A 62,058-nucleotide genomic window follows, 5' to 3' on the forward strand; every position below is an offset into this window, starting at 1 on the left:
AATTAGGCATAATAATGTGTTAATTCCACGACTGTATATATCGGTTGATATTGGTATCGGTTGATATCGGTATCGGTAATTAAAGAGTTGGACAATATCGGAATATCAGATATAGGCAAAAAGCCATTATCGGACATCCCTAGTCAGGACCTAATTCAACAAGTCCTGAATGTCTTGTGCCTCCTGGAACGTCACTTAAATGGTCCGCCACGTCATTTTATGTGCGCCGCTACATCATTTAAATGGCCTGTCAATTTTGCCAGGAAAATGTACTGCATGCATTTGCATATGTTCTGCACTTAAATATTGTCTGATTATGCAGCAAGTTTTGCACCTTTATTTTGTAATCAAAAATAAATACTTCAATATCTGGTCGTTAACTTACTTTGAAACGGTAAATCAGGGTATCGATCAATCTGTGAGTAAAACATATGACAATAAAAAGGCGTTGCCTATGCATATTGTGTATCGAGGCTTATATATTCACTGCCTCAATGCAAACAAGTCTGACGCCCCTGCTCTACATTATGGTGCCTTGGTAATGAAATGGTTGCTGACACGTGAGGCGTGTTTTGCTGCATGTTTTTTGGGAGACCAAATGACTTTTCTGCTGGCCTCCAGATTAACGTTTTGTTTTCACAAAATCCGTGCAAAAATCTTTGTTTACGTAAAGCAAAGATATGATGTAATTGGACTTCATCCTGCATGGTGCTAATTGAAGGCACAATGAGAGCTCCTCCTCTCTTGTACTTGGCCGAAGTGTCTGGATTGTGTCGAGTCTCGGGATTTATCCAGAGGAATGTTGACGCGGAGAAAATGATGAATTCCAGACTTTATCTGGCCTGTGATGTCAGCACAGTGTTTGTCACTTATAGTGCAATATTGTAATCAAAGTGAGACATTCGTTATACATAATTAGTATGGTTCCCACAGTGAGGTGGGGGTTTATGACAATTAATTACCAAACAAGTGTAAGGTAGATTTTCATTATTTAGCACCTCTATCTGACTTAGATAAGAAATCCGGGTCCTAGCAGCTTGTAGCAGATAAAGTGACCCCAGTATTTACATCTGGGACTTCTCACTTGCAGAAACATTATAAAAAACCGAGTGAGTGAGACAAATTAGAGGCAAGGGAAAAGGATCAGTAGCCAGACAAAAGAGGAAAAAGAGCATATTCCAGCCAAGATACTGAGCTTTGCAAACATTCCACTAAGCCCGGGTCACATGACTCTTTTTCTCTGCACTCTGTTCCACCTTTCGGCCCGACTGCGTGCTCCGGAGAATGTGTTTTATGATAGACTCCCCCTGATAAAAGCCTGGAGATGCTGCTGCCTGTGGACAAGAGGACAGGAGTGGAGGGTGAGCCTTTGCAGACGTTTAGCATGATAGGGAAATAACAATGAAGCTTTAAAACTTAATGCTCCTTACAAATGATCATTTTGCTGCTCCTAGAACACTTTCTTAAAAGGATTTTAAAGCAAGGATCCAAAAGACCAATTCTGCACATAATGCAAGGCTTATACTGTACATCACGAAAAAACATCATATAATAGATAATAATACACTTTGTTTATATATTGCCCTTTTATCAGCAGGCTACAGTAAATATTCTCACTGGTAAAAAGGGGAAAAAACACCAAGCAGTTTAATTAGTCTAAAATTAGTTTAAAAAATTTAATTTTCATACCACGCATATGCCTCACAATACGAAGGTCGTGAGTTCAATCCCGGGCTCGGGATCTTTCTGTGTGGAGTTTGCATGTACTCCCCGTGACTGTGTGGGTTCCCTCCGGGTACTCCGGCTTCCTCCCACCTCCAAAGACATGCACCTGGGGATAGGATGACTGGCAACACTAAATCGGCCCTATGTATTGATATTTGTAGTTCATTAGCTGTAGCTATTTTTTATACTTGAAATTGCTTACCGTATTTTTCGGACTATTAACACATTACCGTAAAATATCAAATAATATTATTTATCTCATTCACGTAAGAGACTAGACGTATAAGATTTCATGGGATTTAGCGATTAGGAGTGACAGATTGTTTGGTAAACGTATAGCATGTTCTATATGTTATAGTTATTTGAATGACTCTTACCATAATATGTTACGTTAACATACCAGGCACGTTCTCAGTTGGTTATTTATGCGTCATATAATGTACACTTATTCAGCCTGTTGTTCACTATTCTTTCTCAATAACAAAAGTTAACCTCAATACTTTATATACCCTTTGTTGGCAATGATCATCATCATGCTGAAAGACCCACCCACATTTCATCTTCAATGCCCTTTCTGATGGGAGTTTGTCTCTCAAAATCTCACGATACATGGCCCCATTCATGCTTTCCTTTACACGGATCAGTCGTCCAGGTACCTTTGCAGAAAAACAGCCCCAACACATGTTTCCACCCCCATGCTTCACAGTAAGTATGGTGTTTTGTGGATGCAACTCAGCATTCTTTCTCCTCCAAACACAACAGGTTGAGTTTTTAATTTTCATACCACGCATATGCCTCACAATACGAAGGTCGTGAGTTCAATCCCGGGCTCGGGATCTTTCTGTGTGGAGTTTGCATGTTCTCCCCGTGACTGTGTGGGTTCCCTCCGGGTACTCCGGCTTCCTCCCACCTCCAAAGACATGCACCTGGGGATAGGATGACTGGCAACACTAAATCGGCCCTATGTATTGATATTTGTAGTTCATTAGCTGTAGCTATTTTTTATACTTGAAATTGCTTACCGTATTTTTCGGACTATAAGTTTCATAGTTTGGCCGGAGGTGCGACTTATACTCAGGAGCGACTTATGTGTGAAATTATTAACACATTACCGTAAAATATCAAATAATATTATTTAGCTCATTCACGTAAGAGACTAGACGTATAAGATTTCATGGGATTTAGCGATTAGGAGTGACAGATTGTTTGGTAAACGTATAGCATGTTCTATATGTTATAGTTATTTGAATGACTCTTACCATAATATGTTACGTTAACATACCAGGCACGTTCTCAGTTGGTTATTTATGCGTCATATAATGTACACTTATTCAGCCTGTTGTTCACTATTCTTTATTTATTTTAAATTGCCTTTCAAATGTCTATTCTTGGTGTTGGGTTTTATCAAATACATTTCCCCAAAAAATGCGACTTATACTCCAGTGCGACTTATATATGTTTTTTTCCTTCTTTATTATGCATTTTTGGCCGGTGTGACTTATACTTTGAAAAATACGGAACTTTAGAAGAAGTCTTTGAAGCCTGAGGTGGCAAGGAACGACTGTTCTGTGTAAACATAATGTTGTGGGGTATAATTTGTTGTCGTTTTTCATTTAGCAGTGGAGCTAGGTAATACTGACCTTTAAATGGTTACACCCAAAATATAAGCATTTAAAATGTATATTTGGATCAAGTTGAATTAGAAAAAATGGAAATAAAACCCCTACAAATGTAATTTATACCTGAAATGTACAGTAAGTAATATTTTCCAGAGGTCTTCAACAGGGACCCCCAGGGGGTCCACATAAGTAATGCAGCGGGGTAGTAACATTTTTGGTTGATTAGACTTTAAAAAAATGGGTTGGGTTGCTATCAGCATACCCTCTTAAAGCCCAAGCTGTTTGTTTACATGTTTTTTTTATTTCTCTTTGCTATTTGGGCTTATTGGACCCTAATTAGAATAAAAACTAAAAATCATCCTTTGATATGATGTACTTAGTCCATAAGTACACAAACGTGTACTTCATGTGTAGTGACATGCTAATTTTTATTTTTACACTTTTTTTTTCCAAATTCCATTGTATGTTATACTCTTCTGACACCACCAGATAGCGGTATAAGTGTCCATATGTCGGCATAAGACCCCAATTCAGTAGTGTACACAATTTTGGAAATAAGAGCTAAAAGGTGCTGTCCACGCATGTGGCCACTAAGGCCTTAGAGGACACTTCAAGGCCTACTGAAATGCGATTTTCTTATTTAAACGGGGACAGCAGGTCCATTCTATGTGTCATACTTGATCATTTCGTGATATTGCCATATTTTTGTATAGAGAACATCAACGATAAAGTTCTCAACTTTTGGTCGCTGATAAAAAAGCCTTGCCTGTACCGGAAGTAGCAGACGAGTAGCGTGACGTCACAGGTTGTGGAGCTCCTCACATCTGCACATTGTTTACAATCATGGCCACCAGCAGCGAGAGCTATTCGGACCGAGAAAGCAACGATTTCCCCATTAATTTGAGCGAGGATGAAAGATTTGTGGATGAGGAAAGTGAGAGTGAAGGACTAGAGGGCAGTGGGAGCGATTCAGATAGGGAAGATGCTGTGAGAGGCGGGTGGGACCTGATATTCAGCTGGGAATGACTAAAACAGTAAATAAACACAAGACATATATATACTCTATTAGCCACAACACAACCAGGCTTATATTTAATATGCCACAAATGAATCCCGCATAACAAACACCTCCCCCCTTCCCGTCCATATAACCCGCCAATACAACTCAAACACCTGCACAACACACTCAATCCCACAGCCCCAAGTACTGTTCACCTCCCCAAAGTTCATACAGCACATACATTTCCCCAAAGTCCCCAAAGTTACGTACGTGACATGCACATAGCGGCACGCACGTACGGGCAAGCGATCAAATGTTTGGAAGCGTACTCACGGTACCGTGTCTGCGTATCCAACTCAAAGTCCTCCTGGTAAGAGTCTGTTACCCCAGTTCTCCACAGGCCAAAGGTAAAGATTGACTGTCATATTTTGGGAATGTAAACAATGAAACACCTGCCGTGTTTGTGTTGCTGAAGTCGGCCGCAATACACCGCTTCCCCCCTACAGCTTTCTTCTTTGCTGTCTCCATTGTTCATTGAACAAATTGCAAAAGATTCACCAACACAGATGTCCAGAATACTGTGGAATTTTGCGATGAAACAGGCGACTTAATAGCTGGCCACCATGCTGTCCCAAAATGTCCCCTACAATTTGCGACGTCACGCGCTGACGTCATCATACCGGGACGTTTTCAGCAGGATATGTCGCGCGAAATTTAAAATTGCACTTTAGTAAACTAACCCGGCCGTATTGGCATGTGTTGCAATGTTAAGATTTCATCATTGATATATAAACTATCAGACTACGTGTGTTTGTGTTTGACTAGTGGGTTTCAGTAGGCCTTTCAGTCATCAACAATTATATCATCTGAGAAATGGACATTGTAACAGTGTAGGTCTCACTTCGTAAGATATGTACAGCGAGCGGTGAACATAGTGAGCTCAGAAAGCATGAGAACAAGTATATACATTTGATTATTTACAATCCGGGGAGGTGGGATGTGGTGGGGGAAGGGGTTGTTACTGCCTGGAGGTGTTCTTTTAGTGCGGTTTTGAAGGAGGATAGAGATGCATATATATATATACACAGTATATATAATTGACCCATCCCATACAATTATAAGCAAATACTCAATTTTATGTTAAATTTTTGTCGTTTTTTTTCAACCGCAAAAACAGTGGCAGTATACAGACATAATATATCAACTATAGAAACAATTGGCTATGTTTCAGGCTGAAGTCATTCTTGAAGATTGCCTATGATGGATTAAATTATCTTTTTATAGGAAGCTGACATTCTTTGGCATTTGTGAGAACAATGAAAAGGACTTTTAAAGGATTAATGCGTTGGACCAGAGCATGAGAACAGACCTTAGTAAGAGGCGAACCCAAATATTCACCAAGCGTCAGTGAATCATGCTGACTACAGCTGGATATTGCCTAGCAACCAAGTGACTCATCCTCCACAAGCTCCCAGTGTTGATATTACAGTAATACACTACGCTGACCTCGGCACTGCAGGGTCATCGTAGTTCACATGAGCGTCGACACCTCTCACGTCTCCCCCCCAGCATGTGACCTCATCATTGCAGCCAATCTCTCAAGCGAAAGTCACAGCTCATCTCACACGGCCATGTTGTCCTTTTACTGAAAACAGATGTTGGCAGATGCCTGAAGACGAAACCCTGGATTGTCATTTAATAGTTTGGGCAACAAAAACATACAACAAAATCAAATTGATCTCCACCGTTTCTTTTATTGGATGTATATAAAAGCAGTTCAGGGTGTGTGAGAATTTGTGTAGAAAGAGAAACAGGATTCTGAAGGTGACATTTAGGTGGAAGGCGACAGAGTTTGCAGTCTGGTCTTGACGGTGGCGAGGTTGGCTTTCCAAGAGCTGAGGCAGTCGTGCAGCTGCTGCCACTGCTGCTTCCCGAAGGTGCGGTATGTGCTGTGACTGGGGGGGAAGACAAACATTTTCTTTTGACTCCAAAATTAAATATGCTTGCTATTCAATTACACTTTCTTAACCGTCTATAATTGTGTTTTCTCTCGCATCATTACGGCAATGTGATATCCAATTCAAATTGTTATTTTTTTTTCTCTCAATAAAAAGTCAAGTCTTCATTGTTTTGGGGATGAAAAATAAAAAAATGTGACTAATAGGGCTAATAATCTCAACAATTGCCATGACGATAGGGCTCAAAAGGCCACATGATTTTGCAATGCATTGTGGGGGCTGGGTAGACAAATTTGTTAGATAAAGGCTTTGTGTACAATGTATACAATTTCACCTATCATTCACAATCCTTGTGAGACAAGAACACATTTTTCTTTTATGCATTCTAAGTCGTAAATCGCAAAAGTCGTAAAGCCTTCAATATAATGTACCCAGGAGTCATTTTTTTTTAATGTTATCTCTTTAAAAATGCATATCCTCTTAAAATATGCCTTATAATTGCCACACACTGGAGGATACATTTTTTAATCGGAATTCAATTTAAAAATTTGTTTCATTGATAATAAATGAACGTCATATTAAGAATGCAAATGATGCATGTGTTCAGAAATGGATGACTGATTTAAATATTTTAGAAAAAGGCATCATACAATTATATTTGCATCCTTTAGATCAGTGGTCCCCAACCTGTTTGTAGCTGCGGACCTGTTTTTTTTTTGTGTTTTTTTTCCCCATAAAGAAATACAATCATGTGTGCTTACGGACTGTATCCCCGCAGACTGTATTGATCTATATTGATATATAATGTATACATTGTGTTTTTTATGTTGATTTAATAAAATAAAATAAAAAAATTATAATTTTTTTTTTTTATTTCTTGTGCGGCCCGGTACCAATCAGTCCGCGGACCGGTAGCGGGCCGCGGCCCGGTGGTTGGGGACCACTGCTTTAGATGAATTAAAAATAGGCTAAGTCATTAAACACCCTAACTAGAGATGTCCGATAAATGCTTTAAAATGTAATATAGGAAATTATCGGTTTCAAAATTATCAGTATCGGTTTCAAAAAGTAAAATGTATGACTTTTTAAAACGCCGCTGTGTACACGGACGTAGGGAGAAGTACAGAGCGCCAATAAACCTTAAAGGCTCTGCCTTTGCGTGCCGGTCCAGTCACATAATATCTACGGCTTTTCACACACACAAGTGAATGCAAAGCATACCTGATCAACAGCCATACAGGTCACACTGAGGGTGGCCGTATAAACAACTTTAACACTGTTACAAATATGCGCCACACTGTCAACCCACACCAAACAAGAATGACAAACATCCGCACCGTAACACAACATAAACACAACAGAACAAATACCCAGATCCCCTTGCAGCACTAACTCTTCCGGGACGCTACAATATACACCCCCAACTCCCTCCCACCTCAACCCCGGCCCCCCCAACCCTGCCCACCTTAACCTCCTCATGCCCTCTCAGGGAGAGCATGTCCCAAATTCCAAGCTGCTGTTTTGAGGCATGTTATAAAAAAGTAATGCACTTTGTGACTTCAATAATAAATATGGCAGTGCCATGTTGGCATTTTTTTCTATAACTTGAGTTGATTTACATTGGAAAACCTTGTTACATTGTTTAATGCATCCAGCGGGGCATCACAACAAAATTAGGCATAATAATGTGTTAATTCCACGACTGTATATATCGGTATCGGTTGATATCGGAATCGGTAATTAAGAGTTGGACAATATTGGAATATCGGATATCGGCAAAAAAGCCATTATCGGACATCTCTAACCCTAACAGTTGTATAAAATGGGTACAGTAGATAGCAAGTTAAGTATAAAGTGTCAGGCAGATGAAGGAACTCTAATTTACTGTGGGAATGTCAGAACATAGGTGCTGTGGTCTGTTGTGAGAATTGTCTTGGTAGTTTTTCATTCACCGTTCGATTGATTAACTAATTATTATTGGCACAGTCTTACAATTGTATAAACAATTCTAATGCATCTGGACATCTATTTTTTAAATGTCATTTAAGGCCTTAATTTTTGCAAAATCCATTTAATCACTTTTAATGCTTTTTAATGCCCCGCGGAAACCCTGGATATATTCCAGGCATTCGTCGCCTGTTACTTTGCTCAGTTCCTAAGCTTTGCTTTTGCACTGAAAATGAGGCAAATCCCACCAACTTCTTTTTTGTCCTGAAGTGACCATTACAACCATTCTGACAGTTATTGATGCCGCACATTTGTGACATATTTAGAATTTGTTAAAAAAAAACAACAACTTTAGGACACAGGCTTGCATGCTTTCATTTATCCCAATGTAAAGATGTTATTCCAATGCAGTAAGACCTATGAAGCATTGCGTCACACTTTCAAGCCCTATATCCCATAACCTAATTCAGTACAGTCAAACCTGTTTATAGTGGCCCAAAAAAACAATAGTGTTATAAACGTTGTCTATAACTGCTACTTACTTTGCATCCTGGAATATATATATATATATATATTTTTCTTTGTATAGCAGGCAGGGCTTCCCCTTAATGTTATTGAATGTGGCCCACCGCCACAGCACTTATTACTGCCACACCTTGAAAATAACAGTTTTTTTACTTGACATTTTAAAAAATGTAATATAATATATCGTAGCCCCCAGAAGAAATCACACAAAGTCCAACGCTATTTTAACTTTTATTACCAATCTTATGATAACAAACGGCACAATTCCAACAGGTGTTACTGCCCATGCAAACACTTTCATATACGCGCTTCCCCAGACGCACAACATGTCCTCATTCTCCGCCAATTACCTTTCAAGGCCCGGATAGCGTGTTTGCAAACATGGGGAAAAACGAACATCAAATCTAAATCACTCAAACTTAAAACATGAACACCAGCGGATTGTTACAATATATATATATATATATATATATATATATATATATATATATATATATATATATATATATATATATATATATATCCTATTATTTACACACTATTGACAAAAACTCGACCACCATAAAAGACTTTGATTATTGGAAACCGGATGTAAACAAAATGCACGTCATTGTCTGGAGAGTTGTCAGCATGTCTGCAATGTTGACGTAATTTTAATATATCTCAGATATACCCGCTGACAGCCATCAACAAAATGCGCTAATATTAAGAGGACAGTGGCGACGTTTAAGAAGAGAATGTCTAATTGAAGCAACAGTGACAAGCAAGTGTGACGTCATGCTCGCTGGAGCTCGCCTCTTTTGCCAGGGACATAAACAAGACTACATTTTGTAACTTGTGGCCTTCACACAATAACACCAGAAAAAAGGCTTTATTTGTTGCTAGATGTTATTAATTAAGAAAAACTCATTAAAAGTCTCTAGACACTTGAAAAAATCTCAACTAAGTATATTGTAAGATAAGCAGGAACAATTGAAAATATGGCAAAACATTAAAAAAATATATGTTAATACTAATTAATCATAACAGATTTGTTTTTAAACCTGTAAAAAAATAATTTTTTTTAGCCTTTTTAAAGAAACAAATATAGCAAGTTTTGCAAATTACTTAATGACATCATGATGACCACGACCCCACCGCCACAGGTATCTTGGCAGCCTGGGGGAAACCTTTAGCGGTCACGTATATCAAAATTTAATGCAATGATGCATGATGTTGATAGATGTCTCATTTGTTATTTGTTTATTCTTTTTTAGAATAAACTTGCTACAATATGAACTGTTTTCTTGTTATCAATTGCTTTCTTCCATAGTATTTAAGCTTAATAATTCAATGAATAAGAACAATTGCCATTTACGTACACCTACTACAGACCTTCGCATATGGGGCATGCATGCGGTGTCGTACGTACTTAGGGATGATGTTTGATAAGAAATTATCGAGTTCGAGCCTATTATCGAATCCTCTTATCGAACCGATTCCTTATCGAGTCCAGATAGGTTGTTGCATATGGAAAAAACACACACTATTTGGTTTAACAAAAGCTCACTTTTATTATATAAAGACAAAAATAAAATCTAATAAATAAATAAATATTGACTGTTACCCCCCCCTAAAAAATAATAATAAAATAAATAAATATTGACTGTTACCCAAAGTATATTAAGTGGGATTTTTCAGAAAAACAAATATATACAGTAACACAAAAACAACCTGTCTCTGTGATCTCTATAGGTCAGTGGTTCTTAACATTGTTGGCGGTACCGAACCCCACCAGTTTCATATGCGCATTCACCGAACCCTTCTTTAGTGAAAAATATGTTTGTTTTTTTCAAATTCAAGACAAAGTTATACGTTTTTTTTACTGGTGCACAAAATGAACCGTTCATGAACATCACCTTGTTCAAAGAACACAACCAACACAGTGCATGAACTCACAACAAATTACACACCTGCAAATCTGTGTGACTTTTGCTGTTGCCGTATCCATAATTCGCCGATAGGGAAAAGTTTTTATTTACACGATGAGTCAGGTGTGTCTTGACCTCCGCGACGGAGGCTCCGCCGAACCCCTGAGGGCGACTCACCGAACCCCTAGGGTTCGATCGAACCCAGGTTAAGAACCACTGCTATAGGTGTAGAAATAATAATATAGTGTTAAATAAAATCAGTCCCTTGGGCACAAAACTTAAAATAATACAGCTCTCCAAAAAGTGCACTTCTGCTGCTAGTTGACATAACTGCTTGTTATGATGCTTTGACATTTTTGCACTTTATTTCTTTATTGAAAGAAAATTCTACGAAGAGAAAAGTTGTTTGCAAATGTGGTTACAATGCTAAAAAATGAAAAGTTAAAGCTATAAAAAGGAATACACTTTATTGAGTTAACAATATTTCTTTATAGGGAGAAAGATGTGATGTTATGAGCTAGGCTAGGGAATATAACAACTACACTACCCAGCATGCAAATGCGGGGTAGCCCCGAAAAGTGTTGTTGCATGTCGCTACCCGGCAGCTAAGAATGAGGTTATGAGCACGCTGTGAAAATAAACGTCAAGAACTCAGCCAACACGCCTCGTCTGCATTATTTATAATTAGACAGACAACACATATACCGTATTTTCCGCACTATAAGGCGCACCGGATTATTAGCCGCACCTTCTATGAATTACATATTTCATAATTTTGTCCACCAATAAGCCGCCCCGGACTAAAAGCCGCGCCTACGCTGCGCTAAAGTGAATGTCAAAAAAACGCTGCGCTAAAGTGAATGTCAAAAAAACAGTCAGATAGTTCAGTCAAACTTTAATAATATATTGAAAACCAGCGTTCTAACAACTCTGTCCCAAAATGTACGCAAATGTGCAATCACAAACATAGTAAAATTCAAAATGGTGTAGAGCAATAGTAACATAATGTTGCTCGAACGTTAATGTCACAACACACAAAATAAACATAGCGCTCACCTTCTGAAGTTATTCTTCATTCGTAAATCCTTCGAATTCTTCGTCTTCGGTGTCCGAATTGAAAAGTTGCGCAAGCGTGGTACCCAAAATGGCCGGTTCCGTCTCGTAGAAGTCATCGGGAGTCAGTGTCGCTGTTGTTCTGTGAATCCTGCCTTCCGGAAAGCTCGGACCACAGTTGTGACCGAAATATCTGCCCAAGCATTTACGATCCACTGGCAAATGTTGGCGTATGTCGTCCGAGGCTGTCTGCCCGTCTTAGTGAAGGTGTGTTCGCCTTCGGAGCTGTGTGAAAAAAGCCACCCGGCCTCTTCGCGTAAACTTCCCTTAACCACTCGCTCATCTTTTCTTCATCCATCCATCCCTTCGAGTTAGCTTTTATGATGACGCCGGCTGGAAAGGTCTCTTTTGGCAAGGTCTTCCTTTTGAATATCACCATGAGTGGAAGTTAGCATGGCAAGCTAGAACCACAGTGAAGGATGACTTCATTCCCTGTGGTGCGAATATTCACCGTACGTGCTCCCGTTCCACAGTGCGGTTCACAGGAATATCAGTTGCTGTGAAATACGGTAGTAATCCGTGTGCGGATGGAGAGATTGCGTCTTTTTATGAACCGGATCGCTTATTAGGAGCCATTTTGTGGTCTTTACAGATGTAAACAGGAAATGAAACGTACGGTGATATCCGCGCGTTTTTTCTTCTTCTTCTTCCGGGGGCGGGTGAAGCGCTTCCTTTTCTATGGGGGCGGGTGAAGCGCTTCCTGTTCTATGGGGGCGGGTGCTTTCCTTGGCGGTTGCTTGCGTAGAAGAAGAAGCGCTTCCTGTTCTACCGGGAAAAAAGATGGCGGCTGTTTACCGAAGTTGCGAGACCGAAACTTTATGAAAATGAATCGTAATAAAGCGCACCGGGTTATTAGGCGCACTGTCAGCTTTTGAGAAAAATTGTGGTTTTTAGGTGCGCCTTATAGTGCGGAAAATACGGTACAGTGTGATTTTGTTTTGTTTACAAAGAAAGAAAAACAAAAGTTAAAAAAGGGAAATCATGTCATATATGTTGTATATATACAGGTAAAAGCCAGTAAATTAGAATATTTTGAAAAACTTTATTTATTTCAGTAATTGCATTCAAAAGGTGTAACTTGTACATTATATTTATTCATTGCACACAGACTGATGCATTCAAATGTTTATTTCATTTAATTTTGATGATTTGAAGTGGCAACAAATGAAAATCCAAAATTCTGTGTGTCACAAAATTAGAATATTGTGTAAGGCTAATACAAAAAAGGGATTTTTAGAAATGTTGGCCAACTGAAAAGTATGAAAATGAAAAATATGAGCATGTATAATACTCAATACTTGGTTGGAGCTCCTTTTGCCTCAATTACTGCGTTAATGCGGCGTGGCATGGAGTCGATGAGTTTCTGGCACTGCTCAGGTGTTATGAGAGCCCAGGTTGCTCTGATAGTGGCTTTCAACTCTTCTGCGTTTTTGGGTCTGGCATTCTGCATCTTCCTTTTCACAATACCCCACAGATTTTCTATGGGGCTAAGGTCAGGGGAGTTGGCGGGCCAATTTAGAACAGAAATACCATGGTCCGTAAACCAGGCACGGGTAGATTTTGCGCTGTGTGCAGGCGCCAAGTCCTGTTGGAACTTGAAATATCCATCTCCATAGAGCAGGTCAGCAGCAGGAAGCATGAAGTGCTCTAAAACTTGCTGGTAGACGGCTGCGTTGACCCTGGATCTCAGGAAACAGAGTGGACCGACACCAGCAGATGACATGGCACCCCAAACCATCACCCAACCATGCAAATGTTGCATTTCCTTTGGAAATCGAGGTCCCAGAGTCTGGAGGAAGACAGGAGAGGCACAGGATCCACGTTGCCTGAAGTCTAGTGTAAAGTTTCCACCATCAGTGATGGTTTGGGGTGCCATGTCATCTGCTGGTGTCGGTCCACTCTGTTTCCTGAGATCCAGGGTCAACGCAGCCGTCTACCAGCAAGTTTTAGAGCACTTCATGCTTCCTGCTGCTGACCTGCTCTATGGAGATGGAGATTTCAAGTTCCAACAGGACTTGGCGCCTGCACACAGCGCAAAATCTACCCGTGCCTGGTTTACGGACCATGGTATTTCTGTTCTAAATTGGCCCGCCAACTCCCCTGACCTTAGCCCCATAGAAAATCTGTGGGGTATTGTGAAAAGGAAGATGCAGAATGCCAGACCCAAAAACGCAGAAGAGTTGAAGGCCACTATCAGAGCAACCTGGGCTCTCATAACACCTGAGCAGTGCCAGAAACTCATCGACTCCATGCCACGCCGCATTAACGCAGTAATTGAGGCAAAAGGAGCTCCAACCAAGTATTGAGTATTGTACATGCTCATATTTTTCATTTTCATACTTTTCAGTTGGCCAACATTTCTAAAAATCCCTTTTTTGTATTAGCCTTAAGTAATATTCTAATTTTGTGACACACGGAATTTTGGATTTTCATTTGTTGCCACTTCAAATCATCAAAATTAAATGAAATAAACATTTGAATGCATCAGTCTGTGTGCAATGAATAAATATAATGTACAAGTTACACCTTTTGAATGCAATTACTGAAATAAATCAAGTTTTTCAAAATATTCTAATTTACTGGCTTTTACCTGTATATGTATGTGCTGCGGTTGCTTTAAGAACGTTGCTACAGCTGCCGTAAAGGAGGTGCGTTGCTAGCCTGGTTGCTATGTTTCCGGTTGGTCGTAAAAGTGTTTGTCATGTGTTTGTACCCTGCTCAAATCTCTCAGTAAAGTTATTCATTGGATTATACCTTTTGTTTTGAACTTTATTACACCTTGGAGCGCTTTTTCCGGTCCATTTTTTCCTGATTTCCCCATCTGCACCTAATGACTGAGCTCAGTGACGTCATTTCTTGTGATGTCTCAAAGGGCATTTCTGGTCTGGACGGGTATCGTTCCCAGGGATTCGAATAAAGAACCAACTCTTTTTCTTTACTATAGTGGTCTCGATAACGGGTACCGGTTCTCAAGAAGGGATTCGAGTCCGAGAACTCCGTTCTTTTCTTATCGAACAACTGGGAAAACCGGTTTCGAGTATCATCCCTATACGTACTACACTTACGTCTGCATATTATCATCCCGTGTCAATGAGCACTCGCCCACATTTGTTCTCAAACTTTCAACAAATGTTTACTAATCCAATGCATCACAAACTTTAACATGTGAGTGTGTCATGGCTCCAAACAACACAAAGCCTGACTCAAATTGGCTTCCAACTTGCATATAGATTTTGCGGTTTCCAATCCAATATCGTTATCGCAGGATGCTGCAATGTACAAACCCCGTTTCCATATGAGTTGGGAAATTGTGTTAGATGTAAATATAAACGGAATACAATGATTTGCAAATCCTTTTCAACCCATATTCAGTTGAATATGCTACAAACACAATATATTTGATGTTCAAACTGATAAACATTTCTTTTTGCAAATAATCATTAACTTTAGAATTTGATGCCAGAAACACGTGACAAAGAAGTTGGGAAAGGTGGCAATAAATACTGATTAAGTTGAGGAATGCTCATCAAACACTTTTTTGGAACATCCCACAGGTGAACAGGCAAATTGGGAACAGGTGGGTGCCATGATTGGGTATAAAAGTAGATTCCATGAAATGCTCAGTCATTCACAAACAAGGATGGGGCGAGGGTCACCACTTTGTCAACAAATGCGTGAGCAAATTGTTGAACAGTTTAAGAAAAACCTTTCTCAACCAGCTGTTGCAAGGAATTTAGGGATTTCACCATCTACGGTCCGTAATATCATCAAAGGGTTCAGAGAATCTGGAGAAATCACTGCACGTAAGCCCGTGACCTTCGATCCCTCAGGCTGTACTGTATCAACAAGTGACATCAGTGTGTAAAGGATATCACCACATGGGCTCAGGAACACTTCAGAAACCCACTGTCAGTAACTACAGTTGGTCGCTACATCTGTAAGTGCAAGTTAAAACTCTTCTATGCAAGGCGGAAACCGTTTATCAACAACACCCAGAAATGCCGTCGGCTTCGCTGGGCCTGAGCTCATCTAAGATGGACTGATACAAAGTGGAAAAGTGTTCTGTGGTCTGACGAGTCCACATTTCAAATTGTTTTTGGAAACTGTGGACGTCGTGTCCTCCGGACCAAAGAGGAAAAAAACCATCCAGATTGTTATAGGCGCAAACTTGAAAAGCCAGCATCTGTGATGGTATGGGGGTGTATTAGTGCCCAAGACATGGGTAACTTACACATCTGTGAAGGCGCCATTAATGCTGAAAAGTACATACAGGTTTTGGAGCAACATATGTTGCCATCCAAGCAACGTTACCACGGACGCCACTGCTTATTTCAGCAAGACAATGCCAAGCCACGTGTTACATCAACGTGGCTTCATAGTAAAAGAGTGTGGGTACTAGACTGGCCTGCCTGTAGTCCAGACCTATCTCCCATTGAAAATGTGTGGCGCATTATGAAGCCTAAAATACCACAACGGAGACCCCCGGACTGTTGAACAACTTAAGCTGTACATCAAGCAAGAATGGAAAGAATTCCACCTGAGAAGCTTAAAAATGTGTCTCCTCAGTTCCCAAACATTTACTGAGTGTTGTTAAAAGGAAAGGCCATGTAACACAGTGGTGAACATGCCCTTTCCCAAGGACTTTGGCACGTGTTGCAGCCATGAAATTCTAAGTTAATTATTATTTGCAAAAAGAAAAATAAAGTTTAGGAGTTTGAACATCAAATATCTTGTCTTTGTAGTGCATTCAATTGAATATGGGTTGAAAAGGATTTGCAAATCATTGTATTCCGTTTATATTTACATCTAACACAAGTTCCCAACTCATATGGAAATGGGGTTTGTATATTGCAATATAGGTTTTAGAATATTGTCCATCCCTAATTTTTTGGTAAGACATAATTCTAAAGTTTAACAACTTTCAAATTCAAACCTCTACCTTAACCTTTGCATTGTCTGTCATTTATATGAACTTCTGTACAAGGGCTGAAAATGTTCAATTGTACTTCTTGCACCCAACATCAAATATATGATTTGTTTAGCTTGTCAAACAATGTATGATTACAGACATTGATAACTAACGTGACTCTCGCCAGACCCTCGTAGTTTGCTGAGCTCAACACAAGGCTGGGCTCGAGGGCATTGCAAACTCCTTCCAGATAGCAAAAAAATAATGAACCAATCAGGATTACCGGGCAGATTTCATACATGTGACGTAGCGCCTAAGCGACTGTTTGATTCAAACAACAATGGCGGCACGGAGCAAGGAGTCGTGTGCTGACATTGATTCTGCTATTGCAACGGTTTTGCGACATCGATTATTATTTAAATTATTTAAAAGATGAACAGAGAACGGTTTTTAAGGCATTTATTGGAGGCATGGATGTTTTGGCTCTTCTTCCGACCGGGTTTGGATTTCCCAGCGCAGCTCTCATCAGCATCATGGGTTGATTTCGATGTGAGTGGTTGAAGTCGCACGTCATTCAAGATAACGGAGAAGTGGTTTATCCAATCACATACAATGATTTTTTTACAAGGCCGCCTGAAATACATCTCCTATTGAGAACTCCCAGATTCATGTGTGCAGCTCAGCGAACGATAAGGATCTGGCGAGAGTCAGGTTAATTGATAACTATGTGCCACAAAAGTTTAAAGCATTTCTTAAAGTGTGAGCGGGGTGTTGCAACACGTTTTACTTACTTACATGATATTAAAGGCAAATTGAACATGACTCACTAAGACTGGATTGTCTGCTATCACTTCACAACTTTTATAAGCTTTAACTAACCTGAACAAAAAAAAAGAGTATTTGGGTAAACTGTTGTCACTTACCTGACAACGACTTTTTGCTGTGTCTGGTCAATTTTGCAGTACACCATCTTGGTCCGGACAGCTAAAAAAATGAATAAACATTATGAGCAAAAGTCTGCACACAAAAATAAGTTAAAGAGTGTAGGAGGTTGATTAAAACACACACAAATAAAAAATTATACATACATACATACATACATACACACATACATACATATACATATACACACAGGTAAAAGCCAGTAAATTAGAATATTTTGAAAAACTTGATTTATTTCAGTAATTGCATTCAAAAGGTGTAACTTGTACATTATATTTATTCATTGCACACAGACTGATGCATTCAAATGTTTATTTCATTTAATTTTGATGATTTGAAGTGGCAACAAATGAAAATCCAAAATTCCGTGTGTCACAAAATTAGAATATTACTTAAGGCTAATACAAAAAAGGGATTTTTAGAAATGTTGGCCAACTGAAAAGTATGAAAATGAAAAATATGAGCATGTACAATACTCAATACTTGGTTGGAGCTCCTTTTGCCTCAATTACTGCGTTAATGCGGCGTGGCATGGAGTCGATGAGTTTCTGGCACTGCTCAGGTGTTATGAGAGCCCAGGTTGCTCTGATAGTGGCCTTCAACTCTTCTGCGTTTTTGGGTCTGGCATTCTGCATCTTCCTTTTCACAATACCCCACAGATTTTCTATGGGGCTAAGGTCAGGGGAGTTGGCGGGCCAATTTAGAACAGAAATACCATGGTCCGTAAACCAGGCACGGGTAGATTTTGCGCTGTGTGCAGGCGCCAAGTCCTGTTGGAACTTGAAATCTCCATCTCCATAGAGCAGGTCAGCAGCAGGAAGCATGAAGTGCTCTAAAACTTGCTGGTAGACGGCTGCGTTGACCCTGGATCTCAGGAAACAGAGTGGACCGACACCAGCAGATGACATGGCACCCCAAACCATCACTGATGGTGGAAACTTTACACTAGACTTCAGGCAACGTGGATCCTGTGCCTCTCCTGTCTTCCTCCAGACTCTGGGACCTCGATTTCCAAAGGAAATGCAAAATTTGCTTTCGTCAGAAAACATGACTTTGGCCCACTCAGCAGCAGTCCAGCTCTTTTTTTCCTTAGCCCAGGTGAGACGCTTTGCGCGCTGTTTCTTGGTCAACAGTGGCTTGACACGAGGTATGCGGCAGTTGAAACCCATGTCTTTCAAGCGTCTCTTGGTGGTGGATCTTGAAGCACTGACTCCAGCAGCTGTCCACTCCTTCTGAATCTCCCCCACATTTTTGAATGGGTTTTTTTTCACAATCTTGACCAGGGCGCGGTGATCCCTATCGCTTGTACACTTTTTCTGACCACAGTTTTTCCTTCCCTTTGCCTCTCCATTAATGTGTTTGGACACAGAGCTCTGAGAACAGCCAGCCTCTTCAGCAATAACCTTTTGTGTCTTTCCCTCCTTGTGCAATGTGTCGATGGTTGCCTTTTGGACAGCTGTCAAATCTGAAGTCTTCCCCATGTTTGTGTAGGCTTCAGAACTGGACTGAGAGACCATTTAAAGCCCTTTGCAGGTGTTTTGAGTTAATCAGCTGATTAGTTTGTGGCACCAGGTGTCTTCAAAATTTAACCCTTACACAATATTCTAATTTTGTGACACACGGAATTTTGGATTTTCATTTGTTGCCACTTCAAATCATCAAAATTAAATGAAATAAACATTTGAATGCATCAGTCTGTGTGCAATGAATAAATATAATGTACAAGTTACACCTTTTGAATGCAATTACTGAAATAAATCAAGTTTTTCAAAATATTCTAATTTACTGGCTTTTACCTGTGTATATATATAATTTGCCCAGACCACATAGCCTGCTCTGTGGCCTTGTGGTTAGAGTGTCCACCCTGAGATTGGTAGGTCGTGAGTTCAAACCCTGGCCGAGTCATAGCAAAGGACTATAAAAATGGGACCAATTACCTCTCTGCTTGGCACTCAGCATCAAGGGTTGGAATTGGGGGTTAAATAACCAAAATGATTCCTGAGCACGGCCGCTGCCACTAACTGCTCCCCTCACCTCCCAGGAGATAGAACAAGGGGATGGGTGAAATGCAGAGAGTAATTTCACCACAACTAGTGTGTGACTATCATTTAACTTAATCACTTGCTGTTGTAATTTGGGCATCGAGCATCAAATGGAATCGGTACATACATTCCGGAACCGTCCAAATTTTTAAATGGTGGTTCCTATTTTAGATTAGTCTGTCGACCGGAAGAACCAGCTGCCACATAGGCGGCTAACAGCTAATTGTCTATCTCTATACACAGGGTGGAGACGCTCCCCTACGTGGATAATCATCCATTGTGGCAAATAAACTGCAGCACTTGCATCTACTATTATCACTGGAGGACGAGGCTAAACATGGTACACACAGACAAAAAAACAAGCAGGTGCAGGCAAACTAACTGCTAAGCTAGCTAGAAACAACAGAAGAAATAAGTGATTAGTAATCATTAAGAAGTTTAGATGGAACTGCGTTACAGCAGAAAGTAAGCAAATATTAACAGGAAATTAATAAGAGTAGAAGAAAATATAACAACTGTTGGGCTGCTCATTTTCTGTTTCGTGGCCACTGCCATGCGTACACGTAAGGAGAAGACCGATTGATCCCAATTGTATTATCAGTATATGATCAATACAGACATTTAGATTTTCCCCAAATCTTATTTGTTTTGGTCGTTTTTGTTAGTATTTACAAACTCAGGGAATGATTCCCAAGACACAGGAGTACTTTGAGGGCAAAAACCAAAGGATTTCAATGAGAGGTGAATAGAAGTTTTGATTTTGTCTTGTTATTGTATACAATTGACTTTGTTTAGCTTAAATAATTGTATATAAGTAAAGGAATCAAGAAACTAGTTTACATATTGTGTTGATATAGTTAAACTGTCAATAGCACTCACCATTAGGGCTGGGCGATATGGCCTTTTTTTTTTAAATCGCAAGATTTTAAGGTCATATCGCGATACACGATATATATCTCAATATTTTGCCTTAGCCTTGAATGAACACTTGATGCATATAATCACAGCAGTATGATGATTCTATGTGTCTACATTAAAACATTCTTCTTCATACTGCATTAATATATGCTACTTTTAAACTTTCATGCAGAGAAGGAAATCACAACTAAGAAAATCACTATTTTTTTCATACGGTGTTGATCTGAAAATGTTTGCCTAGGCATTTTGATGGTGTGGGCGTGTGGCACCAAACGGAGATGTTGACATGCGGAGTAAGCACTGTTCATTCTCTAGCAGGTGACTTTTCAAATGATGCTACATATGAGCAGTAATGCTACTTTTTATAGCAACGCTTTCGCCCCACACTTGACAAATTACGGTTGTCTGTTCGACATATTCCCACTTGAAGCCAAACCACCGCCAGACGATGGACCCCCTGCTGTTTTTTGGGGGAATTCATTATTCCTTCATTTGTTACCAGATTCGCACCTTCTTTCTCTTGTATTACCGCTAGCATCACAGCTAGCGTTAGCAATGCTGCTACCTCTTTGCTGGGAGAGGGCGTATACGTATGTGACATATGTCGTGACAGTATGTGACGTGTGTAGAAGCTGCGCTTGCTGTCTGTGAGAAGGAGAAACAGGAAAGAGCGAGGAGAGCCTGTAGTGTAATGCCCGCAGCTAAAAGCAACTGCGTAAGAACGCATACTCGAATATCACGATATAGTAATTTTCTATATCGCACAGAGACAAACCCGCGATATATCGCCCAGCCCTACTCACCATATACAAATCAAAAATACAGTTAAATACATGTGATTGTATGGGTCCATCTCACTCATGGATGATTGGTATTGGAATCAGCAGCATAATACCCAGACTGGAACATCCCTATCTCTAACACAAACAACAACAAATGTGTAATTGTTCTTGTATTTATTTTTCAAAATTAAAGTGACATTTTTGTGAAAGTGCACTCCCATGGAGAGAAACTTGATGACATTTATATTTAAGTTCAAAGGACTGACATTTATATACTGGTTGAAAAAAGCCTCATGAGAAATTCATGGTACATTTTGACCCTGCCTCTTAAAACAACCGGAATGGAAACTGAAAGATGGAGTAAGAATCATTCCAAATTCAAACGATGCCCAACCAATGGGTATTGTTTACTGTACATATGCGTACTTTGTTGTTGTTGTGGCTACTGGTTAGCACTAGCAGTGTTGTGAGGGTTACTGTTGGCAAGCTAAGGCCGGGAATAAAGTTTTTAAATAGTGTCAGACTCTGTCCTATCAGGACGCTACTTACTTACAAAACGTTATTTGCACAATTTCACCGCCAAGCATTTGTTGCAGGTGGCTGAATCCGCATTCATTTAGCACTGAAACGAGGCACTGATAGCCATTTGTTTTTTCGGTGTGGTTGCTTCAGTTAACTACATCAGTACTACCGGTAGATTGTGGAACTGAATTGAAGTTAAAAGTTAAAGTACCAATGACTGTCACACACACACTAGGTGTGGTGAGATTATCCTGTGCATTTGACCCATCACCCTTACCCCCTGGGAGGTGAGGGGAGCTAGCAGTGGCCACGCCCAGGAATCATTTTTGGGTATTTAACCCCCAATTCCAACCCTTGATGCTGAGTGCCAAGCAGGGAGGTAATGGGTCCCATTTTTATAGTCTTTGGTATGACTCTGCCGGGGTTTGAACTCACAACCTACCGACCTCAGGGCGGACACTCTAACCACTCAGCCACTGAGCAAGTACCCATCCCTTTTGTGAGATGTGTCATACTGAATGAAAATGCATGAAGCTCCTTTACCATCAATGACAAAAGCCTCAACGTCTTCCACTCCAATCTGCAGCTCCTCTTGCATGGTGTCAAAGGAGATTTCCTTGAATTCCACCGCCATGCCCAAGAACGTGAGCAGACGCATCTTAGCCATGTTTTGCTCGTGTAACAGGCCTGTGGGGAAAATGTGAAACAGGAATCATTAGACACTAAACCGTCACAGGCCATTACTCTTGACTATGGGAGTTTCCCCAGTGATGATTACTTCTACATGAAAGAGCAACACAGTCAAGGATTCTACTTATTAACACAAACACCACGGCACATTTGGGGGAGTGCATCCCTTACATGTGTGTAATTTCATCTGATGTTGCAGTGGTGAGGGCCAGCCACATTGTTGCTGACGCGTGCACATTCCACTTCCGAGTCAACTGACGGCTGTAAGCTGGCTCAATATTTGAAAAACACACAGCTTGTTTTAAAAAGCTGTGATTTGTATAAAAATAGAGTCTAAGTATTAAAAGTTGAAAAAAATAATTTGGAAAAAAAGGACAACTTTCTCTCTTCTTCTCCCTCTTTAAAAATGCCAAACAGTTCCAGGAGCAGATTGTTAAAATTGGACTATCTCCATCAGTTCAAATACTGTATTCAATATAAGACATGTTAATTTTTTTATCTACATTAGAATTTGGAGCAAAAACATGATTGTTTAGAGTTTTTCTTCTTAAAAATACACCAACATCAGCAGCATCATTGAGTTCAGAATGTTTTAAAATTAATAAGGTAAAGAAAAACTAAATTGGTCGAAGCTATGTGTGTTGATGATGTGGATCAAATCAATGACACAATCACACATTTTTACAGATTAAAACTGATTTGTGTATTCTTAAAGTTCTCCTCTAATGCTTTAGCTTTACAACTTCATTCTTGTAAAATTATAATTTTTTTCCCTCATAATATCACATGATCTTTTATCCTTGCAATTCTACAACTTTGTTTTGCTAGCGCATGATACCTCAACTAATGAGCTCAATTTGTTCTATGATCGAGTTTAAAACTCGAAACATTCGCATCTCAAATCAGCATCACCCATTGAAATTAATTTAATTTAGTTTAATCTAAGCTTCGCCCTCCCAAAACGGCACAATTTTAACATGCAACATGCCTTCTATAAAGAAAAACAAAGTTTGAGATTAGAAATATTGTTTGAAAAAACAGCAGTATAAAAAACTACAGTAGTTTAATTTAGTAATGGAATAATAGTGCAGGCCTCAAATTTTAACTTTTTAAGGTCAAGGCAGGTGTTGCCTTAAAGGAGGGTTCATATTTTAGGGCACCAAGGCAAACATTATTTTCTTTCGAGGCAGGGGCGCCATTTTGGCCGGTCTAGGGGGCATATGCCTGACCTAAACACCTGACGTCCTTCCAGACCCTGATGCAACTAGTGTATCTCTCGGAAAATCTCAGAATAACTCGGCTGTTCTCATTGTTGGTTATCTTTGACACACTCTTCCAAAATGGCTGCGCCCACGTTGTTTATACCAATAACAGTTAAAAATGTAAAAAAAAAAGTAATGTCGGGGTGTTTTTATCAAATTATTTGACGAAACAATTACATTACAATTGTCTATTATAAGGATGTCACGGTATGAAAATTACATATCACGGTTATTATTATCACAGTAATTTTAAATAAGCTCAAAATTTTCTAAAACTACTTATACTGAAATCCTTTAAACAAGTTTTATTTCTAAAAAAACAAACACATTCAAAATGTATATATGTATCTCAAGTAGAAAGTTGAATGTGCATATGAAAGCAACACAAGCATTATAAACAAAGTTATATGGCAGAAACAAAACACTATAAATTCATAAAAATAAATGTGAAAAATTTGCAATATGGCACTCTTGACGTAAGACGTAACTGTACTTTTTGTCCATATAGATAAAAATAGTGTTCATATATGAGGTCTAGTCTTACACATAGGACTGCACGGTTATGGGCAAAATAATAATTAAGATTATTTTTGTCAATATTGAAATCTCGATTATTAATCATGATTATTCACTATGTTTGGTAAAACAGTGTTGGGATGGGAACACGACGCCATCATGTAATATCTGATAAAAATGCTCTAGATTCTAGATCTATATATTTAAAAACGAATATTAGTGTTTTTGTTCATTAACAGTATCAGCGTGTCAGATTTTTTATTACATGACGCCTTTATCTCTATTTTTACATTTTCATAGAGAGGTATTTTTAAAGTTATGTACACACATGTACATGTACATGCTGTATCAGGACAGATCCATTGAGAGTTTGAGCAGAAATCTGTCATATAGGAATCAATTATACACCATAAAACATTAACAAAATGCTGTCACATGAATGATTATTAAAGTGATTACTTTGTGGAATGAAAAAAACACAACTAATGTGAAAAACATCATGTTTACTTTTTGATATCAATATAAAACACAAAGCAGTCTGGCTAATGAAGATAAAGTCAAATAAACAAGCTTTGTTCTTCAACAACAACCATGTACTTCAGTGCAGCAGATTGGCCAACAAAAATGAGGAGTGTTAACTCACACATCTAACACACAAACTTTGTGCCTCACTGACAACTCAGCCTGCTTTCAATTCGATGAGATGACAAAACATTTTAGCTAGTATTGATGTTATTTGAACACTGATAAAGTTAGCAGTTGAATAAAGGACAAGTGAACATCCCAGTAAACAAACTTAAAGACTTTATAAACAAGTTGTGGCAACGTTCCCAACACATCGCCTGCTGCACGGTAACTCCCAGCAGCTGACGGATGACGCTAACCGCACGTTCAAAATTAAACTGCAACACCAAATTAGTTTTTTCCTCCAACAGCATAGCGCTATTAATCGCACACTGAGACTCCGCGGAAGTACACGCGTTTTAAATGAAGCGATCGGCTCCGTTAACCCGGAGGGAACATTTTCAATGCTAAGTCCATGAAGCCGCCGCCATGTCTCCCGAGCCAAACGGCTCTAGTGCGCATGCACAGATGCTGCGGCGCATCAGTATTCAGGAAGTGAGCAGTTGCCTAAAATGCATTAATAAATGATGGTTTTTCAGTAAAATTAAAATTACTCACTGTCTGGAATTTTACCGTGGTTTATCATTATACCGATTATCGTTACATCCCTAGTCCATTAACAAGGAAAAAGTCAAGGGCGGTCAATTTTGTAGGGCATTACTGCAAGTCACAAGGGCGGTCGCGGCAAATGTTGAGGTTGCCGTTGTTAAATTCGAGCCCTGATAATGTAAAGTATTAACCTCTGCCAGCAGACTGAAGAGGACTTAGAACAGACTAAAAATATTTTGAAATTGGGTCAAACATGTAAAAAGAGCATACCGTATTTTCCGCACTATAAGGCGCACCTAAAAACCACAAATTTTCTCAAAAGCTAACAGTGCGCCTTATAACCCGGTGCGCTTTATTACGATTCATTTTCATAAAGTTTAGGTCTCGCAACTACGGTAAACAGCCGCCATCTTTTTTCCCCGTAGAAGAAGCGCGCGGTGCATGCTGGGATATGTGACGTTTCATTTCCATTTGTGTGTTTATGTAAAGACCCCAAATGGCTCCTATTAAGTGTGTTGTCTGTCTAATTATAAATAATGCAGACGAGGCGTGTTAACTGAGTTCTCAACGTTTTCTCACAGCGTGCTCATAACCACATTCGAACTCCCAGCATACAACATCGCTTCTCAGGGCTACTGCGCATGCTCGTAACTATCGTTGCATGCTGGGTAGTGTAGTTGTTATATTTGCTAGCTCATAACAGCACATTGAGAGACGCGCTTAATTCAATACTCGCCGTCATTCCGGGTGGATTGACAAAAGACCTCCAGCCGCTAGATATTGGTGTCAACAGGGCATTCGAAGCTAGACTGCTAACTGCGTGGGAACTTCTCAGGGCTACCGCGCATGCTTGTAACTATCGTTGCATGCTGGGTAGTGTAGTTGTTATATTTGCTAGCTCATAACAGCACATTGAGAGACACGCTGACACGCTTAATTCAATACTCGCCGTCATTCCGGGTGGATTGACAAAAGACCTCCAGCCGCTAGATATTGGTGTCAACAGGGCATTCGAAGCTAGACTGCTAACTGCGTGGGAACTTCTCAGGGCTACCGCGCATGCTCGTAACTATCGTTGCATGCTGGGTAGTGTAGTTGTTATATTTGCTAGCTCATAACAGCACATTGAGAGACACGCTGACACGCTTAATTCAATACTCGCCGTCATTCCGGGTGGATTGACAAAAGACCTCCAGCCGCTAGATATTGGTGTCAACAGGGCATTCGAAGCTAGACTGCTAACTGCGTGGGAACAATGGAAGACAGAAGGCGAACACACCTTCACTAAGACGAGGAGGCAGCGCCAGACGACGCCAACATCTGCCAGTGGATCGTAAATTTGCCCAACTTTTCACTTCGGACACCGAAGACGAAGGATTTACGAATGAAGAATAACTTCAGAAAGTAAGCGCTATGTTTATTTTGTGTGTTGTGACATTAACGTTCGAGCAACATTATGTTGCTATTGCGCTGCACTATTTTGAATTTTACTATGTTTGTGATTGCACATTTGCGTACATTTTGGGAGTGAACAGAGTTGTTAGAACGCTGGTTTTTAATATATTATTAAAGTTTGACTGACCTATCTGACTGTTTTTTTGACATTCCCTTTAGCGCAGCGTAGGCGCGGCTTATAGTCCGGGGCGGCTTATTGGTGGACAAAATTATGAAATATGTAATTCATAGAAGGTGCGGCTAATAATCCGGTGCGCCTTATAGTGCGGAAAATACGGTAGTTATCAAAGGACGGCTGGTCAATAAGGCTTGGACAACAGCGGATATTCCTAGTTATACTATCTCCCAAAATCAGTGTAGTGAAGGAGAAGAGTGGACGCTTTTCAGGCAATGTGTTGGGAGGTTTAGGCTGCTATCACATCAGGCTGTACTGTACGGCAGTGGGACTAAAGACACCGCCGGTTTGTAGCGCGGCAGAGCGACAGACCGCCCTGTACACCCGGAGCTGCTTCAGGCATGCGCAAGAAGCTGAGCTGTGGTCTGTGGAGGAGCTAACCAGCTAGAAGGCTGTGGAAGCTAGACCGTTGCTAAAGGTTTGATTTGCAATGGTTGGAAAACAAAAATATGTCGATCTCTAGCTATAAGCTAATGATAAAACCGAATGTTTTTGCGCAGATTGTGCTGCGTTTACTGTGGCATTTGCTATGCCATCTAGCGGCAGGGAAGATTGTAGCAGGGAAAATTGTAGCTCAAATAATAAACGCAAATTAAAGCATGACAAAAAGCAGAAAGACTGCTCGAATCTCAAATAGTACTACAAATAGTTGAGATACCACTGCATTACCATCTTTTATTCATTTCAATGTGTCCATGAAACTCTTTAATATTATTACTGTGTGCTTGACAGCATACAGTATAATCAATGTACTTACCTAGAGAGTCAATGAAGTCTTTGTTATCCTGGTAAAACTTGACATATGATATTAGCTTTGCGCTCACAAAGATGGTTAACAGCTGTAAAACAAATAGAGAAAAAAGTGACATGGTCAACATCATGTTGTATTTATTGTGTACAATCAGTCAGTCAGTCAGTCTACCCCAGGGCAGCTGTGGCTATGAAAGTAGCTTACCACCACAAGGTGTGAATGATTGATGGGTTCTACATGTAAAGCGACTTTGGGTACTTAGAAAAGCGCTATATAAATCCCAGTTATTATTATTATTATTACAAAATGTATGCTAAGATGATAAAGCACAGCTTAAGTTAGAAATATTATTTGTCTCCACAATGGAACGGCTATACCTACTACAATAAATCCAAATTTGTACTTTTAACACTCACGTCATGGATGAGCTCTCCCTCCAGGAAGCGCACTGGTTTGAGAGTAAGCAGGTGGTCAAAGAGGTAGGTGTTGGGATCTTTGAGGGCCCGGACAATGCATCTAAAAAAGAAGGCACACAGACACACAGAGGGAAAGGTAAATGAGGACGTACATGCAGATGTGACGATAAATGACTACAGGGAGAAGGGTGTAAATTCACCTGTGTGCGTCAACACGTGCTTGTGAAGCATTGTCCTCTGTGTAACTTCCCAGCAATTCCACCATCACTTTGGCTGCAGCTTCACTGTAAATTAAAAGGCGGTGATTGAATACTTTCCAGTTACATGCGAGGGGTAAAAAGGGACAAAACAGCTCTTTGTATGATACAATGTAATTCTACACGAAATGACCACCATAATAAAACATGTTGTTACATCACATACAGTGCCTCTTGGAAATGTCACTCTGAATTAACCAAAATCAAACCTGCCAACCTTGAAAATATGTTACCTGTACTCCACCTCCTTTACATATGTATTACTACACAAAGCTAAAAAATGCTTCTATATACTTAAGGACAAAGTGTGTTTTTGTTGTGTTATTAGCCATTAGTACCAACATTTCATTTTTATGTTTCAGTATGCATTTTGCTCCATTTTCCTCATTTTGCTGTGTAATCTCATTTCTAAAGGGAAAATGAAACACACCTGCTTTTAGAGCTCTTGGTCAGGGTTGCGGGTTTTATCCATATGATATTTATTGTATTTCTACGAGCAACTATTCTGCTACCTTTTTTTGCAGTCCACCAGTGCTTCATACACCAGCCTCAAGAGAGTGTGCTTCTTCTCTGTATTCAAATTCCAGTCGACTATCCACTTGGCCACCTGACCAACAGAATAAGTATGATTCGAAAGGGTGCAGTAGAGCAACTAATACAACTGAAACTCTAGGCAAAAACATCAAACTATAGCTTCTGATTTTTTTTTTTTACCTGATCGAGGTCAGTCGGGATGAAGGTGATGGCATTACAGGCAGCTGCCACTTTGATGAGGCTGCATAAGACTGTGTATCGGACTGGAGCATTTTCATCCATACCGTGGAACAAGTTACTCAACCTGGAACGAAAAGGTAGCACCCAATTACATATTTAAAAAACGGACATTACATTGGAAAAAACTGAAGTTTGCCGAAGTCTTGTTTAAAGTACTACAACTGGTCTTACAGCACACAGCAGAAAATACTGCAGTTATCAGTCAAGTTGCTATGCATCAAACAGTTACTTTTTCAATTTTTAAAAGTTGTATATGCTTGCTGTATATAGTGCAACGGAGGCCAGCCAGAGTGGCTGGGCCATATGAAAGTTGGTAAACCTCACCCCCTGACAATTTCAAAGAGTTAACAGCTCGGGCTTTTAGCCTAGTGGCTAGCACACTTAACTCTCAATCCAGAATATGTGGATTAGCACCCCGCTTGGAGCTGTGGCAGTAAAGGAAGATCGATATACAACACAGAGCCTCTACAATAGCATTTCTACTCAATTATTTTGGCAAATAAACTGCCCAACTCAAATACAACAAACAAAAGGCTAGAAAATGGTGGTAAAAGGGGTACAGGAATTCACTAAATAACAGTGGCAATAGATTAAAAGAATAACACAATAAAATAAATAATAAACACCTTACACCTAACATACGCATTGTGTTTTCTAAGTAATCTTTTTTAAATCTAATGTATCGTAAGATGATGATATGTATGTCAAAAGCAGCTTATGATTGCAAAATAAGAGAAGTGGAGAAAAGGACTCACAACTGCATCCTAAGGGAAGGTCGCTCTCCTTCACGAGACTTGACCAGTTTCTCACACAAACTCTCAATGAGAGATTCCTGCTTCTCTGTCTCCAAGATCAACATCAGGGATACGATGCTGTTCATCACACTCTCCACATCTGCAGAGCAAAACAGAGAGAATGTCCACATGTAAATAAAGAGGCATCATTGATGCAACAGATTAGTTCAAGTTAAAATGCCAATGATTGTCACACACACACACACTAGGTGTGGCGAAAGTATTCTCTGCATTTGACCCATCACCCTTGATCACCCCCTGGGAGGTGAGGGGAGCAGTGGGCAGCAGCGGTGGATGCGCCCTGGGATCATTTTTGGTGATTCAACCCCCAATTCCAACCCTTGATGCTGAGTGCCAAGCAGGGAGGTAATGGGTCCCATTTTTATAGTCTTTGGTATGACTCGGCCGGGGTTTGAACTCACAACCTACCGATCTCAGGGCGGACACTCTAACCACTAGGCCACTGAGTAGGGCTGCACAATTTATCCAAATCCAAAAACATCTTAAAGTGCATTTTTTCCAACTAAGAAAAACTAGGTCAGACATTGTCTTTTTGTTTGTTGTCATCACATGATCACGGAAATCTCACTCGTTTGTTGATGGGCTCATTTGAAGATGAAATATTTCCAGAACAAGACACTTGGCTTTGTAATCAAAAATGTTTCCTCCTAATTTTAGTTTCTTTGCTTAATCCCTTACTGGCGAGTCGTAAGGCTCTCTGTACTTTCTGTCTCTTTGCCCACCGAGACAACGATTGTGAATGACTGAAAAGAGAGCTCACTGCGTATTTTACTGTTAAACACGCTCAGGTGCTTTCTGTGTGGATTTTGCATGTTCTCCCCGTGACTGCGTGGGTTCCCTCCGGGTACTACGGCTTCCTCCCACCTCCAAAGACATGCACCTGGGGATAAGTTGATTTGCAACACTAAATTGGCCCTAGTGTGTGAATGTGAGTGTGAATGTTGTCTGTCTATCTGTGTTGGCCCTGCGATGGGGTGGCGACTTGTCCAGGGTGTACCCCGCCTTCCGCCCGATTGTAGCTGAGATAGGCTCCAGCGCCCCCCGCGACCCCGAAGGGAATAAGCGGTAGAAAATGGATGGATGGAGGTGCTGACAGCGATTCACAGAGGGAGACCTATTTCTCTCTACTTGAAGCGAGAGGCAAAAAACACGAGGCTCAGAAATCCTGATTGGCGAACACGTCTTTCACTCAAATGCCGGTGACAATGGAGAAAGAAAAACATCTGTCTTACATTGTCACACCAATTAAAATATTGATGTCTATTAATCATGCAGCCTAACAACAGATTATGTTCAATTTGTAAATACAATTTGGAGCATTTTTCTATTTTTCATGTTCTCTCTCCATGTTTATATGGGCTTTCTTTTAGGTACTCTGGCCACCATCCACATCCCAAATGTATGCAGGTTAGGTTGGAGCGTCTAAATTGTAATTGCTAATGGTGCTTTGTCTATATGTGCCCTGTGATTGGCTGGTGACAAGTCTTTTTTCTTTCTTTCATTTATTTATTTCAGACAATGACATAAAAAAAAGTACAAAGTTGACAACACATAATAATATAAATTAATATAGTGCAAAAGGTAATGTACAGTATGTAATGCATGATTGTCCAGTTTTGCCTGAAAGGGAGTGGGAAGAAGATAATTTATTTAATCCCACCCTCAGTTCTCCATTCAGTGATTATTCCATTGAGTTTCACTGTTACTTTGTTTAAGGATTATAATACAAATGTTGTATCATAGTAGCATTACCACAGGTAACAATAATTATTACACTGTAACAATAATTTGTATCAACAATGTAGGAAGAATGAATATACCAACAATGGTAATAGACAAAATGCCAACAATGGTAATAGACAACATAGCAATATTGTTAAGGAAACATTGAGCAAATGTTAACACTTTCAGATAGAGTACAACAGCAGGTCATTTCAAAGACCCTCATCTCTATATTTGAACCAGACCCCATGTTTGTATAATAGTTTAAATCGATTAATAGTTTGTCCAGAGTGTACCTCGCTACATGCCCAAAGCCAGCTGTGATGGGCTCCAGCTCACCCATGACACTCATTAGGACAAGTGGTGCAGGAAACAGATGGAGTTTTTTTTAATATATTAAGAGTGCGTACCTTTATCGTCATCCTTCAGACAGACATCACAAGCCTCGATGATCTGAGCCAAATCTATGTGAAGTCCACCTTCAGAGTTCTCCTCCGAGATGTCAGCTCCTTTGGACTTGAGGTAGGCTCTGAGTTCTGACGCCTATGAATAATAAATAAGCTCCCATGAATGACTGAATAAATAACAGTGATGGTGTTACATACTTTCGTTTCCTAACGAACTAAAAACACGGAAAAGTAGCTCACATACGAAGCCCTCCCAACAACGTTGCCATATGTGACAGTGCGTTTAATTACAATCCGTCCATCCATCCATCCATGTTCTACCGCGTGTCCCTTTAGGGGTCGCAGGGGGTGCTGGAGCCTATCTCAGCTGCATTCGGGCGGAAGGCGGGGTACACCCTGGACAAGTCGCCACCTCATCGCAGGGACAACACAGATAGACAGACAACATTCACACTCACATTCACACACACTAGGGCCAATTTAGTGTTACCAATCAACCTACAGCGTGACGAAAATGCACACAACTTATGTTAAAAGACGGTTAGATACAATGACAACTTGCCATTTATGGAAACAGAAGGCACTTCTTTACTGTGTTTCACGCCACGCTTTTTAGTTACCGCTTGTACCCACTGGTGATACGGTTAGCATATTAGCTAACTAGCTTGCTAACAATTTCGCTAGATATTATTTACCGCTGAGGTCATCCACGGTGAGAATAAGAATACAACTTTGCATTCAGGGCTCAAAACGTTACCTGGTCTTCCTCCGTTATGTCGATAAATGCCGGGACGTTCATTTTTTGGTCACTTTGTGAGCCCGTGTGATGAAATCCACGCTACCGACGACGAAGAGACCTAACCGGAAAAGGAAGTACAACATTGCCGCTTTACTTCCGGGGTCTTGCTCTTAAAGGGACAGTGCCCACACACACTCGCCACAACACGGTTGTGATATATGTCTCGCTTTAATTACAGCGAATTTCATCCTTACTTATTTATGGGTAAATCTCTGCTGGATATTTTCAGCTAATGTATCCTTAATCTCAAAGGTCAGCCAAGCACTTAAATTTGATGACACCCAGAATTCCATTACCTTTTTTTCCTCCTCTGCAAATATAAATCTCCTCTCTCTGGGAGATTAACCCTGGATGGCTTGGATGAGCGCTGAATTTGATCTCCAAGAGAGGTTATCTGATGAAGCTGAGCCGACCACCATTGCGGGCACATCCAACCCGGAAACACCATCAGTGTCAGAGGGCAGCGGCCCTTCATAGTACCCCCACTGACCTGTGCTGGGCCTCTGTGCTGACTGGGATCCTGTGTGTTGTTACAATGACGGGGTCACAGGGTGATGGAGGTGAGTGGGGTGAAAAGGGTAAGTGGAACTAGAGTTCACCGTAAAACGATGGAGTCATGTTGCATATACATATGAAGGTGTTGCACATGCTTCAGTCCCAGAGTGAAGACACAGGACTTGTTTTCCTTTTGCATTGCATGCTCACAGTTCATTTGTCATGTTGTATTTTTAGAACCACTAAGTCATTATTCCCTGAAATACGTCTTGCCACATATTTCTCTTTGCACTTACAGTTAAGGAACTGAACTCACTGTGAGAGTTTAAAGAGGAAAAAAAGAGGGGAAATGGCTGATGGAGTGTTTCACCATCGTGCTCGCACGATGCGTCATCTCGTTGGGAAGGCAAGTGCCTGGTACGGAATCCCACCCTCACTCTCCTCTGCCCTTGCAGGCTGTCACGGCAAACAATTTATAGCTCCTTCTCCACAAGTGTGCTCGTGTAACTCTGAGCCTTTCATTATCTGATTAACAGCTGGTTTCAAGTGCCTGGTGTATTTCAAGTCTCAAATATGTTAAAAAAAAAAATCCAGGTGCATTGGGGGCTTTTTTTGTCATTCTAGTCTTTGTTCAGTGGCCCAGTGGTTAATGTCCGCCCTGAGATCGGTAGGTTGTGAGTTCAAACCAAATACTATAAAAATGGGACCCATTACCTCCCTACTTGGCACTCAGCATCAAGGGTTGGAATTGGGGGTTAAATCACCAAAATTATTCCCGCTGCTGCTCACTGCTCCCCTCACCTCCCAGGGAGTGAGGGTGATGGGCCAAATGCCGAGGATAATCTCACCACACCCAGTGTGTGTGTGACAATCATTGGTACTTTAACATTAACTTTTTAACTTTATGAGGTATATTAATACATTTAGTCAATAGATGACAATGTAGGCCACCGATCAGTATCCCTCGATTTTTGTAAAAAAAAGTATGTGACGCCATTGTTGATTAATGCTTGATGACACATTCAGATCCCTTTGGCTGGCATAGTATTTATTTTTAGTCCCTGGACTGACAAGCTAGTAGCTAATTATATGTCTCCATACACAGTGTGGAGACGCTTCCCTTTGCTTAACTAATAATAATCACCTCCATTATGGCAAATAAAGTGCATCAATTGGTATCTTTCACTAAATAACATTATCACTGGAGGACACGGATAAACATGTGACACTCCGAGAGCAAGCCAGGAGCAGGCATGCCAAAAACTAAGCTAACCGCTAATATAGCCATAAACATCCATCCACCCATCCATTTTCTACCTCTTATCCATTTTGGGGTCACAGGGGGCGCTGGAGCCTATGCCAGCTGCACTTGGGAGGAAGGCAAGGTACTCCCTGGACAAGTCGCCAACACAGATTGACAGAAACTAAAAAATAAGTGCTGAGTAAACTTTAAGAAGTGTAGATAGATCTCTGTTACAGCAGAAAGTATGCAGTTATTAACAGGAAATTAACAAATAGATCAATAAGAGTCTAAAGGGAATAATATAACAACAGTCAGTACACGACACGCCAGAGGAGGGCGGATCGATCCATAAATTGGTGGTGTTGATACCAAAGGTAATATCCGTACATGATTAATATTAGAGTGATTAGGTCGATATTTTTATTTCCTTAATTAAGAATTCCCTGGAAAAAGGCAACCTTTAGGCCAAAAACCAAAGGATTTAAATGAGTAGTAGATAGTAATTGTATAATTAATAAATAACTATATTGTTTAAAACTGTCAATAGCACTCAGCATATATACGTTGAAAAAATGACAGTTAGTATAGTACATGTGGTTGGTATCAATCCTGGTATCAGCCGATCTCACTCATGGATGATCCGTTTTGGAATCCGCAACACCCTGTTTGGAACCTCCCTATTATAGGCATTTTTTTTTCTCTTATCACATTCTTCTTTTTTAAGGCGCCTTGTTGAGGCTGGTGTTTCTTTTAGATGTTGCAAAAAAAAGCCTCTTAATGCCAAACAAAGAAAGCAACAGATTATGACATTAGACGTTCCACTGTATTTTCTATTTAATACAGAGTACTGATTAATCAGAGTAGATACAAGTGCTGTCTTGGGGTAATTTGTATAGTGTGTGTACATTTGTCATACTACTCTTTCTGTCTTTTCTCTGCTGTGTGGAAAAGTGGGGACCTCTGGGAATTAATGTTATATAATTGTTCCCTGTGAATTCTGCCAAGCAACTGGTACATTTCAGTTCAACAATTTAACCATAAACACACTCCATCAGCATGGTGGAAGAGGGGTTAGTGTGTCTGCCTCACAATACGAAGGTCCTGAGCAGTCCTGGGTTCAATCCCGGGCTCGGGATCTTTCTGTGTGGAGTTTGCATGTTCTCCCCGTGACTGCGTGGGTTCCCTCCGGGTACTCCGGCTTCCTCCCACCTCCAAAGACATGCACCTGGGGATAAGTTGATTGGCAACACTAAATTGGCCCTAGTGTGTGAATGTGAGTGTGAAAGTTGTCTGTCTATCTGTGTTGGCCCTGTGATGAGGTGGCGACTTGTCCAGGGTGTACCCCGCCTTCCGCCCGATTGTAGTTGAGTTAGGCTCCAGCGCCCCCCGCGACCCGAAGGGATTAAGCGGTAGAAAATGGATGGATGGATGGACACTCCATCCTCACAAACAAACCAAAACACTTCTCAAATACAATATCTTCATCTGCAAAAAACAATAGCAATTTTAAAAGAAAAATAGAAAATAACATTTTGGTAGAAATTGCATGTGAATGCTAAAAAGCTGAAACCGCACTGAAATGCTAACAGTTAGCACAGTAGCCTGAAAACACGGTGTAACAAAAAATATGCCAGTTAGTATGCGTCAAGTACCAAAATATATGACTCTGAGGTGTATACCTTCAAACATAGCCAAACAAGCTAACATACTAGCGTTCGCATGCTACTAGTAAGCATGCATCAAGAGCCAAACTATATGACTGTCAAGTACAGTATATATCTGTAAAATTAGCCAAAATAGTTAGCATGTTAATGTTAGCATGCGTCAAGTAGCAAAATGTATGACTGAGATGTATACCTGCACAATTAACTAAAAAGCTATCATGCTGACAGTTAGCATGCATCAAGTACGAAAACTTATGATTCTTGGGTATACAGGCAAAAATTGCTAAAATACTGTAGCAGTTGTCTTAACGTTAGCAAGGAGCATTTTGACTTTGGAGCGGTTTGAATTGGTTTAGAAATGTGGAAAATGTGGAAGTTTAAAAAAAAAAAAGACTATACATTTGGATGGAAAAAATTCCCCGGAAAAAGTTATAATTCCTGGAAATGTAGGAGTGTTTAAGGGAAAAAAAATAGCACGCATGTCATGACTGAGCCGAACATTTTGAAAGTGGAATGGTTTGAATGCTTTGGAGCGTTCACACAATTAAAAATAATTAAAAAAAACATGCTGTGTGTCTGAAAAAGAGCTTGAGAAAGCATAAAATGATATTGTTCTACCCAATCATTTAGATAATCTGATTCTTAATCATCAATACACAACATAATCACCTGATAATTAACAATATTAATATTAAGAGGATACATATCATATATAATGTCATTCGCGTATACTTAAAATGATAAACCCACTCATCATTTTATCAGATGTAGTTTATATAACACATAACAACCGTACGATATTTTATGATTCCTACTTTATGTACAGCACCTACACAAATATTTGTTTGTATTTCTTCTTAAATAAATTATATTGTTAACAAATTGGAGGTCACCAGCTTGTTGAAATTATATTTAATTGTAAAGTTTTATAAAAAAAAAAAATCACATCAAAAAGTGAGTTTTTCTTATGTGTCAAGCCAAATTACAGTATTACTACTTCTACTATTACTGTATTAAAAACAGTCCAGAAGAGGATTTATTGCAGCAAAGCCATGTTTCAGTAACTTAAGTCAGCTTTAAACACAATTCAGTGGAAGACTATTTGTCATTTGACCTTGGTCAGACAATCTACAGTCCTTGATTGAGTCACAACTTCCCATAACATTGTGACATTGTGAAAGAGAATGTTGCAAAACAAGAGAAAATATTATGTTTAATTGAATCCAATTACAAACATTGTATCACAATCACAGACTGGAAGGACTTTAGGGTTTTGTATCTTTTTTTCCCCCAATTTCAGTTTTATAAGAAAAAATGGCCAGTGATTGATTGCCTTCTAGTTTTGCCATAATTTCAAAACAGTATAAAAATGTTTTCATACAATGTGCACTTATGCATATAACGTGCACTTATAAACCCCCTAATTGTCTTATTGCGCAATGTTTCTTTGAAATACCAGTGGTTCTCATGTTCATTGATATTATCCGAGGTTGTCTGACTGAAAGTCCCTATTTCTAGGCTCATGGCAAACTGCCCAATCAGCGTCCTGCAAGATAAATGACTGTATTAAGAGGCAGTCCATCCCAGGTGTCTGCCCCGGCCAAGCAGTAAGTATATCCATGTAAAGCATCCTCATGGTCATCGTCCAACATGGCCGCCTACCTTCCACCCACTAATTGTCTGGTTCCCACAGTTGTGCCTGCCTCCACCGCCTCTTAAAAATCCCCTTGCTCAGGCTCATCTATCAGCCATTGACCTTGTCAGGATGCGTTGCATGAGTTACTTCCCTGCTTCCCGAGGTGAGGCCGATTGCTTGTTAATTACTTAAAAGCTGACTCCTCCCCCCTCCGCATTCATGCACACACGCCATTGCAAGAAACAAATAAACAAACACAGCTCTTTACCGGACAGCATTTTAATGTTTGTGTGGGAGTCAGATGTGCTGAAATCTTTTCATGTTTTTTCTTATTATATTAGTAACACAAGCCAAATTAATTTTTTTTGCTTTGTGTATATTCATGACAAAAACACAACATATATTGCACAAACAAAAACATATATATTGCTTGCCATTTTGTGCCCATATTATGATCAAGAAATAAAAAAGGATTGCTTTTATAGTGACAATAGGCAAGCCATTACAAACTTGACAGAAAAGATGCATGTACAATTGTTATTGCTGAAAAAAAGCACAAGTCACAACATTTTAGCAACCTAATTTTACTTATTGTTTTCAATTGTAAAGGTAAAAAATAGGATTGTTTGTAAGTAGCTGGGTCAAAATATGAAGCTGAAGGTGACCTTTTCCAGTAGCTCACTTTTTTTAATGCAAAACAAGTATTATACAACCTCTTAAGTCCACAATGATGGTTTACCTAAGATTATTATTTCTAGTCAACCCCCCTCTCCGTGCAACGGTTGAGGGGGGCGGGGTTTGGTGGTAGCGGGGGGTGTATAATGTAGCCCGGAAGAGTTAGGGATGCATGGGATTCTGGGTATTTGTTCTGTTGTGTTTATGTTGTGTTACAGTGCGGATGTCCTCCCGAAATGTGTTTGTCATTCTTGTTTGGTGTGGGTTCACAGTGTGGCGCATATTAGTAAGAGTGTTAAAGTTGTTTAAACGGGCAACCTCAGTGTGACCTGTATGGCTGTTGACCAAGTATGCCTTGCAGTCACTCACATGTGTAAGCAGAGGCCGCATACTACATGTGACCGGGCCGGCACGCAGATAGCATGGTGTAAAAGCGGACGCGACGACATGTTGTAGAGGACGTTAACGGCAGTGCCATTACGGCACTCCCTCAATATTGTTGTCCGGGTGAAAATCTGTGAATGTTTGCCCCGGGAGATTTCCGGGACAGGCACTTAAATCCAGGAACCTCCCGGAAAAATCGGGGGGGGGGGTCGGTAAGTATGCAGCTGAGCTGCATCAGAGTGATCAAAGAGCCGCATGCGGCTCCGGAGCCGCGGGTTGCCGACCCCTGTGCTAGACTGTCAGAATTACTAGATTTAATTTAGAATTGTTTGACTTACATTATTAGCTATCATACAAGCATAAAAATAAGTTAGCCACAGTTGATATTGGGATGCGTAACCTTTCGTAATGCATTTCACCTTTTTAACATGTATTATTCTTAACTGTCATGTTGAAACCAAACATAAGAAGAATACAGCTTGAGGATTGCGTCTCATAAATGAGCAAAATAAGGAGCGCAACCCATTTAGGGCTTGATTTAATACAATCCAAATACCTTGCGCTAAACGGCAAGTGCAAACTATGAAATAGCGTGTACTATTAGTGGGCATGTTGCTTGTGATTTACTAACTGCATGCGCAATTGAAAAGTGATGCAGACCTCTTTATTTAAATGCGGTTTTCAAACAAGCAGGAGGCATCTAACACTTTTTATGGGCATTTTATAAGCAGTTGTGCTGGGCATCTACATTGACACCACTTTTTTCCTTTTTTTCAAACCGCTGAAGGTGCAAGAGAGGGAGGTTGCACTACTTTGGTCAAGACGCAAAAAATGCTTTGAAAATATGTTAGTAGTATATATTCTATGTGAAAAAATTAATGTCATAAAAAAATACCAAGTGACACCAAAACATATCAATTGAATTATTTTCATCAGTCCTTTAAGTCATATAGCTGCTATAAAATTATAAAAGGATGTTGCTAAATAGACGATGTGTCTAATATTTTTTTATTTCCAACCATCCAAATATGTTAAAAATGTACACGTAGGACGGGGGATTCTCTGTCCATCATATGTATTTGCAGCGTGAGCACTCCTCTCTCACAGCCTTGTGTGTCAGTTTGTATGTCCCTTTCAAACATGCTAAAACGCAAAGTAGTGCTCCCAAAGAGGTGATGAGTGTTAATAAATCACATAGCGCGTGCTATATAATATATTAGCATTTTATCCTCCAAGTATTGTGGGCGTTTTGATGATCAGCTCATATATTCTGCATATTCTTGAAGACTGAGACACAAAATGGATTGCACGCCTTATTCTGCTCACTTAACATACGCTATCCACTTTGCACAGGTTTTGTAATATTTTGGGCCACTGTAAAATTACATGCAGTTTGAACAGCAACACTGTGTTTGAATATAGGAAAATAAAACACTGTACTTTAATAAGGTGATTTTTTTTTTGGCGTACCACGAGCATAGACGGACCCTGCATATCACTTGTGCGCATACCACTGTTTGAGAATCATTAATGTAGATCACATCACAGTTATTGTAACACAATTATGACAGTTATCATTACTACCAAAGTATTGTTGAATGTGCCCATAAGGTAATACTTTCAGTGCATCCGGAAAGTATTTACAGTGCTTCACTTTTTCCATGTTTCATTATGTTATGCTGCTTCTCCGTCAAACACACCATCAGCGGCTTATCCATATTTTCATGTATACATGTCCCCCGTTTAGATATTATATCCTTAGCTGGCGTTAAACTCATTCTGTTTCAGTATGCTGCAGACGATACGCTCGATTGACTTTACCAAGTTGCTACACACTTTGTCATGTTTTTGTTGGAAAAACAAAATAATGTCAATTTATAGTAATAAGCTAAAGAATGAGACAGGATGTTTTGGGTGAATCCTACGGGGTTCACTGTAACATTTGCTACGCCAACTAATGGCCGGGAAGCTTGTAACTCAAATTTTTGACTGCAACTTAAAGCAGGACAATTAGCTAAGAGACAGCTTGATCTCAAAACAGTCTTAAGTCGAGTTACCACTGTACTAATTGTTGTGAGTTTTTAATCATTACATCCCTGCAATGGGTCCCTAGCATTCTGGCCTCCACTACAACACAGAACTGGAGTAAATGTGGTAAAATTTTAGCTGCAGTGTTGTTCTCCTGATCGGTTTCGGGGGTTTCCTTATTTTACATCCCTGGCTAGTCTTTAACCTGTGACCTTCTAGTACCGAAGCTGCCACCTATCTGTATAAGCACACGTGCACAAACTCCTGTGGTCTGCTCTTAACAGCCGCCAAGTCCTTGTGATTAATTATCTCCTCCACCTCCACATAATCAATCAAGCAGCAAGAGTGTACGATGAGATACTTAGTTACTAGAATTAGTTAAATTATAATTAACATCTTGCGTTCATTTCGAGTTGTGTGACAGAAGTAAGAACTCTAGTACAATTTACTGTTGTTCTTGTGCCATATCACTTGGCTTCATATCACACATAGTGCCGCAGTGATTAATCATGGCAACTTAGACGTCGTTCATCGTCCTGACATGGAATGTGTGTGCTCTTTCAACCTCATGGCAGCTGCAAAAGAGAAGAGATTTAGTCATCGCAGTAGATGTCATCAAACAGTGTTTATATTACTCAAACTCACAGGCTTATATGAGTTTTAAAACAACATTGAATCTATGGGCACCTAGCAATGCTATTCGATACCGATTCCTGGGGTGACCAATCGATTCAGAAACGATTTTCGATTCAACACAATTCTCGATTCAAACCGGTTCCTGCGATGTATTATTTGGTATAATAATTATAACACAAGTTTTGCAAAACTGTTTACAGGTTAGAAAAGCTACTTCTGGTTGAATGGAGATGGCCTAAAAACTTATTTTTTTAAATAAATTCTTAGAAAAGCGCTTTTTCTTTGAATCGATTTTTGAAAATTTTTAAATTTGGATGAATAAAAATCACGAGTGAGATGTGAATCATTTTTTTTGTGCACCTCTAATATTCAAATTTTAGACTTTAAATGAAACTATCTTAAAACCAAATATTATAGAATACTAATTAGATGTAGCTCTGTATGACCTTTCACTTAAAAAAAAAAGCAGGCTTTCAGCACTGATGATGTAGAGTAACACTGAAACAACAAAATAATTTGTTTAAAAAAACAATAGAACAAAACTGGCAACTCTTCTTAGCATGAATAAGTATTTGGTGGAAACAGTGCTTTTTTTTCTCCATCATGTGTGAGTAATCTTCATGCTTGTTGCCCTGACAATGAGCCTCGAGTCGGATGACAACACTTGCTGGATGTGTGTGCAATTTTTTTTTGTGTGTTGTCTGCTGACGCCCTGCAACCCACACAGCTGCTGCAGGGCGTGATATTATGGAAGAGGCTGCGGTTTTTACTGTAAAGCGCTGATAACGGGGCCTTGAATCTGACACACAGGCACCTGTTGAGATGAGACATGGATTATTCAGCTAATTTTTGCAATGATATACTAATATACTTTTTTGCACTTTTCCTCATTAAATCAGCCCTAAACTAAACACAAAAGTAAAATAAAAATGTTTTATGATGTTTCATAAGTCCAGCAATTATTTAAGTTTTTGATAGATAAAACCATCCATCCAGCCATCCATCTTCTACTGCTTGCCTTTTTAGGGGTCGTGGGGGTGGGGTGCTGGTGCCTATCCCAGCTGCATTCGGGCGGAAGGTGGGGTACACCCTGGACAAGTCGTCACCTCATCACAGGGCCAACACAGATAGACTGACAACATTCACACTCACATTCACACACTATGGCCAATTTAGTGTTGCCAATTAACCTATCCCCAGGTGCATGTCAGTGCTTCACAATTATTTTCTGTTGCACACCCCCCTTGGATAAAGAAAATATTTTGCACCTCCCCATTCTCCACCGTGACTATAAATAGTCAATATAAATCATTTGTCTATAAAATTGTTACAATCATACCTCTGCATAACATTGTACGTTTATTAACATTAAAGGAAACAACACAACACTCTTTCCTCGTCTCCCACTGTGGTTACAGTGAAGCCAAGTGCTAAATACGCTTCATCATTTTCTGGTACGGCAAAAAAAGCATCTTTCCGATATCACACGTGTGTCCCCCCCAAGGGCGGCCCGCCCTACTATTTGAGAAGAACTGGATTAAACTGTTCTAAAACTGTCTTTGTAGCTCACTTATCAGGTACATATGCAAAAGATGTAGCTGATATTTACCTTTAAAACCATTAAAAACTGAATTAGGCAAAGTCATATATTAAGATAGTAGTAAAAAGTTAGTAAATATCTACTTTTTTATTCAGAAAAAAATATATTGCATTTAATAATTTCCAAATATTCAAATTTTTTTGAATTTTATAATTGTTTCAATCCTGTGCTGGTTTTATTATTATTAATATTATTATTATCATTATCATTGTTATATGTAACTGTTGTATTTGAACTCATTAGATTATTGTGTGTACCTAATATGTAGATCGTAGATTTATTTGCAAAACCTGAGTACTGCATATCCCCAAAAAATCTACATCTATAAGATAGATATCATAATGATTTATTTATTGTTTAGTTAATGTAGCTATAACAATTAGATTGGACAAACCAGATGCATTGTTTGAGTGTTTTAGCACATGTTCTAATCTGTCCACAGGAGGCTTTTAAAGGGGACCTATTTTGATTTTTTTCTACATTTAAAACACTTCTTTGTGGTCTACATAACATGTAATGGTGATTAATTTTTACAGACCATCTACAAGCATTTTCTGACCGTCTCTTCAGGATGCGCCGTTTTGTGGGCGGTCTTATTTACGTGCCTCCACTTTGACTGCATCTTCCCCACGTCATTCATGTTGTAGTTTTAAGGGCTTTCGTATCAAGTCTACAGACAGATGTAAATTTGAACTATACGCTACTTTGTATTAGAAGTGGCATAATAATGTATGTGCATGTATGAGCCAGTCTACCCCACAACAAGAGGATAGAGAAAAATAAAGCGCTTATTGACTACAAGGGCAGACTCGCACAAAGCTCGTCAGGTAAATTTCCACCATACATGGAGATATTCGCTGTCGTCACAGGTCAGAAAATGTCACAAGTCAGAAAACGTCACAAGTCAGAGCAAATTCCAAACAGCTGGTTAATATTTTATAGATATCTCCGCAATGCCTCCATGGATTGATTTTAAAACTTTTGGGATTTATGGGGATCCCAAATACACAAAAACAGTTGCTATAAGATAAAAAAAAAAGGTCCCCTTTAGGATAATAAAACAAAAAATAAAAGTAACACAAATAAAAAGAGGGGACTGAAAGAAAATGCAGTGTGCAATAACATTACAACAATAAAAAAGAGGCATGTTTTATATATACTGTATACTTTATATTTATTTGTATATAGACACACACTAAAGCATAGGCCACTTGGTAAAAAAAAATCTATATTTCTGACTAGAAAACAAGCTGTTTTTAAATTTAAATGCAAAAAATAAATATTATCCAGAAATGCACGTGTAGGAATTGTGCAACCAGGGTCCATACGTTCCAATTACATAATGCAGTAAAGTAATACAACACAAACTGAATACTGGGTTTAGTGGTATTAGAGGGTGAAACAATGCAACAGTGTGTGTGTGTTAAGCATCAGTGGGCAAGTGTTGTGTCTTACACACAGTGTGAAGATATGCTCACTCTCCCACAGATTGTTCTTATCATGGTTCTGATATGTGACTCTTTGAAGAGCCCACATTGTTGATAGGAAAGAGAATTAAAAAACTGCCCGATGCCTTTTCATGAAGGGATGAGTCACACTCAACATCCTGTTTACTAAAAACACATAATAGACTTTCCCAGCTGTATACACTCGCTGTATAGCTGTACATCTGTGAGGGCCACTAAAATCTGCATCTAAAATTCTAGTTTTACAACGGTTATATTTTTTTACACACTCCTGTACTTTTATACAGTGCAAAACTATCATTTTTCAAACAGATACAACTAGCAGGATAATACAAACAAGTACAATTTTCATGAATCTTTTAGAGGGGTGGCCAAGAAAGAACCTGTTACATTTTGGTGAGGATCTGGTAAACCTGCAGAAAAAGGAATTTGTTTATCACCCTTTAAGTCCTTTGAGTCAGTGGACTCTTCCAACTAAACTAACAAGCTGATGGACACACCAAGAAATATCAGACTTCTCAATTGTTGTGGCCTTGGCGGGGGTCGACAATATTTGGGGTCATCATAGAAATGCAAAGCATAAATCTGCCTATTGTGTCATTAATCCCACTGAACTACTCTACTATCATAATTTCCGGAATATAAGATGCTACTTTTTCCCAAGCTTTGAATCCAGAGGCTTATACAAAGGTGCGGCTAATCTATTAATTTATTTGAATCTTTGCTAACAGCTAAATTATGAAATGGAATAAGCAAAGAAATCAATCAATGTACTCAAATGATCCACTTTAAGAAACCGTTCAAACTAAAAGTTTTTACAAAGTACGAGGAAGAAGAATCCTGAAAAACAAGTTGAACCTATTAAAAAAGGAGAAAATCTTTTTCATCTCATAAAGTATGAATAAAGACATCCATGACTTTTCTATTTTGTTTGATCAGCTGTTTTACTGCCGTGTTACAGGCATCATTTGGAATTGGAAACAATTAAGGTTTGTTAATAAACATTTACAAAATCTTTCTATGTAAATATACGCACCGGTGTATATCTGTGGCTTAAAGTCCTGTGCGGCGAATGTATGAAGAATCTTTTCTTCTAAAATTGAGTGGGTGTGGCTTATACAGCAGCTTAAACTCAGGAAAATACGGTACTTTTTAATTGGCAAAACAAAGAACTGCTAAATTTAAAGGGGAAGTGCACTTTTTTAAATTAATTTTGCCTATAGTTCACAATCATTATGAGAGACAAGAACACATGTAATTGTTTTACTTTAAAGATGATAAAAAAAACTCTTACAAGACACGGCTAATGGGAGTCACTGTTGCAGCCTTCAAAGCCCTCTAAAACAATTTCAAAACCCTCCATCAACATTTTGTATACACACGGCAAGTCTATATATAATGTAGTAACAGACACGATCATAACAATATGTAACGTGTTCAATGTTTACCGTATTTTGATCATTTTAATCATTGCAGGAACTAATTCTTCAGCGCATTTATTTCCGTTTCCAAAGAGGCGCACGTCTGACTCCTGGCAACAACCCCTTTTGGATACAAACACGCGAGTGTGTTCTAATCATGGCAGATTCCGTAACAAACAATGATGACAACTATTTTTGGACAAATGAGGATTCACAACCTTATCTTTTTCAATCTGAATTTATGGAGGATGAACTACTGCTTCTAGAAGCAAGTACAAAGGAAGAGTGAGACGTTGGAGCAGTCAGAAGCCGAGAGAGTGAGATGAAAGTGAATCGAAGCTGCAAATGTGGAACTTGAAGCCAAGCTATTTTGACATAAATGGAGTGCTTACCCATAATTAACTGGAAAAAACGTCCCTAGCCAGCTGGACCAAACAGACCATCAAGTGAGTCACATTTTATATTGATCATTATACACGCAGCACATCATGTGTGTATCATGACAGACCGCATCGGCTGTCTGGCGAGCTGTGTACAAACAAACCATGAAATGTGGGCTAATACTTTACAGATACTGTAATATGATTGTTCATGTTTATCAGTCATATCACAGTGCTGTGCATTAGAAACTCAAAAGCGTTTCGAGCTGACGTAGAAGCTAGCTTATCTCTTGCCGAAGTTAGCTACTACGGCTAATACCGTAGCACGCCAATGTGTTAGTACGCTAGAAAAAGAGTTCCTCATTGTTCACTCTTATAATAACAATGTCGCTACAGTTTGGTTATTCTACAGGTTACGGAACGTAAAAGTATTATTGACGGTTTTTGAATGCATTTTTAAAGTGATTCTGAGGTAGAATTTATTGCTACCATTAGCTGCATTGCTAGCCACCAAGAACAAGCCGATTTGGATATGTTAGAAAGCAAAAAAAAAAAAACTCTTTAAAGGGTTGTGAGCGATAGGTAAAATTCCAAAAAGTGCAGTTCTCCTTTAATGTCTTATATCTGACCAGCTTACTGTATAATAATAATAATAATAGTATACCATATCGGCAGGGCAGCCCCATCCTATGTGTAGGGCCCCGCAATCTGCTTTATAGTGAAAAAGTGCTTTTAAAATGAAAATTATGAATTCAGGGCACTTCATGTTAGATTTTACAACAAACTTATTCCCCACTCTTTCCTGCTCTGTCACTGATAAGAATATAATGGCAAATTTCCCTGGACATTTTCACTATCAACTGTGGCGTGCAGAGTTAATGCTGGTGTTGTACGGTAGTTGTACTGGTGTGTAACCCTGATTGAGTTATGGCAAAAAACGTTGCTAATGTATATTTTGAAAAGTTAAATGTGTTATTTTGCACAAGAAATCTATTTACTAATTTCCTGACCTTGAATTAGTACAAATTATTAATCAAATTAAATTCAAGTTTGATTAAAAAAAGTGTAAAAATTGTTTCACATAAATAAAAAAGTGAAAACATGTTTTGTATTAGAGCATGTTGGCCTCAGAATAAAATTCTGCTTCGATCCCCAAATTAGTCAGGGGCATATCGATGAACCCAAACATTGTTGGTCACTCTTTGTTTGAGTCATTGTAATATTTGGGAATAGAATAGCACTTTGGCACATACATCTTGGAATTATACATTTGAATATTGTGAATCTGTGTACTATATTTCGAAAGTGTTCATTTTAACATCAATTTGTCAAAGGACTGGAGTTGGAAATTAATCATTGGCTATAATCTCACGTGTTTACATGTCAAATGTTCATTAATATGTACCGTATTTTCCGCACTATTAGCCGCACCTAAAAACCACAAATTTTCTCAAAAGCTGACAGTGCGGCTTATAACCCGGTGCGCTTTATATATGGATTAATATTAAAATTCATTTTCATAAAGTTTAGGTCTCGCAACTACGGTAAACAGCCGCCATCTTTTTTCCCCGTAGAAGAGGAAGCGCTTCTTCTTCTACGGTAAGCAACCGCCAAGGTAAGCACCCGCCCCCATAGAAAAGGAAGCGCTTCTTCTTCTACTGTAAGCAACCACCAAGGTAAGCACCCGCCCCCGTAGAAGAAGAAGAAGCGCGCGGATATTACGTTTCATTTCATTTGTGTGTTTACATCTGTAAAGACCACAAAATGGCTCCTATTAAGAGACACGCGTACAACGCAAGGCAATAAGTCACGCAGTAGAACACGGAAATAGAGCAGCAGCGAGAGAATTGAACATAAATGAATCAATGGTGCGTAGGTAGAGGAAGCAACAAGATGACCTGCGCCACTAAGACAGGGAGACAGCGCCGGACGACATACGCCAACATCTGCCAGTGGATTGTAAATGCCTGGGCGGATATATCGGTCTCAACTGTGGTCCGAGCTTTCCGGAAGGCAGGATTCACGGAACTGCTCGACAACAACAGCGACATTGACTCTGATGACTTCGACGAGACGGAGCCGGCCATTTTGGATGCCGTATTCGCCCAACTTTTTAATTCAGACACTGAAGAAGAATTCAAGGGATTTATGGATGAGGAATAATTTCAGAAAGTGAGCTTTAAATGTTTATTTTGTGTGTTGGGTGACATTAACGTTCGAGCAACATTGAGTTATTGATGTTGCTATTGCGCTGTACTAATTTGAGTGTTACTATTTTTGTGATTGCACATTTGCACATTACATTTTGGGGGTGAACAGAGTTGTTAGAACGCTGGTTTGTAATATATTATTAAAGTTTGACTGACCTATCTGACTGTTTTTTTGACATTCCCTTTAGCGCAGCGTAGGCGCGGCTTATAACCCGGGGCGGCTTATAGGTGAACAAAGTTTTGAAATATGCCATTCATTGAAGGTGCGGCTAATAACCCGGGGCGGCTTATAGTGCGGAAAATACGGTATTGTCCCTTTTTGAACAAACTAAATCTAAATAATGGCAATGTACTCCACAGTTTCCAGTTTGCTGCACTGTTTCGTTTTTTTGCTGCCCTCAATCCCCTATTGAATAAAGCACAGGAGACTGATGCCTTCAATGTAGCGTGGAGTTCCTAGTTTCTGAACTGCTTTGCATTGATAGTACCTTTAAACTGATGTGAGTAGAGCCGAGACGGTGCAGTGGACAAGGAAATGCAGCAGTATAAATGACCTGAGGGTTACAATGATTAATCGATTAAGTCGATTAGAAAAAAGCTTCAATTTATATTCTGTTGCTTTGATTAATCGTTTCATGAGTGTAACTAATAAAAATGTATACAATCCTGACCGAATGGAATGCCCGGAACTTTAAATGCGCGGACATCGCTTTCCGCACGGCCGCTGCAATGAAGCACACACGAGAGCGATGGTGTGGGTGCCGTGATCTGTGTGGCGGCAAAGAGCGGATAGGTTTTTATTTATTTATGTTTTTATATTGCGCACATGTTAAACATGCAATTTCAATGTTGATGATTTATTGCATTTATTAGAAGAAAAAAAATAAGGTTCTGGCAAGCAGAACAATTTTTTTCCCTATAAAGTACGTGTACGTATTTCTGTAAAATACGCATTGAGCCTATATAGTGAGTTTTATCCGATTACTCGATTAATCGGACAAACTATTCGATAAATTACTCATTTACAGAAGAAATCGATAGATACAGACCAACATGTGGCTGTGTTGTAAACCTCACTTCCTAATGCCTTAAGAGCTGTGCTGGACAATGAGCTGACATGCCAGGGAGTTAAGTCTTCGGTGTTGGCACACTGCTAGACATAACTCTCTTGTTAGTGGGGATTTCATGGTTGCTGGTTGGAGTCCAGCGTGTGCAGGAATGACCACTGTGCAGATGTAAAACTGACGATGGTGGTGAGCTGTTGTTATCTCTCCTGTTGCCACAAACATTGTGTTAAGCGTAAAAAGTAGCAATGTCAGACATTTAGTTTTATTGTAACCACTCTCGGAGGCCATAGAGGAAAAAGGGAAAACACGCTCTCTTTCGTGTCTTATCTGCATACTTAACACCAAAATACCACCTGCAGAATTGCTCGTGAGGTGTGTCTATTTTAAAAGCGATGACGTGTTTTTTTTGTTTTTTTTCCAATGCCAGTGTCATGTTTTTCTGCTTGTAAAAAAGAAAGACTGCATGTGTCTGCAGATGCATCAAAACAGATTTGTGTTCAAATGGAAAAACAAGTAATGTCTTTTTCACGTGTCCCCGCCATGCAGGTCACGTATCCGTGTAGTTTATCACGGGGCTTTTTGGGCCGAGACAAAGCCTTCTCAAATTCCCTCACGGCGCTGGGGAGAAAGTTTGCCTCTTGTGTGTTTCTTGTTAAGGGTCACGGCAAGTAGTGACCGTTTGCCTTCCTCTCCACTCCCATGTTGTTTTAAACCCAGAGTTAACCACAGAGTGATCTGAAGAAGAATGGCCATATTTGGGGACCGCCATCCGTCACGTAGGCTGAAGGGCTTGTTTTCTCTCGGACCCGTCACCTCTGATGAATCCTCGCTAAAGACTCCGCTGGGGAAGGTACGGCCAAACGTTTGACTTGGCTTACAAGCCTTTTTTTTATGTCTCTATATCACATTTTATGGCAAGGTTATGCTACAACCTTTCGTACTTGTAGCACATTATTTACAATCTGTGTTTGTTTGTCATGGGTGGACCACGGAAGTTTTACCAATTGTTTTGGGAGAAATAACTTAATCTGCTTCCATGTTTAAGTCAGCTATGTGGACATCCTCTGTGTGTCTGCCTGTTCTTCTGGGAGATGACTGGCCTCTGTACTACTTCCCAGAATAGATTAAGTCAGAGAGCATCTCATCTTCTCCAGAATCATAAAACACACAAGTGGTAGTTGGATTGCATTTACTGTATATTAACAATAAAAAGTGATTATTATTTATTAATCAATCAGTAGTTAAGCAAGTAGACCCCTTTTGTGCTTCATCTTACAAGCTTTGTAGTAACACTTTGAGGGAGGCCCCTTTCTCTCCTAAACAAGGCCCATAAAGGCATGGTTGTATAAATTTGGCGGAAAAGAATGGACATACTGTAAATTCCCCTTGACACTTTCCAAAATATTGTACAAAATCTTAACAGAAGACTGACGGAAGGGATGGCCTAAAATCAATATTGCGATATACTGTAGTTCAGCCTATTCAACTGGTGGCCCGCCAATGCTTTTAATTTGGCCTGCCGAACATCACTCAAATAGACTTCATGAAACCCTTCAAAATAGGGTTGCTTATGTATGCAGTACTCTCAACACCCTGCAGGGGGCAAGAGCAAAGCATATGTGTCACAATGAAGCAACAGTGGGGTGAGTAGAAGAAGATGGCACTATCGACTCTGAAAGAATTCAAAATATATCACGAAAATCTGACTTTTAACAGTAACTGGACAACAAAGTGTTAATGTATTGAAATTGTTGACTTTGTGATGTCTTTTGTATTTGTGGTCGTGTTGTATTTTGGCTGTTTAACTCTAGTGATCAAAGCTCGTTAAACACACGTAGCGCTGGATTTGACCAGTAGACGGTGATAAAGCTACACCTTAGGTTTAATTGTGTTGAGCCACACACGTGCAATGTTTGCTGTGGATGTTTAATTTCTATATGCGTAAACATATGCAGTTGATTGTGTGAATGTATTAACACTAAATCTTCTATTTTATTTATGTAAAATACACAATGGACATTATGTAAAATACACAATTGACGTTACACTTTCATTTTATGTTTACATTTTCAGTCTTACAGACCTAAATAAAAGGAAGAAGTGTAAAGAAATACAACTGAGGAAGCAAAATTACTCAAAAGAAGGAACATCATTAATCAACAAAACTTCTGGAGCTTCTGTTTCTTCATGCTGTTATCTATCTGTCTACCGGCACACGCTGGAAACAAGTAGTGAGGGCAGAATGTTGAATTTTATGACAGTGCAGTGTGAAAGTAATGTGTTTACTTTGTAATTACGGTAAGTAAACAAAGGCTCAACTGAATATAACCTGCGGAGGCACTTTCGGACGAAACATTCACATTTTGATGTCCGGGCTCTTGGGCTCTTGAAACTGCGGCCCTCTTTATTATGTAGTTGAATAACCCGGCTGTACTTTATATTGCAGCGTCCTGCGATGACAATATATATCACGATATATTATTTGGTATAAAAATTATAATTCAACAATTTCAAAACCGGTTTACCAAGGCTCCTAATTTGCTTGCTGATATATGCAGTAATGTATTGCGTCATTTTTGGTTGTAATATTTTCTCAAAACTATTATTAATCTACTTGTTAATTTACTGTTAAAAGCTGGTTACTTTCTGTTGTATGAAGGTTATATCTACACTTCTGTTAACATACACTAAACACGTATGTTTCTTTTGTTTAGATAATTTACGATAGTTTAGGACGATTCTGCAAATTTGGGTATCGATCCAATATCAAGTAATAACAGGGGCAGTTTTGGTTATACCAATGCTGATACTGATACTTAAAATTTGAAGATCATTGAATGATACATATATATATATATATATATATATATATATATATATATATATATATATATATATATATATATATATATATATATATATATATATATATATATATAAACAAAGATTAAGAGATTTACCGGTACGTCTCTTACAAAAAAACACAGGATGGCGATGTAACAAAGCAATTAAATATTTAAATTGTTTCCTCCTATTGGCTCTGATTAAAATAATTTTGTTTTTAACCTTAAAGCCTTCATGTGGGACTTATTTCTTGAGTTTGTAACCAACAACAAAAAGGACAAAAGATTTTGTGAAAATAAAGTATATTGCTCTAATTACTGCAGTATCGACCATGTACTGATACTATACTTGGCATTGTTACTGTCGATATTTGTATTGATCTGCCCACCTTTGTTTACATTCAAGAGGTCTAGCTTGCGGTTAATGGTTAACATGTCCTCCTACGGTGTATAGTATAGCATTTTTAGCTATTCCTTGTCCTCCAGTGATAATGATACTTGTAAGAAACTTAGTTTATTTGCCACCATAGAGGCGAGGATTGCTGACTTTGAAGCGATTTTGCATTGTGGAGGGGACTTTCGTTCGCTTGTCACAAATTTGCAGGACACAGCTAGAATGTGTCAGCAACATGCATTATCACGATACAGAAATAGTATTAACAGCTCTATCATCGTACAAATTTATATAATTTATATTGTATATCGTCTATATTGCGTAACCTTTAGTGGAAGCTGTCATAGTTTCAAAGGAGGCACCAACTCCATATTATTGTATTGACCCAAATAAAAAACAAGCCATATAAGTTTCAAAATTCGATTTTGAGACAAAATCCCAAAATAATTTTTTCATCATAATATTAGTTCATCATGCGAAATAACTAGTAGAGTACAATACAATTTAGATTACACATTTTAACTGCTCAACATTTGTTTGATGACTGACTCATTGATTACTATTATCTTGAAATTAGCACCATAACTCCTTCTGTTTGCCACCTTCCACCAACCTTTAAGACACTTTTCCCAGCAGATCTCTGTGTCTATACATCCCTGGTGAGTGTGAGTGACAAGAAGAAAAGCTCCAACTCGCTTGGTGACAACATTTGCGCCACCTGTTGGTTTGCATGCATACAGTAAATGTCTAGACCTACAATATGGCATGTCTTTTTTAAACTTTTTTTTTCTAGGGAAAAATACCGTTTTATATTCTGGTCGATATGATAATAGCAGCATGGTGGAAGAGGGGTTAGTGCGTCTGCCTCACAATACGAAGGTCCTGAGTAGTCGTGAGTTCAATCCCGGCCTCGGGATCTTTCTGTGTGGAGTTTGCATGTTCTCCCCGTGACTGCGTGAGTTCCCTCCGTGTACTACGGCTTCCTCCCACCTCCAAAGACATGCACCTGGGGATAGGTTGATTGGCAACACTAAATTGGCCCTAGTGTGTGAATGTGAGTGTGAATGTTGTCTATCTGTGTTGGCCCTGGGAAGAGGTGGCGACGTGTCCAGGGTGTACCCCGCCTTCCGCCCGATTGTAGCTGAGATAGGCTCCAGCACCCCCCGCGACCCCGAAGGGAATAAGCGGTAGAAAATGGATGGATGGATGGATGATAATACTTAGAATACTTAGAATGCGAGTTAAGCTTCCATTGAGTTACTCTACCGCCAGTGGGAATTTGCATGTAGATGTATATACATATGCATATAGTATGACGGAAAAGAATAAGCGGTAGAAAATGGATGGATGGATGGATGGATGACGGAAAACAAAGCAGCGCCCATGGTGGCAGCAGCCTCTGGCCGGAAACAGGTTGCCTCCCCCACAATAAAAGTCTCGAGTTGTATGTCGTAATGTGTATGTATATGTGCTTTATTTGATGTTTTTTCCTGGTTTCAAATTAAGCCCCCCCCCCGCTACCATGAATTGATTTACGTGGACCCCAACTTAAACAAGTTGAAAAACGTATTCGGGTGTTACCATTTAGTGGTCAATTGTACGGAATATGTACTGTACTGTGCAAACTACTAATAACTCTTTAACTCTTATCTTACTGACAGGATGCAGTGCGTCTCCCATAATAATGTGACCTCGGACTATGTTAAGGTAACGTGCGGAGTTCCTCAGGGTTCGGTTCTTGGCCCTGCAGTCTGTAGTATTTACATGCTGCCGCTAGGGGACATCATACGCAAATACGGTGTTAGCTTTCATTGTTATGCTGATGACACCCAACTCTACATGCCCCTAAAGCTGACCAACTCGCCGGATTGTTGTCAGCTGGAGGCGTGTTTTAATGAAATTAAACAATGGATGTCCGCTAACTTCTTGCAACTCAACACTAAAAAAAAGGAAATGCTGATTATCGGTCCTGCTAAACACCGACATTTATTTCATAATACCACCTTAACATTTGACAACCAAATAATTACACAAAGCGACTCGGCAAAGAATCTGGGTATTATCTTCGACCCAACTCTCTCGTTTGAATCACACATTAAGAGTGTTACTAAAACGGCCTTCTTTCATCTCCGTAATAGCGCTAAAATTCGTTCCATTTTGTCTACTAGCGACGCTGAGATCATTATTCATGCGTTCGTTACGTCTCGTCTCGATTACTGTAACGTATTATTTTCGGGTCTCCCTATGTCTAGCATTAAAAGATTACAATTGGTACAAAATGCGGCTGCTAGACTTTTGACAAGAACAAGAAAGTTTGATCATATTACGCCTATACTGGCTCACCTGCACTGGCTTCCTGTGCACTTAAGATGCGACTTTAAGGTTTTACTACTTACGTATAAAATACTACACGGTCTAGCTCCATCCTATCTTGCTGATTGTATTGTACCATATGTCCCGGCAAGAAATCTGCGTTCAAAGAACTCTGGCTTATTAGTGATTCCCAGAGCCCAAAAAAAGTCTGCGGGCTATAGAGCGTTTTCTATTCGGGCTCCAGTACTATAGAATGCCCTCCCGGTAACAGTTAGATATGCTACCTCAGTAGAAACATTTAAGTCCCATCTTAAAACTCATTTGTATACTCTAGCCTTTGAATAGCCCCCTTTTTTTAGACCAGTTGATCTGCCGTTTCTTTTCTTTTCTCCTCTGCTCCCCCCTATCCCTTGTGGAGGGGGAGACACTCAGGTCCGGTGGCCATGGATGGGGTGCTGGCTCTCCGGGGTCGGGACCCGGAGTGGACCGCTCGCCTGTGTATCGGTTGGGAACATCTCTGCGCTGCTGACCCGTCTCCGCTCGGGATGGTTTCCTGCTGACCCCACTGTGGACTGGACTCTTACTGTTATGCTGGATCCACTATGGACTGTACTCTTACAATATTATGTTAGACCCACTCGACATCCATTGCATTCGGTCTCCCTAGAGAGGGGGGGGGGGGGGTTACCCACATATGCGGTCCTCTCCAAGGTTTCTCATAGTCATTCACATCGACGTCCCACTGGGGTGAGTTTTTCCTTGCCCTTATGTGGGCTTTGTACCGAGGATGTCGTTGTGGCTTGTGCAGCCCTTTGAGACACTTGTGATTTAGGGCTATATAAATAAACATTGATTGATTAATTGAATAAAAGTTTCAATCAATCAATCAATCAATCCCCAGGAGTTTAGTTTGGGACTTGCTTTTTTTGACTCTTCCACCCATGTTTACCATTTTTCCTACCTTTTTCACCGGCCGCTGCCAATTTGGCAACCCAATTGTCACGTGGGGGTCGCAGCTTGCTGCGGGGTTGTTCTTCCAACGCAAGAACGGCTCCGGACGACAGCGTAAAGGTAGGAAGTGATTTATTTCTCAAAAAACACTTACTACCACAAAACACAAAAATACAACCAAAAAAGGCAAGTGTGCCTAAAACATAAAAAGCTGCTAATTAACAAAAACTAGGACATGGACATGGAAACTTACTTTGTCAAAACGAGACCTGAACCGGAGTGACATAACGACAATGCAGGCAGGACGAGTGATGAACAAGGTATGCTTAAATAACAGTGACATGATTGGTGACAGGTGTGTGTGAGTCAAAACGTGAAACAGGTGCGTGACGTGACAGGTGAAAACTAATGGTTGCTATGGTGACCAGACAAGGGAGTGAAAAGACAGAAACTAAACAAAACATGACTTAAAACAAAACATGATAATACAGACATGACAGAGCCCCTCCCTTAAGGACAGATACCAGATGTCCAAGAAAAAAAACTTAACAAAAGTCATGGGAGGGCGGGAGGGGGACATGGCGGTGGGTCGCCAGACCACGTGTCCCCGTATCCACCGGGGCAGAGTTAGGTGGCGGCGGCGAGTGGAACGCCGCTGCAGCAGGCGAGGCGGGCGCCCAGGGAATGGCCACATTCGTGGCCGACTGGGAGGTGGGCGCACTTGGCGTGGCGGGCGACCAGGTAGCGGCCATATCCGTGGCCGACGAGGAGGCAGGCGCGTCGTCATTGTGGCAGGCGTGGCTTGGCGTGGTGAGTCAGGCAGCGAAGCTCGGCGTGGCGCGTCAGGCGGCGAAGCTTGGCGTGGCGCGTCAGGCGGCGAAGCTCGGCGTGGGTCTTGGTATAGGTCTTGGTCTTGGCGTGGGTTTTGGTCTTGGTCTTGGCATGGCGGGTCTTGGTCTTGGCATGGCGGGTCTTGGTCTTGGCATGGCGGGTCTTGGTCTTGGTCTAGGTCTTGGCATGGCGGGTCTTGGTCTTGGTCTAGGTCTTGGCATGGCGGGTTTTGGTCTTGGTCTTGGCATGGCGGGTCTTGGTCTTGGTCTTGGTCTTGGCATGGCGGGTCTTGGTCTTGGTCTTGGTCTTGGCATGGCGTGTCTTGGTCTTGGCATGGTGTGTCTTGGTCTTGGTGTGGGTCTTGGTCTTGGTGTGGGTCTTGGTCTTGGTCTTGGTGTGGGTCTTGGTCTTGGTCTTGGTGTGGGTCTTGGTCTTGGCATGGCGGGTCTTGGTCTTGGTCTTGGTCTTGGCATGGCGGGTCTTGGTCTTGGCCTTGGTCTTGGCATGGCGAGTCTTGGTCTTGGTCTTGGCATGGCGGGTCTTGGTCTTGGTCTTGGCATGGCGGGTCTTGGTCTTGGTATGGCGGGTCTTGGTCTTGGTCTTGGCATGGCGGGTCTTGGTCTTGGCGTGGAGGGTCTTGGTCTTGGACTTGTTGAGCTGGTACCGGAGCTTGGTGTCGTGGAGCTGGTACCGGAGCTTGGCGCCGTGGAGCTGGTACCGGAGCTTGGCGTCGTGGAGCTGGTACCGGAGCTTGGCGTCGTTGAGCTGGTACCGGAGCTTGGCGTCGTGGAGCTGGTACCGGAGCTTGGCGTCGTGGAGCTGGTACCGGAGCTTGGCGTCGTGGAGCTACTGGTGCAGGTGGAGGTGGTCTAGCTGGGGGTTGCGGCTTGGCATGGTAAAAGACTGGTGGTGGCGGCCGTGAGGGAGGCTGTGGCTTGACATGGTTAAGCTGAGTCACCCCACCAGTGCAGTTCCCAGCCCTAGCCCCCCCCTCAAGGAGCGGATACCAGACGCGCTCCCTGCGGTCTGGAACTCTCTTTAAGGGTGGGTGGGGGGAGGTATGGAGGGGGGCAGAATCCTCCCCATTAAATTGTCCAGAAAATCTATTCACCACCCCCACTTTAGACTGGGTCTGAAAAAATCTAAATTTAGAAAAAAAATTCTCAAAAGGATTATTTTTTTAAACGAAGTCCTTGGTGGGCGGCTGACAGAGGGTGTAAATAGACTCAAAAAAAAAATCTTGGTTTCTGACGTCATCACCAGTGGGCGGGATGACGTCATCAGCACGGGTCTCCTGCGGCGGGAAGGGAGAATGGGCTGGTTGTGGAATCTTGTTGTCCGGATGAAGATTTTGGAGGAACAACGCGTTATGCTGGCGAGAAAAAGCCTTTCTGGCTGGCTTCCATTTTTGACAGTGCGTCTCCATCACCTCCTCGTGGCCGGTCTGCGGAAGAACGTATGCTGCCTGCATTCTGTCACGTGGGGGTCGCAGCTTGCTGCGGGGTTGTTCTTCCAACGCAAGAACGGCTCCGGACGACAGCGTAAAGGTAGGAAGTGATTTATTTCTCATAAAACACTTACTACCACAAAACACAAAAATACAACCAAAAAAGGCAAGTGTGCCTAAAACATAAAAAGCTGCTAATTAACAAAAACTAGGACATGGACATGGAAACTTACTTTGTCAAAACGAGACCTGAACCGGAGTGACATAACGACAATGCAGGCAGGACGAGTGATGAACAAGGTATGCTTAAATAACAGTGACATGATTGGTGACAAGTGTGTGTGAGTCAAAACGTGAAACAGGTGCGTGACGTGACAGGTGAAAACTAATGGTTGCTATGGTGACCAGACAAGGGAGTGAAAAGACAGAAACTAAACAAAACATGACTTAAAACAAAACATGATAATACAGACATGACACCAATGAGTGCTCCCGTTCTGTCCACCTTGTAACTCTGTCTGTTATTGGACAGGTTTAAACTGAGCATTTTATTTTGTTGTACTTTTTAAGTGCAAGGACAATAAAGTTCCATCAGTCCAACATGGGTCGCCAACCCGTCGCTCGCAAGCTACCAGTACCTCGTCCCACCTTTTCGAGTAGCTCGGCAGAGGATTCTAGAAAAGTGATGCGTTATTATGTACAGCAAACAGCTGCTCTATGCTAGCTGAATCATCTAACATTTTGAACGACTCTTTTACATGAACAATGTGTACTAATTCTAGTAATTAAGTACTAAGTCAGTACTGGCCTTATTTCAGTGTAACTGATGAAAAGGAACATACATGTGAAATGTATAGTATGTTGCTATCTCAATTTAAGTATGTACTATGATCTCTACACTGCACAGCGATAAAACCCTGTCTGTGTGTATGGAATGACAATATGGAACAACAACATAATATCTTTTAACAAAAGTTACTGCAACTATCTTGACTTAATACTAAAGCTAGGAAATTGAGTTTGGTATCAAGTTAAAGGTCTTTTGATGCTTTATCTCATTTGGTAGATTACAGCCATTATATTATACATACTGCATATATGTGCTATGTGTATAGTCAAGTGAGTGTATAATAAGGTTCCCATACCAATAAGAGACAGAACACTTCATATTTTCATGAAGAATGTAAGACTGTTTTGTTTAACAAAAGTAAACAAGTGTGTTTGTCTGATCTGCAGTGTGTCAGTCAGTAAAATATGTAATATTGAGCATCGTTTCATATCATTCATGTTTACACTTGATAATGTGAGAAACACATGAAAACTTAAGTGCAAGATGCAGATGAACAAAATTATACTTTTGTAGGTTTTAATACAAAATGTGAGTTGTGAATAGTGACATATTGTTCATGTTAGACAAAACAAGCTTATTCACTTTGTTTGGGTTAAAATAAGCTATGAAAATATAAGTTACTACAATGAGCAGGGTCTTGGCCACTTTCATTTTGTAAAAGTAGCTCCCACAAAAAAAGGTTGGAGACCCCTGATATGAACCTTATATAATGCATGACCTTCTGCATAATTATTATATCATGACAATACTGTATAATGATACTTACGTCGCATTGGGGAGATAGTAGAATGTCAGCTTTATTTCTCATGGTGTCCTTCCTTTCCTTTTTCTGTATCTTGGTGATGTCACACTGCCAAATACCCCAACACCTCACCAACTTAGTCACCACTTACAGTATGGTGAATTTGGGGTCATTGACATTCACAGGAATTGGAGACAAATATTCCAGGTGGTGACATACTCACTCTCAGCTATCTTAAAATTATATTGTTGGTGGATTTGTAAACATCATACACGTGGGGAATTTGAATGGATTTAGGATAGTAAAAGCGTAGATTGAAAAGTGTGTGTAATTCCCCTTAATGGTTTGAGAATTATTTAAACACAATTACATCATTGATTTGAATGTATTACATAATTTGACTGTTAACATTTTACAATGATAAATATTTTTATAACAATTCTATATCATAGCAGGATGCTGGTAATTAATATAGTTGAATATACAGTAACTCTTTACTGTATAAGTTGATACTCAAGTCAGGTCAACTTTGTTAATAGTATTAAAGCACGTCAGAAGACTTCAGAAGAGGCGATACAGCTTGGCAAAAATACTGAATATTTTTTTAAGTCCGCAAGGCTAACTTTTGTTATGTTTGAAACCAAAGTGAATACATTGTTGAATTCCATGGTGAGTGAGTATGCAGTCTAGGGCAGAGATATTCAACTAAATTGCCTTGGGGGACGCATTTCCAGAAAGCTAAGGACCAGAGGGGCCGGACTTCTCCCATCACTATTATTTTTATTTTTTGTATTCCGGAGAATCAGCATCCTCTACAGTAGACATTTGATTTTGGTCTATCTATTTTGTCGGAGTTGCAAGGAGCGCTCTGCTGTTTTAAAGGACCTTCTGCAAAAAAGCAAGTCAACTTTTATCTCTATGACAGCTCTCTGGTGTTTTTAAGAATCTTCTGCAAAAATGTGAATCTAACAAGTTTTTTTAAACTGAAATCGCAGGCCGCCAGTTGAATAGCCCAAATGATTAAAAAGAGAGGACCTAAAATGGAACCTTGAAGAACACCACTAGTATAAATAAAGAAGTTGAACAAATGACTGACCGCATTTGAAGAAAGCAAGCTATTGCGACGTCTTAGTTACATAAATCACATTGCAATTTTTTGTTGCCAATAAGAGAGGACTGAAAGGGGTGCCTTGATGAACGTCTCAGTTATGTATATCACAGGTTTGGACCCCAGTGTTCTATGTTTGCCAGCAAGGTTAAAATGTCAATGCAAGGATCTGCAAATGTGTGGTCCAAGTTCCTCTGTACAACAGGAGTGCTCTAGTGTTTGCAAGGATTTGCTGCAAAAATGTTTCTACCAAGTTTACTGGAGGGGCCGGTATGATGTCATTCCCAAATGGATTTGCCCCCAGACCACCAGTTGAATAGCCTTGGTCCAGAGTGAGCAGCACGACACAAAATATACTGCAGATAATCTTTTTTTTTTTTTTGTGGAGTAGGGGAGTCACCAAATGTCCAGTATTATATTCTCTGAAGGGAGGCTCACTATGCCACATTAGACTTATGGAGATGAAACTATTAGAAAAGTGAGCTTTTTACTTTGTTATGATTACTTTTCATGGTGTTGACTTTTACTTAAATAATCAACAAGTTTCCAA

The 62,058-nt window shown here is 40.0% G+C and overlaps 1 protein-coding gene across 1 annotated transcript; it reads right to left on the reverse strand.

Moving 5' to 3' along the window:
* Nucleotides 1-6,078: 6,078 nt before the first annotated feature.
* eif3m (eukaryotic translation initiation factor 3, subunit M) lies at nucleotides 6,079-33,240 on the reverse strand. Its single transcript, XM_061964224.1, has 11 exons — nucleotides 33,083-33,240; nucleotides 32,329-32,461; nucleotides 30,137-30,275; nucleotides 29,322-29,445; nucleotides 29,120-29,214; nucleotides 28,551-28,634; nucleotides 28,351-28,450; nucleotides 27,941-28,022; nucleotides 22,456-22,599; nucleotides 17,630-17,690; nucleotides 6,079-6,299 (listed from the first exon to the last, which is right to left on the reverse strand). Exons 1-11 carry the CDS (start codon nucleotides 33,122-33,124, stop codon nucleotides 6,176-6,178), a joined length of 1,128 nt encoding a protein of 375 aa, XP_061820208.1. The 5' UTR covers nucleotides 33,125-33,240; the 3' UTR covers nucleotides 6,079-6,175.
* Nucleotides 33,241-62,058: the final 28,818 nt, after the last annotated feature.

Source organism: Nerophis lumbriciformis, linkage group LG06 (assembly GCF_033978685.3).
Source record: "Nerophis lumbriciformis linkage group LG06, RoL_Nlum_v2.1, whole genome shotgun sequence".
Taxonomy (NCBI): Eukaryota; Metazoa; Chordata; class Actinopteri; order Syngnathiformes; family Syngnathidae; genus Nerophis; species Nerophis lumbriciformis.

Bases quoted from the DNA above. Each gene is read 5' to 3' on its own strand.
- eif3m (XM_061964224.1), bottom strand. From the start codon at position 33,124: ATGAACGTCCCGGCATTTATCGACATAACGGAGGAAGACCAG. The intron at 30,276-32,328 runs GTACGCACTCTT...TTTGCTCTGCAG, and splicing joins TCTGAAGGATGACGATAAAG to ATGTGGAGAGTGTGATGAAC. The intron at 29,446-30,136 runs GTGAGTCCTTTT...TTTTCGTTCCAG, and splicing joins CCTTCCCTTAGGATGCAGTT to GTTGAGTAACTTGTTCCACG.